The sequence below is a fragment of the Scleropages formosus genome, chromosome 11 (assembly GCF_900964775.1).
Source record: "Scleropages formosus chromosome 11, fSclFor1.1, whole genome shotgun sequence".
NCBI lineage: Eukaryota > Metazoa > Chordata > Actinopteri > Osteoglossiformes > Osteoglossidae > Scleropages > Scleropages formosus.
Window position 1 is genome coordinate 30,329,289 of NC_041816.1, and position 69,783 is coordinate 30,399,071.

Here is a 69,783-nt window from a genome sequence, read left to right on the forward strand (position 1 = left end):
TGGGTGACCAAGCAGTTAATGAAAGTGCATTAAAGAGGAACTTTATGACAGTACGAGTGTAATTCATGTGTAACTAATACCGGTCTTATCATTACGTGTATACGTGTATTAGCCGTAACTTTTTACATTCTTTTTATTTAATGGCATACACGGTCGTTTATTCACTCTGCATGCACTCACATACGTCCTAAGCTGCCATTGTACTGACCCATGAGAAATAAAAGATAATTAGTGCCCAAAGCAGTTGAAACCTGCACTGCAGGAACTACAGAACAAAGTGTCGAGAAAGCTAGTGTCTCCCGAAAAAGGGTTCTGCTGGGAAGAAGAGAGCTCCCCCTGCCCTGCCCAGTGCCCACCGTCTTCCGTGTCCCGTTTACGTTTCTTCTGCTTCCTGGTGTTCGGCTCCTCTTCCACGTTGTTCTCGCTCTTGTTTTCTGCTCCTTCCTCTTTGGACTCCTCCACCCCTCTCTTCCTCTTTTTCTTCCTCTTCTCAGCAGGATCATCCTGTTCTTCTACCTTTCCTGTTCCCAACTCCTTCAGCTGCTTCTTTTTCCTTCTCTCCTCCTTTCGCTCTCGCTTGCTCTTCTCCTCCGGTGCAGCACCCGTGCCGCTGTTCTGCTGCATTTTCATTTTCTCAGTGCCGTTCTCAGCGGGGCCCGACACTTTGGCGTCCTGCTGAGTGTTGCGTGTCTGATTTGGACGCCAGAGTCACAAGTGAGATAAAGCAACATTCCGAGATGAACTATAAATACACAAACGCATGAATGCAATGGAAGAAACTAAACAAGCAAACTCACATTATCGGTTGCTGCTGAAAAAATCTCCCACACTTGGTCATGCAGGGCTAGATTATGGATTTTCAAGCTGTTCTTCATCCAGTTCTGCCGAAGTTTGGGGGAAAACAAAGTGTGTTGACAAGGTGATTTCATTGCACAGGAAGAGCACACAACAGTAATAAAAGACTACACCTCGTGGAAAGTGAAATCCCAAACCACTCCGCTTGCATGAGAGCAACTTGAGCTATAAGGTAAATTCATCTTGTGTCCAATCGCACAACTGGCAGCACTTAAAGCACACAACTTCCCAAATCCCCATTTTAGTAAAGGTGACACAAACACTGAAGAGCACCTGTTCGCATTTTCCTGCTCGTTTGAGGTGGTACTGTAGCGTAGCGGTTAGAGCTACTGCCTCTGGCCCAAAGGTCGCAGTTTCGAATCCCACCTCCAGCTGTAGTGTCCTGGAGCATGGTACTTACCCTAAATCATTCCAGTAAAATTTCCCAGTTGTGTAAATGGGTAAAAAAGTTTAAGTAGCTAAACAGTCACTTTGGATAAAAGCATAAGATAAATTAATAAATGTCATCTACTCCTTAGAAGCGACAGGTCACAGAAAAAGGCACCCAAACAGAGCAGAGGGGTGGGACCACCGACTCACTCAGAGCGCTGGTGGGTGTCGCTGAGCAGTAACAAGGCGATGAACACTGCATATGTTTCTGGGATAAATCAGCGAACAGGGATGACTTTATAGGGGACTGCTGAGACAACGTACTGAATATAACTGACAATTGGTCTTAAAATTTCTTTGTATGTAAATGTTCATGGATCTTTTCATTAAAAAAAATGTAGGAAGGTAATCAGGATTCGTCTATCCGGAGTCTAATGACCCAATTCGTGCAATGAAGAAAGAATAAATAAACTAGGTTTACTTAAGAATCACATGTCTGCAGCTATGTCTCTCTTTCTCCTAATGTAATAAACACGGTGTCACAGCGAGTAGCGCTGCTGCCTCACAGTGCCTGGGTGGTGCGAAAGAATGTGGGTTCGATCCCCGCTCAGTCTGTGTGGAGTTTGCATGTTCTCCCCGTGTCTGTGTGGGTTTCCTCCGGGTGCTCTGGTTTCCTCCCACAGTCCAAACATATGCTGTTCAGGTTCACTCATAGTGTGTGAGTGACACAGACAGTGTGAGTGTTCCACTGATGTGTGGATGAGTGACCCATTGTATGTAGTGTATCTAGCAGTGTAAGTCACCGTGGTGAATAAGGTGTGTGGGTTGATAACACTACATAGAGTTCAGTGGAAGTTGCTTTGGAGAAAAGCGTCTGCTAACTGAATAAATGTAAATGAACGAACTGTATTTCTCTGAGATGTACGCCGCTTTGGAGAAAAGACCGAAAAATTAATAAATGTAAATGACTCAAAAGGCACCTGTTCTGAGCTTTTACTAAAACTGACTTTGGGACCAGGAGGTTATTTCAAACCCATCTGTTTGTAGATACGATCGTGTTCACGGAGTCCCTGAACCGCCACCGAGGTGACGGGGAGAAGACGCCTTCGAGACGAACCTTGAGCCACACTTACATGCGAGGAAAGCGCTTCCCTACTCCAGGCGAACGGAGAAACGGGTCGGCGGTCCGAACGGATGCGGCACCAGACACAAAGGCGCTGCATTCGCTTACCTGAAACTTTGCCTTTTTCCTTGGGACGTTGTCGTAGGAGCTAACCTGCTTAAGCACATCCTTCAGCTTGGCACCGATGCCCGGTTTGTTCATGGCTTCATGAATCCTCTGCGTGAAACACGAACCGTTACGAACACGTCACACCAAGAGCAGCCAGCAAACGCGTACGTAAAAACACAGGGGTATCCACGTTCTCAAGCATCTAGTGCCGCTTTCACGTCACGCTCAGCTCAGCTCAGCTCAGCGCTCGTGCCTCAGTGAACGCAGACAGCGCGTTTGTCCCGAAAGCACGCGCGTCTCACCTGAATCCACTGCTGCTGCTTGAGGTCTCCTTTGTTGGACCTGGGTTCAAACTCCTTACCCCCGTACTTCTGATCCTCACTGATGCACTTTGTGTGCGTTTTGTAGGCATCTCCCCTGTTCGGTGCGGGAAAGAGGATCGTAGTAAAGCATCAGTACCTTACCGCCCGGGGCGTACCCACACCGGACGAGCACCTACTGAGGACTGCTGGAGGGAGGGAGGGATGGATGTGCTCCGGTGCTGCGCAGTGATTCAGTGGTTCAGTGGTTGTTACTGCAGGAAGTGGAGACCTAAGTTAAGAAAGTGCTGCAAAGAGACACGAGGAGGAGCTGCGAACAACGACATCATCATCCTGAGGGACACGATGGTGGCACATGATCATGGACACAGAGACGAAGAGAAGCAGCGGGGCGGTAGAGTCAGTGAGCCCCAAACCTGAATGAATGAATGAATGAGTGAGTGAGTGAGTGAGTGAGTCAGTCAGTCCGAACGACCCACCAAAAGTCCTGGCCGCAGTCGATGCAGGACAGCCCCTGCGCAGCTCTGCACGCCGGCCTGTGTTTGTCCACCTGCGCTTTCTTCAGGGACTCGCCGCACGCATTGCACGCGAAGAACACCATGCTGGAGCACACCACGGCAAAGGCGACACAGCGCACACACAACTTTCCGGAAGTCGGTTCCCCACGTTGGCCGGAGCGAGCACGAGGCGTGCGACCGTGTTTTCCTTCCGGCGAGAACAAGCGGGTCCATGCGAGGCGGTTCCGTGCGGAAAGCGCGGTAGAGCTCCCACGAAGCACCATGTGCGGCTACGAAATATACTGTACTTCGTGGAAGGCATTTTTCCACAAGTGTGAACTCTCTCATTCGTTGTTTGCTTTTGAACGTGTATTTTATTTAACCGTAGGGCGCTAGCCATCAACACGGAACGCAGCCCGCAAAAATACGAAATTAAAATTATTAACGCATGCAGCTGAGCAAGCGTTCGTTGCACTTGAAATCAGTCAGAGTCACTGACGTAGAACTAAAACTCTAAAACTGGGACTGCTATCGTGGTCTCCTTACCTACACTTACACCTGGCCTAACGGACCTTACGTATGAGGAGCACTGATTAATTTACGAATGCGTCGGTCGAAGAAAAGTACTGACGTGATGTACAGACGGTACACACAAACTTGGTGTAACGATCATGAGAGATAGTAATTAGGGTGTGGACGAATGAACATGCCCGACAACACACAGGAATTGTACTACAGTAAAGTGCGAACACAGCTGTTTATTGTTGCGGGAACAAACACTCCTAGTATTTATCATTTTTATTACAAGAGAATTCCACACTCGTAGCTGAAGAGACGCGCTGACCGCTGCCTGGCGCTCGTGACAACGCCTTCCGAATAGTACCGGAAGTGACGTTGGAGTCCCTGAGGGTCTGGTGACTGATCATCCATATGAAACTGGTGAGGCCACTGCTACTGAACAGCGGAAAACGTCGCATACTCGTAATATTTGCATGCGTTCCTGGGATTTATCCGTCGTATGTCAATATTTTTATTCGACGCGGCATTATGATAAAGCTCACCGAACGCGTGCCGCGATGCTCGTGCGGGGTACCAGGCACTGACGCGCTCACGTTTGCCGACCGAAGCGAAGCGCTGCTGCACCAGCGTTCAGGATTCTTCTGGGCCCAATTTTGTCTTGGCTGGTCTCTCTCTGCGCCGCGATGCCGCACGCGCGCGCCGCGGCGCGGGACAGGCAGTTGGTTCAGGTCAGCTCGCGCGCGCAGAGCAGGCAGGGGGCCCGTCAGACTAGACTAGTAGTCCAGTCCCTGCGGCGCGAGCAGCTGCCGACGACGTACCTCCGTAAACACATGATCATCATGCCATGGCATTAAGTGTTCCTTTCAATATGTCAAATAAGTTCCTGAGTAGTTTCGGCGCCAGCCAGTGTAAACACAGCATCTCCTCCTGCAGGCCCTCAGCCTGGCATGTTGAATATATTGACTGTAAAAAAGGGCTCTTAGTCTTTCCTCGTCATCTGGTACCGAGCTTCGACAGTATGAGCTCCCGGTCTGCGCATGAAAAGTTTTCCATATTTACAGGTTCCATATTATTATTACGCGTTTACTTCCGGACGCTCTTCTTGAAATCAAAATCCTACCTACAAGTATTCACCTATTCACACAGCGGAGTCATTTTTACTGTATCTTTTCAGGGTAAGTCGCTGAGGAAGGCAGGAATACAGGCAAGTGGCATGTGGCCCCAGGACTTTGGCGTTGCCTGGCAACAGCTGTAAACCGCACACCTCCCGGTGCCCTCGGCCTCAGTAACGCGCGGCCTCGCCTCGGTGCAGCGAAAAGTAACCTTGGCCGCCTTGTGTTGTCTTTCGCCGTTCGCGTCTTCCTCAGATGTGATGTCACTTCCTGTCGCCGGGCGCCCCTGAGAAGCGCACAGAGGTCATGGATGCCCTGTCCAGCCACAGCTCGTACCTCCTGCAGCAGCTGCAGGAGCAGCGCATCCAGGGCCTCCTCTGCGACTGCATGCTGGTGGTGAAGGGGGTCTGCTTTAAGGCCCACAAGAACGTTCTGGCAGCTTTCAGTTCATATTTCAGGTAGCGCCTGCGGTCGAGTGTTTCGTGCGCGCCGTTACTTTGGTTCGGTTACTGTGTTTACCACACTCGGTGTAGGAAGCACTGTCAAGGGCAGGGACTGAACTTTCTAGGTTCTCTTCACCCATCAATCCATCCATCCATCGTCCAAGTGCAGGGTCCCGGTGGTCCGGAGCCCATCCCAGTAACTGAAGGCACGAGGAAGGGTACACCTCGGGCAGTATGCCGGTTCCACACACACACACGCAGAGTAGTAAGTCACCCGCTGTTATGTGGGGAGGAGATGCAAAGTCCAGAGACTGGAGCTTCGAGCTACGAGACCTGCTCTAGATTCCACTTCAACGCTACAAATTCTGCTAAAATAAGTTTTACATTTATTTATTTATCAGATGCTTTTCTCCAAGGCGACTTCCAGCGAACTCTATGTAGCATTATCATCCCACACACCTTATTCACCAGGGTGACTTACACTGCTAGATACGCTACTTACGATGGATCACTCATCCATACACTAGTGGAACACACACACTCTCTCTGTCTCTCACACACTTTTATATTGTACATTGTGTTAAAATAAACCCTTGTGCTGCCCGACTCCGCCCCTCTCCACCCTGCTCCACCCCCAGGTCCTTGTTCCAGAACTCCCCCAGTCAGAAGAATGAGGTGTTTCACCTGGTCATCCAAGACGTGGGTGGCATCGGCCAGATCCTCGACTACATGTACACCTCACACCTGGAGGTGAACCAGGACAACGTACAGGCGCTGCTGGACATCGCTCAGTGCCTCCAGGTGCCCAACGTCCTGGGGACGTGTAACGCCTTCCTCAAGTCCTGCACCTCCGCCGAGCCTTCGTTCCCTCTCGCTGGGATGCTGACCTCCGACCCCGCGTGCATCCTGGGAGCGGGCGTGGCGCCGGAGCCCAGTCCGAACGGGCCCTCCTCGGAGGCGTTGCGGAAGCCGCCCTACGGCAGTCCCAACCCGGAGGCCCCGAGGAGCACCCCTTCCGCCCCAACCGACAAGCAGCTGGTCCACGGCTACAAGCTGCGCAACTTCTACAGCAAGCAGTACTTCAAGCAGAGCGCCGCGCAGGGCGGGAACTGCTCTCTGGCGCCGAGTCCCCTGGTGGTGGTGGAGGAGCCCTTCCCGCCTGCCGACGAGGACCGCCAGCCACCTCCCGCCCCGCCCGTGCCGCCGCAGCCCGATCGCACGGGCCCGCCGGGGAAGGCGTCGCCGCTCGGCAGACAACTGCGCCCCAAGAAGACGGTCTACCTCAAGAAGTATAATTACCTGAGGTCACAGAAGGCGCTGGAGGAGCTGAGCTCCGGCACCGAGGACTTTCCAGGGAGCCGTCCCGCAGGGGCTGGCGGCGAGCGGTCCGCGGGGGGAACCGCAGACGCCATCGTTGTCGGCTGCCTCCCGGAGGCGGAGACAGAGGCGGAGACGGAGCTCGTAGCGGACGCCCGCCTCCCCAGCCCGCTGCCGCCGACCGCCGAGGAGCCGCACCCCAAGACGGACGGCGACGCGCTGCCAGCGGCCCAGGTGAAGCAGTACTGCTGCGAGGTGTGTGGGAAGACCTTCAAACACCCCAGCAACCTGGAGCTGCACAAACGCTCACACACAGGTGCGTGTCGTCGCTCTGCGGACACATGCACGCACATACACATACGCACACGAGACAGCGATGACTCAGAACCTGTCCTGTTCTGCTCCTGCTGTAGGTGAGAAACCCTTTCAGTGCAACATCTGTGGGAAGAACTTTTCTCAAGTAAGTTTGTCCAGAACTTCACTCTTAATGTGTCTCCTCAGTTTGAGTGTTTTTCCCAAAAGTAAACGACCCACTTTTTTACCTCGTAGGCAGGAAACTTACAGACACATTTACGTCGACATTCGGGAGAAAAGCCATACATTTGTGAGATTTGTGGGAAAAGGTACATTGTTTGACACACTTCTTGTTTGCATTTTCTTGGTTCGTTTGTGTGTGTGTGTGTGTGTGTGTGTGTGTCCTGGAGCACTTCCACTCACTCTGAAATAACTGATCCAACCCACCAGCTTTGCTGCCTCTGGGGATGTCCAGCGTCACATTGTGATTCACACTGGAGAGAGACCACACCTCTGTGACATCTGTGGACGAGGTTGGTGGAAACACGTACACAGAGTTGATTATAATCTGGAAGAATCCAATAGTTATTGACGGACTTCATCTGGCACAGAGTACAAGTACCGTGTTTAGTCCTAATCCCCACTCATTTGTCATCTGTTGGACAGCCTTGATCTCTGTGCTCTTTGTGGTCCTGACAAAGGTGCCACAGGCAGTGTGACCACACACACACACACACACACACACACACACCCACACCCCCCCCCCCCCCCCCCCCTCTCCCCAGGTCATTCAGTGTAACAAAAACAGAGTAAACATGGAGTAAACACCCCCTGGGCTCTCTGACTGGCCCTTTGACTTAATTATGCTTAGTGCAAGGCATCATGGGAGAAGAAGGTCCTGTTGTAGTGCCAGCATCTGCTAAAGGAGTCCAAACGTAACACAGTAACGCCACTGATTGGTGACAGTCTAGTGTCACAAGTGTGACCAGAGATTTACCCATTTGTGCCACAGTGTGACGTTTACTGTATCACTTCTGGATAAGTACCGTGACTGAGGTAAAACAGTGGTGCAGCAAGGAGCACTTTCTTCCACATTCTTACCCTGAACTGCTCCGGTAAAAATGACCCATCTGTGCGACAGTATACAAACCTAACACTGTACGTTGGGAAAAGTGTCAGCTAAATTATTATTATTATTATTATTATTAATAACAGCATGCAGAGTTACGGTGTGTAACCACAGCATCTCCTCAGGGTTCAGCAACTTCAGTAACTTGAAGGAGCACAAGAAGACGCACACCACGGACAAAGTGTTCACGTGCGACCAGTGCGGCAAGTCCTTCAACATGCAGAGGAAGATGCTGAAGCACAGGGTGCGACACTCAGGGGAGCGACCCTACAGCTGTCAGACGTGTGGTGAGTGGGCGAGAGAGAGCGCGAGAGCCGGAGAGTATCCCACCTCCGGCTGTAGTACCGTTGAGCGAGTTACTTGCCCTGCATTGCTCCAGAAGAGTAAACGAGGGGCAAACAGTACAGTTACAGCGTCACCTCTCTGCACCTCGTGTTTGTGTTCCAGCTCCAGGTGTTACTGCTAAGGGGGTCAGAAAGGCTCTTTACACATCGGGCTGCGTAGTGTGCGTGCGTGTGTGCGTACACGTGCGTGCACGCACTCCGTGCACTGAGTGTGTCTGCTCCTCCTCCAGGGAAGAGCTTCGCAGGCTCCGGTGACCTCAGGAGACACGTGCGCACACACACCGGCGAGAGGCCATATACCTGCGACACGTGCGGCAAGTGCTTCACCCGCTCGGCCGTCCTGAGGAGGCACCGCACCACGCACTGCCGCACCGCCGCCAGCAGCCCCGGGGAAGAGGGGGCAGAGACAGCCGCCATCGAGGGAGCCCCCTTCTCGCAGACCGCTGCTCATGCCGAAGCTCCGCAGGACTTGGAGGCCCGGACCCAAACCCAGGTGGCGACGTCCCTGAGCCCGCCGCCCTCGGCTTCTTTCTCGGAGCTGCGCTCGCCGGGGCCCCACCCCCAGCCCCACCCCCAGCCCCAGCCCCTGCTCCTGCCCCTCTCCCAGCAGGACAAGTGCTCTCAGCCCGACACCCTGAGGCTGCACAAAGCCCAGCTCCAGCAGGATGCATTCGGCTACGCCGAGGAGAGCAGCCCGGCGGGCGAGGAGCCACTACAGGGGTCTCGACCCTCCCTGTCGGCGCTAGACGCTCACTGCGGGCTCCCGCTGGGCAGCCGGGCCAACAGCACCTCCTACAGGAGCAGTGAGGGGCCGTTCTTCTCCAGCGTCACGCTGTGGGGTCTGGCCATGAAGACACTGCAGAACGACACCGACATGGAGCAGTGACCCCCCCCCCCCACCCCCCTTTACTCTTACTTGTTCATTGGATTTAAAGATGTATTTTTCTCCCTTGTATTTCATATATTTCAATAAACTGAGAGAGCGGAACAGTCATTTGTAAAGTGAAATTTTTAAAATTATAGTTCTATTAATATTGTTTGTTCCACTTTGTTTGCAGAAAGATAAACAAATGACTGTATGGGTTCCAGAACACTGTTGGGCAGGCCTGCGCAGATGGGCGTGGGTTCGAATCCAGTTCGGTCTCTGTGTAGCTGTCGTGTTCATACCACCGGTTTCCTCTTTACACTCTGGTTTCCACCCACAGTTCAAAGATGTGTGTCAGCTGGATTTGCAGCTTGTGTGTGTTAACGTTGGTGTGTCATGTAGATGGGAGAAGAATTGTGAGCAGGTGCACTGTATCCAACAGTGTAAGTTACCTTGGACAAAAGGTTGACAGATGGTTAACAGTAACTGTGGAGAACACGGGAGTACGTGAGGAGTTGGAGGTCAGTCTAAAATAAGACACAGTAAAATAAGGTATCATACTGTGAACAGAGTGGAAGTAAAACAGTTGTACCCCCCCAAGTTCAAGTCCACCCTTCAGAGCTGCTGCTGGACTCGTGTCCAGGGGGGTTGTCATGGAGGAGCACAAAGACGCTCAAGACAGCAGGAAGAGCTTCTGTGATGTCCAGCACGTCTCCCATCGCAGGAGCCCACAACTGTGTGTCCTTCAGCTGTGTCTCTTGTGCCCTCGTTGAGTCGTGTTCCAGAACCTTCCGTCTACCTGGCGGAACTGCACTCAGCGCTGCGTCTAGCGACAGAAAAGGCCCCAGGGGAGATGAGTGCTGATTGGCCTAAAGGTCATTGTTTGTCTTGTTTACAGTAGGGGTGTGAATCCCATCTCACAGTGAGCAGCCTCACATTTGGCATCTTGAGGCTTCCCAAGAAGTACAGTATCACACTATTACAGCTTTTCAGTGTCACCCCCACCGCACTCCCCCAAGCCCACTGACTCCTACTAATGGGCCTGATGGCATCTCCGACAGAAGAGCATCTGTCAAAGGCTGCTCTCACAGCGAACCTATTTTGTGGGGGGGGGGGGGTTCCAGGTCAATCCTCTGGATCCAGATGTGACAGACTTAACTACAGAGCTTTAAAGTCTGACTGCACGTGGTTTCATTGAAGGGACTAACGGTACTGTGACTGGTGTACTCTTTCGGACACTGCTGGGGGTCTTGGCACCGGCGAAGCCCCTTGATGTTGACACTCGGACCACGTTTTGTCCCCGGTCACCATCAGCCTGACGTGTTTACGGTCGTCCCAGCCTGGACATCGTTCCTCTTCTCTCCACAAGGCAGCGAGGCATTGCTGTGCCCTCCACCGGACCGCTGCCGTTTCGTCCGTAACCGCTGTGGCCCCCTTCGCTGACACGGTAACCTAGCAACACTGCGAAGAGGGGATAATTACTAAGGAGGCACTTTAATTAATGAAGATGGCGTTCTGCCTCGGCTTCGGAGAGGAGCTGGAGGCACAGCAATCGGGTTCGGGAATTTACTGTGTGTGTGCCACACATTTAATGTACATATCAGCGTACACCGTTCTTCACTACTGCGTCCCGTGTGTCCTTGGGTCCCTTGCGCTGTAGCGACTCCTTCTCACCCCTCACTCTCTTTGTTTCACATTGAAAGGCGTTTGGTTCCTCCCTCTGTTTCTGTCCTTGTGTCCCGCAAAAGAACGTCTGCAGCGGCATCTGCAGTTACATCGGGAGGACTCTTGGCAGGATGAGCGGCGAGAAGAGCAGCAGCGGGGCCCCGATGAGCGAGAGATGAGAAGAGCAGCTCCAAGTCGCAGAAACAATGTTGCCGAAAGGTGTCTTATGGTCACCGTCCATCATTATCGCCTTTACTGTCCAACAAAGGAGTCGCGGCGCCACCCCGACCCCCCCACCTCCCAACGCTCGCTGCTCCTGCGGCGGAGGCTCCCATGTGCAAATCCGTAATTAGCTTCGGGTCCCGGGTTCCCACCAAACAGGCCACACGCCATCCGTCCCACCTCCTCTCTGACTGGGGTTACCATGGTAAATGAGAGCTTTGAAATTGCAGCGTGGGACGTCTATCAAAGTGCTGTTAATAGTATGTGTGTTAGCTAGAGACACGGTTGGGGGTTCAGGTTTTTGCAAAGTAACACCTGGCATATCTCATCACTACCCGTTACACTGCTTTACCTACTTTTACAGCAGAGTGTTCAGGGCTACTACCCCTGTTAGGGTTTGACAGTGTACTGCAGGGCTACAGACTTAACCACTGCGGTACCTAAGGCCCAGGGTGTGTGTGTGTGTGTGTGTGTGTGTGTGTGTGTGTGTGTGTGTGTGTGTGTGTGTGTGTGTGTGTGTGTGTGTGTGTGTGTGCGTGCGCTTGCTCACACAAAAGCACAAATTTTACTTTACTTTTTACTTTACTCTGTTTCTGCATTTCTCCCTTTTCAGATTTTTGCAGATTAAATAAAAAGTAAAAACAGCGATAATAAGTGATGAGGCTCATCTGGGACACGTGGACACACTGTACTGGCAGTGAATTTCTCACCCGTACGGAGCAGGGAGCAGTGTGTGTGTGTGTCAGTGTGTATCGGTGTGCGGAACACTACGGAACAGTGTGTGTATGAGCGTGTGGACCAGCGCTGTCCGCGCCTCCCCATGACGTCACCCGTTAATTAAGCGCGCTCCCGCTCAGCCAGCTCCGAGAAGGCGCGTTCGCGGCGCCAGCACCACGGACAGTTCCTCTGCTGCTCGAATCAGCTGCGTCATACCTGGAGCGGCGGCTCGAGACCCGGGATCGGAACCGGCGGTACGAGTGCGTGCGTGTGTGTGCGCGTGTGTGCGCGTGTGTGCGCGTGTGTGCGCGCGTCTGTCCGCGGTGCCGTGTTTGCACCCCGAAGGTGGGTGTTTCTGCGCGCTCGCGCTTCTATCATGTGTGTCCTTTGTTGTGCCGCTTCCCTCGCGCGCCACACGTGCCATCCGTGTCGCCCGACTCGTGTGCTGTGCTGTGCTGTGCTGTGCGCGAGCCGCGGCGCGTCGGCGCAGGTATGTCGGAGGTGTGTGTGCCGTGCATACCGATGGAGTGTGTTCCATGCAGCACGTGTCTCTCTGCACCCCCCCCACCCCGAACAGGTGCCAAGTGGACAGAATGGTGAAGGTGGGCAGTAATTTCGGGGAGAAGAGCAGCGCGAAGCCCGGGTCCGAGGACGGCTTCGACACCATCCCGCTGATGACCCCGCTGGACGTGAACCAGCTGCAGTTCCCCCCGCCCGACAAGGTAGAGACCCCCCCCCTCCTCCCCCATGGCATGTGTCGCTCTTTCGCTTTCATTCCTCGTTGCCTCAGATCAGATCAGATCAGCATCAGAGCATCATTGTGTCCTTCGCTTCTTTCATTCGCTTCTTTCATTCACTCCTTGAGGATGATATCGATGTGCGTGTGTCACTTGTGTCCTGTCCGCAGGCCACCGACTCGCTCTGTGCTCGCACACCTCACACGTCTTCTCCGCTCGCATCATGTTTATTAGTGGCAAATTAAAAAATTAACCCCTTAGTGTCAGGGCTCCCGGGGACCTTCTCCATCCTCCCTCATTCAACTGAAGTGTTCAGTTGTTCAAATAAACGTATCTCTACATGATCCTCACCCTGAATTTCAAAATCAGAAAGACTGGATCCGACCCTAACCTCCCCAAGAGACAAAAACAATTACTTGTGTCTCTAGGGTGGAAACACAACAGAGCGTACGAAATACACATAGATTGGCACTCGGTCACTTGACAAGGACGTTGCGCTGTGTGTGCGTGTGTGTGCGCGTGTGTGCGTGCGCGCACAGCAGCGTTCTGCTTTGGATGCACATCTCTGAGATGCACAGTCACCACAGAGACCTTCCCACAGTGTCAGTTTACCGTGCTTTGTCACCTGCTCCTCTCAGCACTGGGGACCCCCCCCCTCCCCCCATGGTGAGGACCAAAGTCACATGACCACACTAACGATGCCCTCCCTCCCTCCCTCCCTCCCACCTCGACCTCTTCTCTCGCAGGTGGTGGTGAAAACCAAGACGGAGTACGATGGCGACCAGAAGAAGGGCAAATTCCGCTCCCCCAAAATCGCCGAATTTACAATCAGCGTCATCGAAGGCGTCTCGGAGCGACTCAAAGTAAGACGTCGTTGGGAACTCCCAGCATCCGATCCAGGTCACCTGAATGCGTCACGAGACACAAAGAGCTCGCTGTCTAATGTTTCCGATGAGCTGGGGGGCACTAATCGAGTTAAAAGCGGCTCCTTTTGCTCAGGTGCCAGCGGAGTCGTCGTGTTCCACTTCAGCTCGCGCCGGAACCCTTGCTGCCGGGTTGCCGGGTTGCTAGGTAGCGTTGCCAGGTAACCGGAGGAGCTACAGCTTGTGGGGGAGGGTCATCTCCGGGGATGGAGGATGCTGGGAGGGGCAGAAATGCCAGGTCAGCCTGTGGCTCTGCCTCGGGGCACCTGTGATTTTCAGAAGCAGGGGGGTCCAGGCGCACAGGGATTGCAGTGCAGTGGCAGCTGTGACACCCCCCCCCCAATATGCAGCTCTCATTTTTCACTCTACAAGGGGCATTAATGTATGTTAGATGAAATTCCCCCCAAGCCTTGTTCAGCAGGTGGTTTCCAGCCCAATAAGGTGTGTTTGCATATTCGTTACATGAGCAGCATTCTGGGTCTCGCCACGGTCACACACAGCAAGCGCAGCATTATTTTTGCAGCTCAGTTCGAGCCCAAGGCATTTCCAGGGAGGTTCCTGCTAGGTAAGACTCAGGGGCAGCTGGCACCATAGTGGGCAGAGCTGCTGCCTTTGGACCGGAAGGTCACAGGGTCGAATCCCAGCTGCAGTACCCTTGAGGAAGGTGTCGAATCAAACCGGACCCGTAGCGACCACTCGCGTGGTTTTCGAGGAAAGTCAAGGGAGGAACAGAGGGGAGTTGTCGGGTCCCTCCTCTGCATGTTGGGGGAGGCAAACGCAGGGAGAAACACAGAGCCGCTCAGCACCCCAGGCAGGGTTTGAACCCCAGACCCACCACCCAGCAAGGCATCGGTCAAACCCACTGTGCCACCACACCCGCTTGAGCAAGGTACTTACCCTGAATTACCCCAGTAAATGAACCCAGCTGTATCAACGGGTAAATGACTGTAAGTGTCCAGTAGAGCCGCTGTTCCTTTAAGCCCAAACAATCGGACGCACACGTGCGCCATTGTTCACCCCCTCCCCCGTGTCATAATGGCATTCGACCCGGCAGGTTGACCCGCGGCGTCGGCAGGAAGTGACCGAAATGACGCCACCAGTTAGATCGCGACGTGCGGGCTGTGCTCACGAGTCCTCCCAGCAGGCCTCGGCACTCGCAGTTCACACGGGGGGAACCTCGGCGTTTCTAACGCTCCGAGGCAGGGCGTCCTGTCACTCGCGCAGCAGTGGCCGACCGCGCCTCAACCCTGCCGTCATCGGACGTGGGCGAGCGAGCGGAGCAGAACGACTTTGGCTCAGCTCGTCGTCTTGTCTTGTGACGCGGCTCGTAGGCGTCGAGCGCAATGCCCTCGTTCCCCTTCAGCAGCGCCTTCCGCTGCTCTGTGATGGAAACCACCTGTGGACGACGCCGTGGATCCCGGTGGCCTTGCTGGTGGCGCCGCTCCCGAGACTCCGAAAAGTTCCTCGAGAAGCACGTCCCACTGCGGCGTCTTTGAAACCAGCGACGTTGCTACGGACGCAGGAAGACCCAGACGCGAGCGGCTGAGGGTTCCACATGCGCCTTCCGCTTCGGTGGAGATCCAAGAGGAAGCGGCGTGTGCTTGTCACTTGGAACAAAGCGCTCATCCGAGCAGCCTTGTGCTCTACCTGCCGCGTCCTCAGAAGGAAAGAAGAAAAGATGTTTCCGGATCCTACCGAAGCTCCGAATCAGAGGAGCTGCTGTAGAGAGAGAGCTCAGCCGCTGTCCGTGGAAACATCACAGACATTCAGATGGGCAGGCGGATCGTTTCCGTCTTTTCGTCCACCTACAAGTTGAGTTCGGTGTCGTTTTTTGACAGGTTTCAAATGGCCTGATCCCACAAGCATCGCAGTGAAGTGTGTGTGCGTGTGTGTGCGTGTGTTGAGGACCCTCCTCCCCGCTCACGGTTCCTCTGCTCTTCCCGACAGGTCACCCTGCTAGTGCTCTGCGCTCTCGCGTTTCTGGTCTGTGTCGTCTTCCTGGTCGTCTACAAAGTGTACCAGTACGAGCAGCCTTGTCCCGAAGGGTTCCTCTACACGGTACGTTCATCGCCTCCTTCATCGCCTCCTTCATCATCACTCTACAGCAGCAGGTTTTGAGGCCTCTGCCAAAGAGGGCAACACGAGCGCCAGCGATGGTTCGGGAGAGCGGGTTGTGGAGGCCTGCGGGGGGCGGGCAAGGGTGCGAGCCATGGCGACCTCACGTCGTTTCCGAGGCCAAGGAGGAACAGAAGCGGCGAACCAGGGATTTTTTCTGTTCGCGTGGTGGTGGTGGTAGGGGTCGGGAGGGAGGGTATGAACATCGAGAGAAACGCGCAAGCTCCACACGCTCAAAGACCCCGCCCATAACAGCTCAAAGCCACACCCACACGTCCTCCCCCACACATCCTGCTGAAAACTTCACGTTTCGTATAATGAAAGTTGAGCTGCTGACCAGAGGCCTTGCGGTGGCCTCTCTACGGAGCGGCTCGAGACCCGAGGGCAAACGGGACGTCCGGAGGCCCTTCCTCATCGTTTAACAGACAAGTATCTCCTGCTGACGCACAGAGCCCCGGTGTCCTGTGCAGCTCGTGACAGCCAGAGGACACGCTGGCCTTGTCCCCTAGCGGTCTCCTAGTTGTCTCCACTAGTCCGCCAGGCACTGAGACCCGCTGCACCGAGGCCCTTTGCTCCAACCCTTAGTTCCTACGTCGCCATTTTCGCCCTCAACCCTTAGCTCTCGGGGGGGCTCAGGGCACAGCGCAGTTCCCACCGATGGATTCATTCCTCTCTCCTGGCCACCATGCAGCTTCAAGGCAGGACACACCGTTTCTCGCCCCCACCCCCACACATCCCGCCCATGAGGCTCGCTGTCAGTGGACACCAGTCTTCCAGCACAGGAGACGTTTGTCCCCAGAGAAGGCGGCGCTCTGCGCCGCTCGCTGTCAGTTTGGATCGGATCCCGGTCCGATGGGGCGGGACGCCCTCACACGCTCACCGCTCATTGTTACGACTCGCTCTGGGCACGGCTGGTTGGGGCAGCGGGGTTGAACAACGGCTCACAGACTCCGCCCAGCTCTCCGGTGAGTTGCTCCCTGGCCGTCCTGTGGCTGGCAGGACATCTGTCCCAGTGCCTGCTGGAAGCTGGCGTCAAACACGCTGACCGTCCCAGGTGCCCCTCACACTCAGTGAGGGTGTGAAAGGCATCTGAAACATGTATTTGCATCTCATTTTTTTATCTCACTTTGTGTGTTTCACTTGAGACAGGCTCATTTTTCAGAAAAAACCATTGAGGAAGTAGGAAAACACCTTGGCTCAGTAGGTAGCACCGGTGCCTCAGAGCTCCTGGGCTATGGATTCGAGCTCGGCTCAGTCTGTGTGCAGTTTGAATGTCCTCCCTGCGTTGGCCGGGCGTCCTGTCCGGGTTCCACCTGACCTTGAGCCCTATGTGTCCGTGACCCTAAAGCAGTCAAGCCGGTGTGAACTATTGAAAATTTTAAAATCCACATTCAGCAAACTAATCAGTTCAGCACAGGATGTTCTCTCTGTAAATATGTGGATGACTGAAGTTTTTCAATTTCTCTTACTGGAAAAGTGTACATTTGATTTGCATGGCAGTTCTACAGCATCCTGGAATGCCTGAACACCCTTCTGGAAGTTACTAGAAAGTGTTACATGATGAAACCTGTCATATGCTGTAACCCCTGGAGCCCGAGCTCTCGCTCCATCCATGCGGACACGTGCAATTCCTCAGTGTTTCTGTGTGTTGCTGTGACCTTGTGTTGTACGTAAAACATAGAAAAATGGATGGATGGATGGATGGATGGATGGATGGAAGAAACTGAAGCTTTGGCTCAGCACCAAGGCCTCCTTCTACTTTAGTGACCCTTTGCCAGGAGGTTGTGGAAATGCCACTGGTGTGTGAAATTATCAGAATCTTCTCCCCCCCCCCCCCAACGGATTGACAGGAGGCCCCTCGGACCCTTCAAGGTGGGCTGTAGCAACGCGTGTGATCGTGCACGGAGTGTGACTGTGTCCTCCGCACCCTTCGTCATCACTCTCCTGGAGCTGAACCCTCAGCGTATTTACCGTTCTTTCTCTCCCCGTGCAGCAGGGGCGGTGCATGCCGGCCGGGGTCTACAGCTACTACCCCCCGCAGGGGCCAGGAGGGCGCGGCCGCCTCTTCACCATCATCAACCACTACAACGTGGCCAAGCAGACCATCACACGCTCCGTCTCCCCCTGGATGACCGTCATGTCTGAAGAGAAGGTCTCTCAGCAGGAGATGGAGACGTCCCAGAAGCTGGCCTAAAGGAGCACAAAAATGACAGCCACATAGATGCACCAGAATGTATACACACACACATGCACGCACGCACACGCACACACACGCACACGCACACGCACACACACACGCACACACACACGCACACACACACGCACACAGATGCATGCTTGCCCGGTTACACCCAGCTGCAGCCCCACAAGAAACCCTTCGCCAATCCAGCTTCACAGACACAATCTAAAGCAAAATATCACTTTATATTCAGAGAGCAAATAAACCTCTTCGGTACTGTATTCATCATCCTCGCGCTGAGCTCTGCCCAAGTCGTCCGGCTTCGTCCTGCTTCCCAGCTCATTCATCAACGCATTTACGTATTACCCACGATGCCCCTCAAACGGTCTTCTCACCGAATTAGTAAGGGCAGCTCAGGGCACGGCGTTCGCCGCAGCACACCCGAGAGCTTCGCAAGAGGCCTGGGCCACGAGGTACCAGTGCGACGGGATGTCCAGCACCGTCACGCTCGAGTCCTCGGTCCCGCTTAGCCCACCCGCTAGGAATTCAAGCGGGGGGTGTGTCGGCTAATCTGAGCGCGTGGGCATTCGCCGCAGCCCTTTCTCTCTTCGGCATCATTGATGTTTCTCTGCTTTCTTTTGACCGCTCACCTGCGGCTTAACAAGGCCGTCTCTTCGGCTGCCCCCTACCGTGCCATGCGTCTCCTGCTGTGGGCGTGGCCTCCGTCCAACGCGGTGCAACGCAGCGCCTCTTGGTCAGGACCACCCCCGCCGTTCACTCCTCCGGTCAAACTTGGGCTCCGATCCCCATCCCATCATTTCTCTGAGTCACCTCCTCTTAGCCATGATGACTGAACGGTCAGCTTTGCCTACAGAATGGGGGTGGGGGTGTCAGATTTACTTCACAGTCCATGTTAGCATCAAATCGAGTCACTTTGGGTGAACATCCTATTTTTTAGAGTTAGACAAAAGCAGAACAACCTACATGAGCTGTACATGAGCGAAAGCTGTAGAAAAGCACTGTAACTGTATTTCGCATTACTGTCTACAAGTATATCCTTTGTGGCATGTTTCGTACCGAGGGAAACAAACGGCATTACAGAGCATCTTCTGCTGAATTGGGTTCGGTGATTCGGGCAGTAAAGGTGGCGATGGCAGCGTCGAAGCGAAAGTGACGAACAATAAAGGTCGAGTGGAAAGCGTCTCCGGGTCTCTGTCATTCCGCTCCGATGAGGGACGTTAACGAGTCAACATCTGCGGCTCAGTGACAGTAACGCAGTTGTTCTGAAACCCGCTGAAAGGAAAATCATCTCCCTGCTTGTGCTCGTATTGAGGACTCAACCCTTGTTAATCGTACCTTGTACACCACAAGGGCACGTGTGTGAGCTCAGCGCTCCATCAAAGACACAGAGAACAGCAAGGCTTTTCTCTTTACTGTGCAAATGTTCTTTTACTCAAAGCAAAACTTGGCAATTTAGGGTAAGTACCTTGCTCAAGGGTACTACAGCTGGGGGTGAGATTGGAACCAACAACCTTTGGGTTTAATGGCAGCAGCTCTAATCACTATAGTACCAGCTGCCTCTGATCGAGGCATTATTGGTGTGGCGTCACACTGACTTTTGGCTTAGTGTAAACTGGGCCAGAACAAGTGTAGAGGGTATTTTTCTAGGGGGAATAAACGTTCGTCTCAATGAAACCTTCAAGTTCACGTCTAGAGCTCGATGTCATGATGAAGCTGCTTGGATGTAGAAGTACAAAACAAGTTAATTCGGGCAGGAAAAAAAAAAAAAAACAAAACAAACTGACTAGTTGCTGCTTAAATCAAAAGCTGAATGTTTTATTAAGTTTGCACAGATTTGTATCGTTATCCATTATTAAATATTGTACATATTAAATTATCATATAAAACCATCAGACGCGGCGGACATGTATTAAATGCGTAACTCACCTCAAATGACACCGAAATTTGCCGCAACATCTCACAGTAAGGAGTTGTGACTGAATTATAACCGGAACAGCCGGTAGCGTAGTGCTGCTGTCTTCTGCCCCACAAGTTGCAGGTTTGAATTCTACCTTGAGCAGGGTACTTACCCTAAATTGTGCTAGTAAAATTACCTGGCTGTATAGATGGTCGATTTACTTTTTTTGGATAAAAGCATCAGCTAAATCAATAAATGTAAATGGAGGCACAGTTCCTTGTGATGGAAGCGGAAACACCAGCGGAGTCCAGTTCGTGCAGAATCATCATGTTCATCCTCGGTCTCGCAGACAGAAACTGCTGTAGGAAGTGTCGGGGTGGGGGGATTGTCACAAATCCAAAACGTTAAAACAATGCACAACGAGACAAGAAATGAAGGGGCATCATCTCGTTATCTTTTCACTCGTGGATTTGTGCCCGGTTCGTTCAGGTCGGACGCTGTCGAGCTCTGCGGAGGAAAGACGGACAGTAACTCCGGTAGCGGAAACGGAGGTGGAATGCAAATCTACAAGACTTCATCATCCGCTACACCCCAGCCTGACCGCTATGCTCCTCCACACCTGCCAGTTTGGTGGTCTCACGCACGAAAGGTAAAGCACAGAGTTTGTCGATTCAGGCTCCGATGTGGTGGAACGACCTCCCCCTCTCACTCAGAACTGCTGAATCTCTGTCCACATTTAAAGAGGGTTTTAAAACTAACTTCCGGACTCACTTTGCCCATGATCTCTTATGTTCATGTAATGTGTAAATGTTCATGCACTATAACTTTGAGATTGTGCCTCTTAAACAACAGATACACCTTCAAGCAACTACTCCTGTAATGTAACGTAAATGTTTATACATATAAAATCTTAAAAAATTACTAGCAACAAATTGTCGATATTTGGATAGAGTTTATGCAGCTACTCGTGTGATCTACACTTGTTCATATGGTGGAAAGTAACTGCACTTAAGAATCACGTCTGTATCTAAGTGTCTTTCTACTAATGTAATGAACACATTGTATTTTCTATGAGATGTTCATCACTTTGGAGAAAAAACATCTGATAAATGAATTAAGGTAAATGTAAATGAATGTAGGTTGCACTGGGGGCAGGAACTCCAAATCAGTACCACCCAGGAATCTAGCTGTGTTCATGTGCTCATGTGTCAGAGATGGCTCTCAATGTACTTGGGGAAATGAACAACAGGAAGTTCACTGCTTTTGGATCAGTACTAGGATACAGCATGGTAAATACACGCTTCAAGTGTACATTTTATTGAGATATAAAGTGTTGGGGCAAAAGCAGAGTCACAACAGTGTATCATACAGAACAATACATTAGATGCCATAAATATTAGTGTCTCTGTTGGCGATTTTCAGGGGGGAAAAAAAAAAATCATGAATCAGTTCTTTTTGATGTGATGTGCTATTTTGATGTCTGTGCAGACAAAAAAAAAAAAAAAAAAAGCTGTAAGCCTCATCTACAGGTAATTAACACCAAGGGCAGACTGGGAAAGGAACTGAAAAAGGCAGGTGGTACAATAAATAGGACCAAAAAGGCTTGAATCAAGTGCAGAGGCTCCATGTTGGCCTGGCGGCTCCCTCGGCTCTGTGGCGGAGGGCAGACGCTCAGCGCCGAGGTACATTGGAAATCTTCCTGACTCGTCACACCTCTTCCGTTCACGTGAGCTGCCGTGACACAGCACAAGGCTAGCTGTCGTACCAGTCCAGGAAGAGCAGCGAGAAGGAGCACATGACGAGGAAGAAAAGGATCCACACGCGGAAGCCGGCGTTGTTCTTGATGGCCTGAACCAAGGAGAAGACGTTAGAGTGAGAACAGCACTCTTCGCTCACTTGCGTCCACTCAGCGTTCACACCAACAGGTGGAGCAGCACATCAGCATCATGTTCATACACTTAATACCAACATTAATGTTTTAGTGACACATTTTTCAAAGAAACTGAAATAAATGCGAACTGGTACGATCAAACCGGATGCAATTACCTCCCTGATGTCCTCGTTCCCTTCTTTGACGTTCTCAGTGGCGCCCACGACGAGCTGGTGAATGTTGTCTATCTCTGTCTCCTGTGGTGGGGGGAGGAGGAGGAGGAGTGTGACATGAGCAGCTCAATGGTTTGCTCAGCCCACTGGCCACACAAATGCTCAGTTACTTGTCGCCATCTCTCCCTGTAGAGCAGGGCGGAGCTCACCTGCTGCAGAACCTTTTCAGCAAAAATCTCCTGGAGCCGAGAGATCTCCACCACCTTGCCTTCGATCTGCCTGCAGGGGGGTCAGAGCCAATTAAGGAACACAGAGGAACCCAACCATGGGCACACGAACAACAGAAGTGGACACCTGCAAAAGGGATCCCTGTGTGTCTGAAGGTGGCCAGCTGTGCTCTGTTAGGGACCAAGATGACCTTCAGCACTGCTGCTGTTGCAGTGTAGAGCTGGCGGAGCCCCCCTGCCTACAGAGGTCATTTTTCAGTGCGAAGCCCAACATAAATGAGCCTCCCACATCCTGCTCTACAGCCCCTGATTTATCTCAGAAAGCTTTTCCCTTTATTAGCCAAATGTAAACAGGTATCCTAGCAACAATGAGCTATAAATAATGGCGAAAAGTGAGCGATGACTCACAGTGAGCTAAGGAGTTCACAGGCAGCTGGTGTTAAGGCTACTATTTAGCCGCACCGGTGTGAGTTAGCTGTGAAGGCACAAGGGAACAGACACAGAGGTGTTTGCAATACCACACGATAACTTCATATCAACAGGTAAAGAAAAGCTCAGGACTGCCGCCCCTGCGTGCTCTGCGGAGAGGACGGCGTCACTGTTGGGAAATCATTCCCGCAGCTATGTCTCCTTCTCTTAATGTAATGCATAAATTGTACTTTTTCTGAGATGTACACCGCTTTGGACAAAAGCATCTGCTAAATGAACAAATGTAAATGTAAATCATTCACTCACTCTCATCATTGCTTCTATGCTTGTATGATTACAGCACCATTACAACTGAGATGGTAAACCTAAAACACAGGTATTTCCATGTATTGTACTGCCTGAAACACTTTACGAATTTGGTGACTGGACAACGTGTGCAGTAATGTTACTGAGGTGAAATGTATTTCCACGCTCTGTCCTGTGGCCTTTGGGTGGAGAGCAGGCGCTGTTCCCTCCACGTGAGTCACTTACCGAACTTCGTCCACCAGGCTGCTCATCTCGCTCACCAGACGCTGGTTCTCTTGTTCAAACTGCGAAACAGAGAAGAGGAGATGGGGTGGAGGGGCAGCTCAGTGGTCACCCTACCTGGGAGTCTGCGAGAACCATAAAGAAGAGGTAGGTGTGCAGGTGTGCGTGTGTGGAGGGGCGGACTGCAATATTATGTGCTCAATGGCACCAGTTTTCCCAAAGTGGAGTTTCAAAATCATAATTCTATTGCAAGACAAGGAGTGTTCAGGTGGACAGAGGTACTGCTCCCGTTGTTACATCTGCTGTTCCTGCTTTGCAGCGTATTGACTGTGACAAGAGTCCTCCTTGTGGACAAGACATACTGTCACTGGTATATTGTGTCTCTCACACACACACACACACACACACAACCTTCAGAAGGTATTCAGATCCCTCCACACTTAGTTTTGTTGTAGACTTATTTCAAAATGACCATACGGATGGCACTAATCAGGTGATGGAGGTACCTGGTTTTCACCACACATGGCATTTGGCATTGAGGCCAGTACTTCTCCCATCAGACCAGAAAATCTATTTCTCTTGTGTTCTTAGAGTCCTGTAAGTGGCATTTGGGAAAAATCCAAATGTCTCTCTAGTGACTCTAGCAAAATCAATGGAATCCTGGTCGCTAGAGCCCTACAGAGATGATTGTCCTACTGGTAGATTCTCCTATCCAAAGCTCTACTAGAGTTGCCATTCAGTACTTTGTCACCTCACCGACCAAAGCCCTTGCTGTCCAAATGCCCGATTTGGCCGAAGGTTGAGTTCTAGGAAGTCTTAGTGGCAACAAACTTCTTCCATGTACATTTTTTGCCACATCAACATCTGAATAAACGTAGCAAATGATGGTGAAAGACACACACAGCACAGGGACACACTTTTGAGATGGCTGCAGATGGCTGCTCTGAAAAGAGCAAACCTACTGTAAGCCAAGATGAAGCTTACAAGGGAGAAGAGTATTTTAAAAGGTGAAAATAAACATTAGTTCCTGCCTACAGAGTATAAAAGTACTTCTGCTCGCTTGGTCTCCTCGCGCACGAAAGGTAAAGCACAGAGGTTCTCGGTTCTGGCTCCGTTGTGGTGAAATGACCTTCCCCTCTCACTCAGAACTGCGGAAACTCTGTCTACATTCTAGAAGGGTCTGAAAACTCACCTCTTCCGGACCCATTTCGTCAAGGATCTCTCCAGCTCATGTAAGGTGTAAATGTTCATGCACCGTAACTTCATGAGCATCACCAGATAAAGCCTTGAATCAGCTGCTACTCCGGCACTGTACGTGATTGTTTGTATATCTTATAATATTTAAAAAAAAACCGGTAGGAGGGTATCAGGATTTGTCTAGCCAGTGTTTTATGCACCTACTTGAACAATGAACATCGGTGCAGCAAGTGGTAGGGAACAAACTAGGTTTACTTGAGAGTCACATGTCTGCAGCCATGTCTCTTTCTCTTAAAGTGATGCGTAAATTGTACTTTTGCAGAGATGTACTTCGCTTTGGACAAAAGCGTCTGCTAAATGAATAAATGTAAAAGCATGATATGAATTAGGAGACAATGTTGTGCTTTGAGCTGGTCAGACGCAGCGCCAAAAATTAAGGGTAGTTACACATTCTCACAGCCTCTGATGACCTGTTGATTCATCCCACTGATTGTCTCCCTAACCTACATCTCTCAAGGCATTGCTCAGGTTTATGTCTCATCTTCTCCGCAGGCTTGCTCACGCAAGGGTCGGACAGCCCCCAGCAGACTGCAGCAGGGCTGCAGGAGCTTTACAGGATGCGCTGAAACACTGGCGAGTCACTTCTGGAATTGCTGCTGAATCACAGCCCAAGCTGGCTGGAAACACCAGCATGTTTTCCATTAGAAGTCAGTCTTAGAGGATGGTTCAAAGAGACAGCACCCGTGCCAAAGGCAAAGGCAAAGCCAAAGATGGATAGTGCACAAGGCGTTGTTAACACAGCCATACAATCCTGAGTGCTGAAGGTGCTCAGAAGGAACTGACTGAATCACTCCATCTCCTTAAGTCACTTGGATTTTTTCCAGTACTAATGTTTTCTGCTGTTTCTGACAACAGCTGCTGAAGATATGACATGAGGGTTACCCGAACTATAAGAGATGCAGGTACGCTATGGGGGAAATTCGATGCATATGGATGGCCAAGTGTAGCACGTTATAATCTTTACAGCACAAAGAGCTGAAAAGGGGCAGCAAATGGATTTAATGCATTGAATCAGGAGATTCACTGCCCACCTGGATGCAGGACCTGGAAAACTTGGCCTACTTGTGGTGTCCAGTGTGAACTCTGTGGTGGTGCAGGACACAAACGGTGTTGCGGTACAGGCTAATGTGAAGACACACCATCTGGATCTCCTCAGGCGAGAGCTCATCTTCCACCCGTCCTTCCTCCCACAGACTGACACTGCTCTCTGGGGCCTCTGGCACCTCTGCAACGGCAAGGGCCACATTATGAGAAATGTTAGCAGTCTTTTCTTCACAGTCAGTTCACAACTGTCCCACTCAAGATACTTCATACATATTCAGTGCCTTGTGTACAATTTTCTCAAATATACACGTCCTCATTACATTGACTATAGTTTTTGTTTTTTTTTTTTTTTTTTTTTAAATTAATATTTCACTACATTTACATTACACACACATGTGGACATACGCACGACACAGAGGAGACCGTCAGCACAGTCCTCCTCTTTTAGCACCTTATTCAAATCATTCCCGTCCTGACGAACACTGATCTCGGCTTTCCTCTTCAACCCCAGTCAACATTCTCACCTTTCACCTTCTACTCAACTGGTGAACAAACGACAATCATCCCTTTGCACTGTGACAACACTGCTCTCCACTTCCCCCTTCCCTTCTGTTCCATACTGCTCCCCACCATCTCCCTCACATTCCACTCAAACACTGGAGTCCATACTCACCACTACTCTCCTCCTTCTGCTCCTTCTCTTCTGAGGGCTCCTTTGAGGGGCTCCTCTCTGCCCTGCTGTGGTGCTCAGGCTCCAGGCGGGAGCTGCAATGACAACAAGTCATGGCAGATCTGACTACATGGTTGTCGCATGATGGAATACCAACCTCATTACTTTTTTTAGGGGTGGATAAAAGATGGTTTGAATGCCAAGAGTTAACACACAACCCTCAAGGTGTCGAGCACACAGACTGTTCTCCAATGAGCGTGGTGATACTGAGCACAGCCTAAAAGTTGAAAATACACAGGATACAATTGGTTGTGTCACACTGACTAACCAGAGGGTTCAGTTACTCAGTCGCCACAGATAGTACCTAATCAGAGTCTCAGAGGACAAAAGTGAGAGAACAGACTCTGTGTACAGCGTTTAGCTAAGTGCCTGCCGCGGTGTGTCGGCGCTGCTGTATATGCAACAAGGCGTACAGCGCTAGTCAAGGCAAGAAGCAGTGTGACACTTGGCAGGCAGCAGATGAGGGAATCCCTGATACAAGAGATGTGTTGTGTTTGTCAAGACCAAAGCTACTCACAGCCTCTTCCTGTCTACGACCCTCTTTACTCTGACAGCTCTCTGCTCGGAGTACAGCTTGCACACACCTGTAAGAAGAGACACACTGTGGCTTCGTGGTCTCCCACAACAAAGATACTGCTCTGTTATTCTGGCACCTCATTTCCACTCCCAGTGCTCAGCCGCTCACTCTGTCATAACCCTGCAGTGTGAACATACTTGGCAATAAAGCTCGTTCTGATTCTGATTTCTGTGGTACTTTCATGGTAACACACTCCATGTTCCATGTACATGTAAATGTACATATTACACTGGAGAAATACAGGCTGCACAGACAGTGACCAGTAAGTGCTAATCTGGGGCTGTCAGTTACAGTTACAGGAAGTTCTTAAGTGAAGTGATGTCAAACCCAAAACCACACTTTTTTGAAGGCGCTCTCTGTAGTCTGATAAAGGTAAAACAGCAGAGCCTTCACTAAGTTATCTGGTCAGCAGAGCTGGTGGCACAGCAGGTAAGGCAGCGGTAATGGTGGCTCTTTACAGTGCCTGAGCTGCACGTTCAGGTGTCGGTTTGAGCCCAACTCAGGGTGTGTGGAGTCGCAGTGTTCTCCCCGTGCTCACAATGCAAAGACACACGCAGAAGACAACCATTGCAAAACACTCGCACAGCCCTCCTTACTATGCAAAACACAATCGAATTCAAACCGATACCGCTGTCTGTACCCTTAAATCATCAGTTGCTTTCGTGTTATTAAATAATTATTTCACCATTCAGCAGATTGTTTCCCAACATGTGCAAAAAACATTTCATTTGTACACATTTATTATATGTGACTGTACGCACCTTTGCGACATATTTGTTAAAGCAAACCCAGAAGAACTCCATCCAACAGCTCTCGTTAGAAGCCCCAATGCTCACCTCTCAAATAGTCTTCTATGAGATCCAAAACAGCTCCACGATGCTCTTTTACCTGGCTGGAGCTGACCTGCTTCTCCGCTGTGAGCAAAAGACACCTGGATCAGTTCTACGTGCGTGTGTATGTATGCGTGCATGGGGGGGGGCTGTAAAGGAGGAGGTGGAACGGGCACTCGCCTTCAGAGCGAAGCTGCCTGATGGCATCCGAGCACGTCCTCATAAAGATCTGGGCATCCTGGTCAATCTGGTCCCGCTCGCTGTCTGTCATGCGGGTTAAATCGGACGAGATTAGGCTGCAGCAGACCAGAGAGAAGGGGTGAGTGAAGGTTCTCCTATCCGAATATTTTACCCTGTGTGCACTTCTTGGGAGGGCATCCAGTGTGAGGGTGCATTTCCTCACGCCACTCTCACGTTGAGCAGAGTGTGGGCACATCTCGTTCCATGACAACAGAGATCTTGAGTCCCACGTGCAGAGAACTCCGCACACGTCGGTCTTAGGCCCAACTAACGCCTCACTTGAACAAGAGGCTTTCAATGGCAAACTGCGCATTTTCTGCCGCTAACTATAACAAGGAACAGACCCTTTAACACATGGATGACAGAGAAATTTATCCCATCGAAATGCAGAATGTGCTACTTTGAGTGGCTTCATTTGTACAATAGAAAAAATGTGTTCAGCTTAAATAGAACAAGTGGTCCTGTACTATCGTTTAGGCAGGACAGGATTCTTCTGCTGTAAATGGATGTTGGAGACTATTGTGAAATTGTAGGAGGAGGGCTGAACACCAGTCCCTCTAGTGGTCGTATGAAGAAGAGCATTAAGAGCTGCACGCGCAAGCGGAACTCGCTCCAGACTTCATACCAACGGCATTAATGACACAACCTCATGTTGGCAAAAATAAAACATGATCAATAGCCTCTTTGCTTTACCAATAAACATTTGTGTGCACATTTCAACACACAGCTCTGTAAAAAGATGAAGCGCAAAGAAGAATGTAAGATTCAAAGAAGCACATTTGCCGGTGCTGAATTGCCGGCGCAGAAAAGGTTCATTACTAAACTGCTGAGAAAACCCAGGCAGGATAAAAGGCAATCATTTAATGAGCGCTAATCCTCTTCCTTACTACAAGTGCTCTCTGCCTGGGGGACTATTGCTCCAACACAAGGAGGTTACAGTGAGCTTCGTTTCGCTTCCATAATCCCCCAATTGAGGAGCCTTTTTTTTGTGGGGCATGTCGACAGAGCCTAGTGCAGGATGAGTCCAACTCCCCCCCAGCCAGAAACCTGGACCACCTCATGGCTAATACCATTCTGTCCACCCTCCTACCCAGCAGGCATCCAGCTCCTGTCTCCGCAGACCTTCTCATGGAGAGGCAGAAAGTGCCAGAGTGCCTTCGCATGGGCTCTGCATTTCAAAAGGGCTCAGCAGAAGTTCCACATGAAGGCCTGGGGCTGTAAGAAGAAGCTGTCAATGCTGTAGAGGTGCAAAGGGACAGCTGGTGGCATAGTGGTTAGAGGTGCTGCCTTTGCATCCAAGGGTCATAGGTTTGAGCCCCACCTCCGGCTGTAGTACCCTTGAGCAAGGTACTTGCCCTAAAAAAAATTTGCCCCAGCTGTAGAAGTGGGTAAATAGATGTCAACTTGTAAGTGTAATAATTGTAACCTTAACACTGACAGTTACTTTGAAGAAAAGCATCAGCTAAACAAATACATGTAAATGTAATATTGGGAGCCCTCTGGTGTGAGAATAAACACAGGTAAACGCAGCAGGTTGTCCTACCTGTCAGCGCTCACATAGTCTTTCCTGTGCTGCAGCAGGAAGTCCTTCAGCTTGGTGATGTTGGAAATCTGGGCAAAAAAGGAGAAGGTTGTGGTGACGTGAAAATACTGAAATCACCAATCGCCAGAATCGACTGGTGCCCCTTACTGCTGAAAAAGTCACGGGGTCTAGGGACATTTCTCAACATAGAACTTGATGTTTATTCTGGACAAAAACGCTCAACGCATATAGGAACCGGCTTCCGTGATGCCACGTTTACCGCAGTAATTTTGCGCATGTTGGAGAACGCTTCCGCCAGGCTGGCAGATGCTTGTGTGGTGTGAGGACAAACACACGGAGAGAGGTGGGAGGGAAACCTAACAATGAGTTCAACTGTGGTAGAGGTCCCGGGGCAGCCGGCCAGCAGTATTTACGGAGAGGGAACGAGCCCCACCTAAATTACGGTAATTACTAAATTGCACAGCTGTAAAGTGACCCGGTTCCCCCGTTCAGGCTCCTAATGATGACTCTAAATGCAGGCCTCAGAGTGTGGGAAACCCAGAGGTGTGTGTGACGAGCGCGAGAGATGACGGGCGTCCAGCAGCCAGAGGTTTGTGACAAACACTGCTCTGTCGCCCCCCCAACCCCACTCCCTGCCCACAGAAGAGAGGAAAAATAAGAGAAGCAAACAAGGCCTCTCGTACAACACTGGCACTTTGTTCTAGCTGGAGGGATGGAAGTGCTGGCTGCCATCTTCAGACCTCCCAGCCTCCGGACGAAAGCACTGCTGGCCCCCGGTGCCATCCTGTCATCCTGCGACACAGGCTACACAGCGGGCTGCGTACCCAGTCCGACGCCACTATCCGCTTGGCTGCCAATGAGAGTCGGCAACGCCGTGCTGCACAGGTCATCCGAGGACAGACCAAAAAGTGCCAAAGACAGGAATCGTTGTACATTTATTCCTTTAGCGCACGGTTTTCTCCAACGCGATGCACAACTAAGAGTTACAAAAGTGCATTTCAGCAGAAATAGAGTGACAGATGCACAGAAGCGATTCTCAAAAGGCAGTGTGTCCAAAACCATGGTATTTGCTAGTAACACTACATGGCGTCCGTTTAGTTATCAGATAAGTCGCTTTGGACAAAAGCGTCTGCTAAGTGAATAAATGTAAATGAAAATGTAAATTTGCAGAAACACAGAGCATGAGTAGCTGCATACAGAACTGGTAGGACATAGCAAGGTACTGTCACACATATTATAACGTAAAGTTATGGAGCACACAGGGGATGAGGAGAGAAGTGAGTCCAAATGAGGTGTGTTTAGAGATGCTTCATGAACTTTAAAAAGGATTCAGTGCTTGTGACGGAAAGAGGAAACTCATTCAAGGACGTTGGAGGCACAATAGAGACTCTCTGGGCTTCTGATTGCACCAAGCAGGCAGAGGTTGAGGAGCTTGGCAGTGTTGGTGGGGTGTGGCGAGCGATCGGGTCCCGCAGGTATGAGCAGATCAGCGTTTGGAACCTGGCAGCTACAGGAAGCAGGTGGAGATAGATGGGAAGGCTTCAGCACGTCAACCACAACCACATCTCATGAAGGATTCCGGACCAGCTGGAGAGAACTGAAGACGGAGGTCAGAAGACCACACGGAAGGGAGTTGCAGTCGTCTGCTAACACAACATTTATAATTCCATTAAACTATATAAATTTGCTCCAAAAACTGCTGTATTCAGTAGTAGTAACAACACATTTTCATTAATGCTCACTGCAATGGCAACACAACGTGTCTTAGGATGGTGGCAGGAAACCAGAGCACCAGGAGGAAAGGCACGCAAACGTGGGGAGAGCGCAGACTGGCTAACGGGATCAAACCCACGTTCAAGAAAAGGGAACAGAACACAACACCGTCGCCAAACACCTCCTGTACTCAAGCTGCCCGAGCCACTCCGCTTCCCGTCCGTCACGCCGTCACGCCAGCAGGTGGCACTCGAGCCACAGCGCTGGCTCCCCGGTCCCTGCGCCGAGGCGGGGGTGACAAGCTGGCCCGCCGAGCCGGCCTGCCTCCTGTGGGTATACATTGAGGCTCTGGTTCCCACTGCTGCCAAGAGGTCTTTACATGAGGTCATGGGGATCAATTGCTCTTGTAATTTAAGACCCTAAAGAGCAAGTAATACCTAAACAATGAGGTAGGGGTGGCCTTGTGCTCTCTGGGATGTGGGTGGGGAGGGGGGGGGGCAGGGGGCTCAGACTGCAGGAGACAGTCAGCCTGGCTACATCTAATCTCATCATCAGGACAAGCCCCCCTGCCCCCACCCAACTGTGGCCCCTTTTACCTTTCCTTACCACTTCCTGTTTCAAATGAGCATGTCGAGCACGTCGAGCACAGGACAGAGCAAGAGGCAGCGAGAGGCTGCGAGGGGTGCGAGTGCACTCACTGCTACGAGAACTACGAAGCACGTCTGGATGAAGGGTTCAAAAGGCAGAGGTGTCTCTTAAGAGTTTAGAGGAAAGCAGGTAACTGGAAAGGGGCCATAACAATCTGCAGGGGCAGGTTCTGCCCACCAGGCACCGCTCTGTGACACCCTGCCCCGGGCCGTGCGGCCCGTCGCCCCCTCCGGCCACCGGAAGGTGTCTGCAATCGAGGAGTCTGCGGCAGGGCTCCGGCGGCGCCACCGGTCGAGTACGTTTAAAAGCGTGTGCGAGCACTTTAGAGCGAGATGCATGACCACCATCAGTTTCAGGACAGAGCAAAAAGGTAACAAACGCAAATATTTGAGACAACAAGGGCACAAAACAAGGATTTAGGGATTGTACAACACAAGTGACTAAAACTACGTTCAAGACATTTACAGCAGACCCAAAACTCGTTGCACACGCTGTCAGACTAAGCACTTGAAGCCATATTTGGTGGATTTTAAAGTAGTCTGCAGCGCATCTTGGAATTATTTTAGGAACAGTGCAAATATCACACCAGTGAAAAAGTAATACATTCCCAGTGGATTGCGGGAATTCGTCCTTTCCAAACTGACAACAGCGCAAAGTTTTCCAAAGCTTTCCTTTTTCGGGGGACAGCTGATGGAGTTACATGGGGGATGAGACTCGAGGGCCAGTGAAACACAGCTCTGAAACCCCGTGACGCACGAAGGTCCATATTTGACAGCAAGAACTATTTTTTATGTTGACACAAGTCATCAGACCTTTGGTTATATAAAACTTTTTTAAAAAGTTTTTTTTTCTTGTGGAAACATTTAATTGCTGCTTTTCAACTTATCAACAGTTAACACAGACTGCAGTTGTACTTGTCAGGTTAGTGTAGTAATGTTGTCCAGTCATGGTCCGTGTTTAATCCATCCTTTTCATTAGTTTAAAAAAACACAATAAAGCAAAAACAATAACACAACTGCACGGGAAACCCTGTAACTAAAAACAGATATGCAAAACACACTCTGGTGATGAGGAGGAGGAGGAGGAAGATTACTAAGAGAACTGCAGGGCCGCACTGTGGCTGCTAACAGAACAGGGTGACGACCGCAGTGAGACAACAGGATAGAGGTAAAAACACAGTGCAGCTTGGTACATTATGCCCACGCTCCAGTGAGCAAGGAAGATGCCCCAGTTCAAATACAAACACACGGTCAACCGGGACACATTTTCCAAATGTTCAGCTCTTATTAACTGGCTGAGTGCCTCACTCACACGGTTAAGGCGATCACGGCGCATGGCGGGACACGTCAGGTGTCATTCAGAGACTTCAGCTTCTCCCTGAGGGTGCACTGAGAAGGGACTCTTACGGGGGAGAGTGGGACAGCGCACGGGACACACACAGCAGTGTCAACACTGAGCGCCGTCACGATCCGGGACATTACGATCATCTCTCACACAGACACACAGTCCCTGCGCTGTCAAAGACGGACGCACTTTACTCTCCCTCCTCTCCCCTTCTTGGTTATGCAAAACTGCAAACTCCAAGGCCTCTCCTGCACATGAGGTTATAATTTGGGGGGGTTTACATGGCATGAGTTTGCCACTAAGCGCTCTCTTTAGTAGCGAGGCTAATGCCAGGTCGGTTCTGTTTGCGCAGGACACGGCAAATTGAACTTAAATGTCCCAAACGTGAGAAGTGAATCCAGCCGAACAGCTTTGTGCAGAAGGAAGAGGGAATGGGCTGCAAGTGTGAATTTGGAGGGGGGGGGGCAACCACACCTCAGCAGGTGTGAGGAAAGCCAGAGTCTTCGCAGACATAAACAGGTTCCTGCAAAGAAAACACTGCGCAGCATCACCAATGTGCAGAAATGAAGAAGGTGACAAACAGGAAGAACACTTCGCTCAAGTTCTGCACTCTGTCACAGCACCTCCATCCTCTCTGCGTTGTTTTGCTGCGGTCAGCGCTACAGGCCGTTCGTTCCTTTCCATCGGGCTCATGCGAACGCTCCGCACCACTTTGTGTTGCGAATGAAACAGAAATTAACCGCCTGGAAACTGAAGTCTTTTACGGCCAGTGTTGTATTGCCACGTCAACTCATTAATATACATCAAAAATCCTAATTGACAGCAAATCTACGAGTACATCTTCAAAAAAAGGTGTAAACAGCAAGTATACTAATTACACGTTTTATGCATTTATGTCCATGATACAATATGGAGCTTGACAGCAGCTGCTCGCATGTGAGAAAACCCCTCCGCACACCAGCAAACAGCTGCGTGTGTGCTTCTCTGCACAGCTGGAGCAGCAGCAACACACAAGCCAGGTGCTGTAAAGGTGAGGGTATGTACAGGTACATCCACAGCACCATGTACACACACGAGCGCACTGTCTGTGCAGTAAGAGATGCTCATCTCAATATTGGTGTGTGTGTGTATGTGTCTCTACGCAACATGTTACACAGCCAGCGCTGAGGGGATTCCCTCATCTGCTTCGGAGCCCCTCCGCTCCCCTCCACTCCGGCCCTGAATGCAGCACCTACAGCTGAGCTGCGTTTAATTAAGACATGTCAACTAACAGCTCAATGCATTGCCGGGAAGCTAAGAGTAACACTCGCGCTCGGCATCTAAATAAAATAAGGGGAAAACCCGAGAGGAGCACTGCGCACACAGGGGCTGAGCGCTGGCTTCCGGCACCTGCGCGCTCTACTCGTTCCTGTGCACGCTGCCAGGACGGGGCTCCTCCAACGCTTGTCCGTGGTTGACGGAGGACGGAGGGTCCCTCGGACCGAAGGGCGACTGACTCGTGGGGACCTGGGAACACAGTGCTGCGTGTTCCCTGCTAGATGGGTGCCTTGGGTGCTCTGCTCTGGGATGTGGAAGAGAGCACCGAACACTTTCTGTGCTCCATACTTTGTCCGGTCTGCCGTAGCGCCAGCCCTGGCACACTTTCAGCCGCATGGCTTCAAGTTCTGGCCAAGGCGCCTCAAAAGTGACTGGGTCCACAAGCGGGCACTTCACTCTTGAGCTGCTTCTAAAGGAGAAGGACAGCAGCGAACAAGAACGTTTTTAGCAGCTAAGCACGAACATGCTGACATCAACACTCCTTTCGAGCACAACGAAATTAAAAAAACTATATGTAACTTAATTACTTTCTCCCCCAGCAGTCAAGGCTCTGTGACAGGAGAATGATTACAAATGAGCAGCAGAAAGAGAGCGAGAGAGAAAACATAACAAAAATTAGAAATAAATATGAACGTACATTCAAACGTTTTTAGACTGCGGTCAATTTGTGGTCTAGACACACGTTACACACTCTGTACGGAGCAGTGCGAGTTGCGTTTGGAGAGGTAACTGAGTCAGGTCAGTAATCGGTGGTGGATTAAACACACATGGGCAGCGCTCATTTCGGGGGCAGGGAGCAGACAGTTTGGACCGCTCCTTACGGTTGCTCAGCAGCAAGGTCAACGTGTTCCACTCTCTTTCATCTCCTTAATGGTTTCTCTGTGTCCCTCGAGAGAAAGCGGGCCAGGTAAGTGCACCATTTTGAGTAATTTGCAACAATTGCAGCATACATTTTAGCATTAGATGTAGTGGGAAGCAAGTGATGAGACTTCAAAAATGAAAATAATGTGCATAATGGGCCAGAACCTGGAGCACAGCTCAAAAACAACATCAACTGTGAACCGCTTCAGCTTGCTGAGCCAACGTAAATGGCACGCTTCCCATAATGGAGTGCGCAGCGGTCCCTGCTGGACGACATTTAAATTACATCCCATCTTCCCCGTGAGGACTCCCAGCAGGCTGTGGGCTCTTCCTCCTGAAGACAACACTGCTGTGGCTTCAATCACATGAGACCAGCAACAATTTTAGGCCATTTTAGGCATCCAGCTGACCAACGCCTGCTTAGATTAATCTTTTTAAAAATTAAAAATCAACAACAAAAACATGTCCTTTCACGGGACAATGGTGCCATAATGTAGAGATGTGTGCCATGATTTGAATGCCAAAAAATGCTTAGTTGACAACAGTGAGCCATCAAAAACTGCCCATTGTGAGCTTACCGCACAAACCTAACATTCCCCAACAGGAAGGCACTGCAAAGCGCTTTGAGAGCAAGGGAAGGACTTTCCGGTCGCAGCGGAAGTCCCAGAATGACAGGAGGATGACTTGCGAGAGCAAACACAGCACATGAGCAGAACGGTCCGGGGTACAGCTAGCCACAAGGCTCCAAGAACAGGGACAGGCTCCCGTCATCTTCTACTGCTACCTCAGGACAGAGCAACCCCACAGGTGATCCATAAGCCATCGAAGGACAGTGAGACTTGAACTGCAGTTCCCTTTCCTAGGAATTTTTGTAAGCCAATAGGTGGGAAAAAAGGGTAATAAGAACACCACTGCAATTGTACAGCACTTCCTTAATAGTCATTTTGCAGGTAATCGCGAGCAAGGTGCAAGTGTGGCATTAACACGTGGATTGGGAAAAGAATAAATTGAGGTATTCATGGTTTTGGGAGAAAAATAAAGTGCTGGAAGGCCATACGGACTGCGAGTGTGTGAAACGCAGCCAGGCCTGAGAAGCGCACTCCGAGAGCACGGTGCCCTCGCCTCGTCTCAGGCAGCGCGCGTTGGCAAATCCAAAAAAAACACCTCTCGGGTGCTCGCTTTGAATCCTGGGCCGTGGGGCGACCGGGTGCTGAGAGCCAGTTCCTACTCAGAAAGAATGCATTGAACCCGAGACGAGGTGTACGAGGTGCATGAGGCGGGCAGGCGAGCCCAAACCGCTTCACCTCTTACAGGAAACCGAGCTCTGGGGCCCGTGACATGACATGCGCCACTTTCATATAGAGTTGCTTTTAAAATGAAACAAAAAAAACCCTATTACATTATATTTATTTTCCTTCTCTTCTCTTATACGGTATCACTGACTGTCAGTAATAGGAAGGAACGCAACGGAGGGCTTAAGAGGCTCACATCTGTTGGGCATTATGGGTAAACGGGCAGCATTGTTGCAGGGGGACCTAATTGAATATTTTCTCTGTTTTGATCTTCCACCTTTAATCACAGACTCTGGTGAGGATCGGTTTTCCCAAAGAAACGCTTACGAGCCGAAAGAAAATGTTATTGCAGCAACTTTATGAAATCATACTTTGAGGGGCTTCAAAAAAAGCATTTAATGTTTTACGCACACAGATGCAAAAAGAAAAAGAAGAAGAAAAAAAAAAACCTGCTGAAACCACAGTATGAGTGTCTGCGAGCCAGGACATTCCAAAGTCAAAATATGAGTTTCCAAAGTTAGGTCTCCTGCTGCTCCCAGACGTGGGAGACGATCACGATGAGTCGCCGCTGGCATTTCCACTCGTCGGGATCACAGCCCACTTTCATCAGACTTAAACCCAACTTGTGACTCCGCACATAACAGCAGGCAGGGGTTGGAGGGAAGAAAAGAGAGAGAAAGAAAAAAAAGAGAAAGAAAGACCCTGTGACAAGAACGGCTGTCGATTTCTTTTCTGATGGGTAGGTGATGGACTGCTGTCTTGTCCAGGGTGTACTCTGCCTCACACACTGTGCTTATGGGTGGGATAGGCTGTGGACCACCACGATCCTGCACTGGACAATGAACAAATGTTAAGGACCCAACCACGTGCGTAGGAGAGACTGGGGAAGGATGTGTCAAAGTCTCCGCACTGCGGGGAAGGAAAAGAGGTGAGCACTGACACACAAACATAATTCCAAGGAGGTCTTTTTACCAGAGTGAAAGCTAACATGGTCTAAAATCCAGTACGTTTCACTGTTTTTTGGTGGAATCCTTGTATACTTTCAAAACCTAACTATTTTGATCCATGAAATGAACACTCACTTATTTATTCGCTATCAGTGGAACCCGGCACAGTGAAGGAGCTGCGAGGCACCTGTGCTACCTGCTGTGCCACTATGCTGCTAAAATGAAGAGAGCGCTTTAGAGAAATGATACAAGGAACATCAGGACGTGTTGAAATGATGAACACTGCAGAAGAATTCTGAAACATTTTTGAGAGCAGTTAAGGGTTTCTTAAGGCTCAGTGGTCCAAATGTGGCTTCACTGAAAGTAGAACTGCAGGGTCACTCTTTTCAAGCTGCAAACATCTTGCGATGCAGGGTTGTTTAAACTACTCGTCCAGGCCATGGTAACTTCCCGTCTGGACTATTGCAATTCTCTCCTGTGTGGCCTTCCTGCTAATGCCATCAAACCTCTGCAGCTTCTACAGAATGCTGCTGCATGAGTTGTGTTTGATTTGCCAAAGCGCTCCCATGTATCTCCTCTACTCATCTCTCTGCACTGGCTTCCTATAGCTGCCCAAATCAAATTCAAAACCCTGGTTACTGTGTACAAATACATCAATAGAACTGCTCCCAGCTATTTACAGGACTTGATCAACCAGTACACACCAGCCAGGCCCCTTCGCTCATCAGAACAGTGGCTGGGCAGCTAATGTGATTTTGCAGCCCAACCATTCCAGCACCCAATCAGAAAAGGCTACCGTGGTGTCAAGATCACTGCATGAAGAACATCCTGGACAGTCCTTTGACCACTGGCAACAATCTCATCACATCAGCCGTTTCATATCTTATTGTTACAGCAGGACCTGAGTGCTCCCTACTCCCCAACAAGAGCGCTAATCTTCTCCATCTCCGGAGCAAGAAGTACTATTGCAGCCACACATCACAAGTAGGGTAAAACTAACCTGTCTCATGTCAGTCTAAACCTAGCTCACGTTCCTATGATAGGAAGAGCCGACATTGAAAGGTATCAAGGGGTCCACAGTGAGAAGCCCGTTGGTTCTCGGTCTTAGCCCCAGTGTGGAGGAACAATCTCTCTCTCTCTCTCTCTCTCTCTCTCTCTCTCTCTCTCTCTCTCTCTCAGAACTCCCTTCCAGCATTCAAGAAGGGTCTTAAACCCGTCTCCTGTGACCCATTTCTCTTCTGACAGCTTTCAAAAGTCAGTCCTTCTCCATCTGCTATCATTATCTATGCATTTGTCTTTCCAATATCACTTCTGTTGGCAGTTACCTGAATAAAGCATACCAGTAAAAAGGCAGCATAAAACAACCAATCGATATCTGTATGTAAAGCTTCTCGTCTGTTGTTGAATGCACTTTTGTTGAGCCCATGACTGCCAAAAGAATAAATGTAAAGGAAATGTAATGGTGTAATATGTGGTCTCACAATGGCTAAAGCTGTTAACAAGTGTGTGTAGGAGTGTCCTATGTTTGTACGGAAGACACTTTACACAGAACATTTGAATACTGGCCCTCCAAGCCACATAGAAAGAATGAAAAAGGACTGAATGCCTTTCTGGGGGGCGTGGGGGTGCAGCGGGTTTGGCCGGGTGCTGTTCTCTGGTGGGTCTGGGGTTCGAGTCCTGCTTGGGGTGTCTTGCGGCGGACTGGCATCCTGTCCTGGGTGTGTCCCTTCCCCCTCTGGCCCGTGTGTGTGTGCGCGCGCGCAAGTGCCTTTCTCTCTTGAATTGCACATGTAAAGTCCTGCTGCGGGTCGTCAGCGCGTTCAGCGTTGAATCCCACTGCTGCTGTAGTTCTCTCGATCAGGGTAACTGACATGAACAGATAAAGTTTACCAGCACCATACAGAGAGGAGGTGAGACTCCTAGCAGAGTGGTGCCAGGACAACAACCTCTCTCTCAATGTCAGTAAAACTAAGGAGTTGGTGATTGACTTCAGGAAACAGGATACGGTTCAGGCACCCATCTACATAGGAGGGGACATTGTAGAATGGGTCAACAGCTTCAAATTCCTCGGGGTCACCCTCACTGCCAAATTCACATGGACTGAGCACACAGCATCAACCATCAAAAAAGGCCCATCAACATCTCCACTTCCTCAGGGTTCTAAAGAAAGCCCAGATGACCACTACAGTTCTCACCACTTTCTACAGGTGTGCTGTGGAGTCCGTCCTCACAGGGTGTAAATTTGTGATTTACATCCTGGGGTGGCAGCTGCTCCATACAGGTCAAGAAAGCCCTACAGAGGGTGGTAAAAACGGCTCAGGAAATCATCGGCACACAGCTACCAGCAGTACAGGACACCTAAAGCACATGCTGCCTCAGAAAGACGATGCGCATCATGAGAGATCATAGTCACCCCGCACGGGCACTTTTCTCTTCCCTGCCATCCGCAAAACGGTTTAGGTCTATTCGAACCCGCACAGCTACGTACAGGAACAGCTTTTACCCCACTGCTGTGAGTATAGAACACTAACCAATGTGCCACCTTTAGTAACTAGAGTTGGACTGCTCCACCCAAGCACATTGGTAAATTACACTGTGACTTTAAGCATTCTTATTCTCTCATTCTGAGTTCTCTGACTGTCAGCTTGCATTATTGTTATTACTGTTACAATTATTTATTGTTATTGCTGTTGCACTACTCACTGTCATTGTTTGTTTGTGCAGTATTTCTATTGTCTCTGTCCTTGTCCATGGTCTGTGGAGAAGCATTTGGGAAGAATTTCATGATACATGTACATGGTACTTGTATCTATGGCAATAAACTTGAAACCAGTAAATCACTGCAACACTGCTTATCCGTCACAAAGGCATCTTGTTGAAAAGAGACTTCCGACACAGGCCACGGTGGCACAGCGAGTAGCGCTGCTGTCTCACAGCACCTGGGTTGTACGAGAGGACATTGGTTCAATCCCCACTCAGCCTGTGTAGAGTTTGCATGTTCTCTCCGTGTCTGTGTGGGTTCCCTCCGGGTGCCCTGGTTTCCTCCCACAGTCCAACGACATGCTGTTCAGGTACTTTGGTGACTAGTCTAAGTCACCACGACCACCTGCGAGTGACAGAGACAGAGAGTGTGTGCTTCACTCACTGCCTCATTGCAAGCAGTGTATGCAGCAGTGTAGCAGTGTAAGTGACCTTGGTGAAGAGGGTGCGGACTCATAACACTATGTAGTGTTCACCGGAAGTCGCTTTTGAGAAAAGCATCGGCTAAATGAAGTAACGTAAATATACATAAAGTTAACAACGTAGCGCCATCTTGGCTCCGTCGCATGGAGCCAAGATGGCGGCCAGTTTCCCACAGCTACAGCCTGGGAAGAGCAGAGAAGTTAGGTGAGGTGGCTGACAGTCCAGGTGACACCGCCAGGACAAACGGGCCAATATCGTATTGCACACTAAAGAGATACACTGTACATACCATTGCACCAAGTTTATTTGCACTAAACTAAGCCTGTCAAGAAGACAGAAGTCAAGACTCAGTCAGTCAGTCAGTCAGTAGCAGTGCGTGCGCCGTTCGTCGTCCCGCGCCTGCCCTGCCTCAATCATCAGCACCACACACTCACCACCTCTCTGGCTCTGCACGAGAAGCCGTTCTTGGGTCTGCTCTTCCTCAGTATCTCGTCTTTGGAAGAGTCGAACCCGACGCCAATCGCTTTGTTCCGCGTTTTCACCGTCTTCACACTGGCTTTGAACAGCAAAGTAATATCAACCGCCATGGCTGACGCTACGGCGGGTCTCGATGCGCTGCACAGCGTCAGCGCAGACACGTCATCATCGATGTCATCATCAATCCGCGACGCGTTGTGCGACTTTGTCTGCAGACCGTGTGCTACAGAGGACAGAGAGAGAATCGTTCCGAGGGAATTTCTTAAATCGGAGTGAAATATTTTACTTTTAATCTCTCTAATCGATAGTTTTCTGTAAAGATATACCTTTTTGATGTGCTTTTCTTGATAAGAGTCCAGAAAGAATTTGATTGAGGGACCATAGTAGTTAGAGCTGCTGCCTTTCGACCGAAAGGTTGCAGGTTCGAATCCCACCTCCAGTTCAGTTGTAGTACCTTTCAGCCAGGCACTAACGCTAAATGTTTGCAGTTAAAAAGTCCCGCTGTATAAATGGGCAAATAATTTTAAGTACCTTAACACAAAGTAGCTACTGACTTTGGAGAAAAGTGTCCGCGAAGTGAGTGAATGTAAAAAAGGAATATGTTTTAAAAAAGCTTACAAAGAAAATGTATGATCTATATACAGTACTATACTGGGCTATTTTCTAACAATATTTTGACAAATAATGTTTTTAACTAGCTTCATTTATTTTCATTAATAATAAATATCATTATTATTATGTATTATTTCTGCATGCTGGTGACCCAGTGGAAGAAATAGGGAACATAAAAGGATTCGCATTAGGAGTGAATTCTGAGGTCGGTAGAGGAACATTGTGACTGGTGTGACGTGGACCCTGCAGAAAAGAAACAGGTTGTTTTTGACTGGAAATAATAATTGATAAAAGTAAACAGCGTGAAGAGTTTCCAGGCAGTGATGTCACTGCAGTACAGCGAGTGACAAATTGCGAGTGGCAGGTAGAAAGAAAAGGAGCCAAAGTGTCAGACTTCCCAGGACCTACCTTCCTCCCTCCTTCAGCGCTTCGCCGCAACGAGGCGATGTGCCGTTCCTTTGTGTCGTCGCTCACGACGTTGGGCCTTACCGAACACGATAAGGCCCCGAAGGGCTCTGGTTAAGATTCGAGATGATAATTATAATTAGAATTATAGAAGAAGAAGGTTTCCAGAGAATATTTCTCTTACAAATGACAGAGTAAAACTTAGTCCGCACCCAGTGCACACAGCTACTTGTTTTACCAGAGTACCAGAGTATCGGTGTACGCTGCGAATTCAAGCTGCTCTTAGAAGGTACGTCTCGCTCTCCAACTTTCTACCTGCCCCGGCGGCTCCTGTAAGCAGTGTGCTGGAGGGGAACCATCTAGGGGCCATAGATCTGTCTTCGAAAAACAAATAAAACGTAGTAAAGTCTTAAATGTCACACTTGAGATTTAATCAGCAAAGTGGTTTTAAAAGAAATGCTGTTTTAATGGAAATCATTAGAGCCCATTAAGACGGGAACGGAGGCCTGCAGTTCCGCTCGATCGGAGCGGCGCGCAGGAGCCGTTCGGAGCCTTTCGGACGCCGCGCTCGGCGGGCGTGTGAGCGCCGTCGCCTCGTAGCACGTGTTCCCGCCGAACCCGATAAGAGACAGGCGACGTGTGTTGGCGCGCGTGCGTTGGGCGCTGCTCAGAAAAGCCTCCTCTGTCTCCTCGTTTGAGCCCTATAAAAGCGGCACCGCAGCGGTTTGTTCGCCTTCTGTCGCAGCGGGACTGACGCAGCAACACGGGGCTCCAAAGCGCGTTCGTGTCGTCCGCTACAACGGGGCATCCAAAGAGACTCCGCCGCGTGAATCGCAAAGGCTTCCGGGGCTCAACTCTTCATCGTCGCTCGCGTGGGTCGCAAAGGGAAATGCGGCCTTCTGCGTTCGACCCTCCTTCGGCGCTTTTCGGAGCTTTACCCCTTTTTCCACGCAGATGTGAGAGAAACGAGTTGAGCGCTGGGCTACCGTGTGAACGACGCTCGATCCACAAAGAAAAGAACTTCCCTCCTTTCGTTCCTTCCTTCGCGCTGCTTGGCAAGATCAGTGTGTGGAGCCCAGTTTCCTGCTCCTTGAGCGATCAGACAAGTTACAAGTATCGCTGCTTCAGGAGCTGCTCTTCTTCTTCTTCTTCACTCTGCGGTGTTCATCCAAAGGGAGCGATCGGTGCAGACAGCAGACAAACGTCTTCTTTTCGCTGCTCTACTGAAACACGCATCTGAGCTCTTGTTGCAGGCCCAACAAAAGCACACGAAACACATGGTTTCTCACATCGAAAAAAGCAAAACGAATAATAACCGAAATAATAAATAAACGGAAGTCACAGTTCAGTCACTTTGGCAGCATTTGCACGTCACCAACTGTACTGTGAGGTCGAGCTGAAGGTGATACTCGTCACCACTGTGGCCACATGGGAAAGGCGCACAATATTTAATGGAAACCACAATGTGGGGCAGCTAGTAGCGTCATGGTCTTGGGACACAAAGGTTGCAGGTTTGAATCCCACCTCCAGCTGTAGTACCCTTGAGCAAGGTACTTACCTTGAATTGGCCAGTGAAATTACTCAGCTGTGCAAATGGGTAAAAAATACTATAGTAAGTGGCAGTTGCTGTGGAGAAAAATGTTAGCGAAATGAATGAGTAAATGTGACCCAAGCTGTGGTGTTGCCAGTGTGAGAAACAACTGAAATAATGTCCTGTCTAGACACATGTAGTAATTTGCACGTACAGTAGAGTCATTTCACCGAGAAGCCTGTTTGGTGCCCGTCTCCAGCACCGCTAGGTCCCTGCGACACGGCCTAGGTTGCATGGGAGAGCAGAGGGCTCGTTGCTCTGTGCTTTTCTCATTTCCTCAGTTAGCGTGTCTGCCCAGCGCTGCGTTTCCATATCATCTTCTGCCTCCTCAGCAGCCGACGGTGAGCCGCTACACACACACACACACACACACACACACACCACGAGCTCCAGAAGAGTGACCGCTTTGCTGTAATGGGCCAAACAAGCACAAGGCGCTGCGAAGGCACCACTAGACCAACTGCCGTCGACGGAACCCCAGAACTCCAGAAATTCATCCTTGCTGCTCAGCTGGAAGGTTTCACTGAGGCCATGGACTGAAATGGGTTCGTAAACTCAGAGCGGACTGGCTGAGCGGGGACGGCTGGTGGCGTAGTGCTTGGAGCTGCTGCCTTTTGGGTTTGAGTCCCGGCGCCCGCAGTACTACCCTTGAGTTAGGTACTTACCCTGCTCAGCTGTGTAAAAGGGCAAATAATTGTAATCGCTTTGGAGACAAGTGTCGGATACAGGTGATGTATGGATGAGTGACCCAGTGTAAGTAGTGTATCTAGCAGTGTTAGTCACCGCAGTGAATAAGGTGTGTTGGCTGATGACACTACATAGAGTTCACTGGAAGTCGCTTTGGGGAAAAGAATGAGACTGTTGGCTCTTCCACACGGAGTAGACATACAGGCACAAGGGACACCTGGCTGTGTTACGCTCACACCATTAAGTAGAGAATGAGTTACAGTATTTAAAGCTGAACAGATAAGCCTGTGTTTTCGCACAAGGACACAAAATCACGGCTCAGTGGCGCTTGTCACCTGTCCCTCACCTGTCCCTTAGCTGTCCCTCCCCAATCCGCGCTCCTGCTGCACCATTATTACGTTCCGTCTCCGTTTTCTCTGCGACAACAAGTCCTTCATCTGCACTGTCACGAGCAGCAGAGCTCTGGAACTCCTCCGTTCGGTGGTGTTTCATCTACTGTTACCGCTTGGGGACTCGCCTTCCTATCTCTGGGCCCAATCTTTACCCCTCTGGCCGCTGCACTCTCTGCTCTCCTGTCTCCTCTCACAGTCATCATGTGGCAGGTGACCTCTGACCCATAATAATGTCCTTCCCGCAACAGTCGCCTTTTTCCCCCCTTTCTCCTTCACGCATCAATCAGAGATTCATTATTTCATGTCATTTTGGAAGAGTTACAATAATGTGGAGACCCAGCCTCGGGGTGCAATACCCAAGATTTACTCCTTTTGGCCCGTGGATCACCGCACCCCTCAGGGGACACGCAGTTGAGGAAAAGGGACAAAGTGGCGCAGTAGGATCTTCTCGAATTTAACAGCTGAGTTTAGAGAAGAGCCAAGTGCTTCTCTGGTTCTCTTCCCATCTTGTTTCTGCAGAACTTCCTTTAGTTTGTGCTTCCTTCAGGACTCCATTATTATTATTATTATTATTTACTCAATACATGTATTTAACAGTGCTTAATATTTCACATGGGCACGATGTGGAAAATGATTCCGGATACTTAGTTTACAGGAATATTGAAATCAGCGCAAACTTCCATTTGTTCTTCGATCTTGTTTCCCACGTCACACTGGTCAGTATCCACGCTGCAGAAGCTGTAAGGCTTGTGCTGAACACAGTCAGTCTGCGTGACCTACGATTCCGCTAATAACCACCCGCTTCCGGGCGGGATCCGACCCAGCGGCCGGCGCAGGTGAGGCGGCGGAACTCCAGGGACCCCCGATGTGCGCGGGTTCCACGCTCTTCTTCTCCTCTCCGGCGGCTTGATGAGCCTTTGAGCCGTCGTGCTGCTGAAGCACGCTGTTGTGTGGGAAAGAACATCACTGTTGTGCCGTCGTACCTTAGGGAAGCTGCTCCAGACCTGAGCTAATGGAGTAACGGACACATGGGCGCTCGTACATTGCGAGCTGCTCTGGGCAGGAGCCGCTGCCGTCTTCCAGCAGTACGCCACTTTTTACCAGTGTATAAACGTTAAACATGCCCTCTCGGTGACGCCGATGTTTTCAAACTGACATTTATTATAAGAAGTGACTTTCACAGAAGCTCCATTCTACAGAGTACAGCTGTCGCAGAGAAGACCACAAGATACCGGGGTAAGTTACCAGAAGCGACGCAGCCGGATGCCATCCATCCATCCATCCATCCTTCCATCCATCCATCCATCGTCTCGGTACTTTGGGCCAATGACCTGACCGCTCACAGCTGAACTCGCACTCAAACTGACGGATGCTAATAACTTGGGGAAATGAAGCAGTAATATATTGACACAAATTCTTATACCCCCTCTTTCTCAGACCAAGTTAGTGAAAAGTGAATCTCTTGGTCCGTCTGTGGCAGGCAGCGATTCCTCCACTAGTGATACCGCTACAGTTGCATTTACCGGTACATTTATAGTACCTTTTTTCCAATTGTGTGTGTAATCACAATTACATTTACAGAACACTTTTGTGTTTGCAGGTGCAACTGTGTCTATAAATTGCTCGTCACAGTTGTTGAATTGCAGCGGAAAGGTGCCGGTGCTCCTGTAAAGTGAGCGACCTTCCAGAATGATCCACCTCCTTTCACATTAAAGTGTCGTAACTCATCCACTCTGTCATCAAAACTCATCATCGTCACCAGAAGGACTTACCAGCAGCGCAATGAAGTTACACCTCGTAACGGTGACTTGTGTTTGACACAATGAGTTTCAGTCCCGTTACTTTAATAATACACACACACACACACACACACACACAACCATGTACCTTCCACATCAAGGTACCAGCACCTTGTGCTCTTAATAACAGCATACTCTACTCATGTCACGATGTCAAACCTTCGATGCTGTGCTGTAGGCGCCCACAGCCTGGTAAAATTAGTCACAGCGGGTGCTTTCATCGTTTTTCTGCAAGAACATGACTTGAGAGAGTCTGCTCGATGCAACGTTAGGAGAAGGAAGAACCTTTCCGCGGAGTTTCTCTTCTCTAAATGCTTCAGTTTAGCTGGCGGCAAATTGTAACGGCTGATATTTCTGCCCAACAAGATTGCTTACTCTGTTTCACTGCGGTAAAACCAAGGGCTCATGCAGAAATGTGCTTTTTTTTCCTCTCTCTCAAAGGGGAAGCAGTTCAAGTATTAAAATGTTTCCTCAACTGCACATTTAAGCTTCTGCTTTTGTTTTTCATTTGGTGGCAAAGAGAAGCAAAAGCCTCACATGGGAAAGTGTGCAAAAATGATAGCGGTGAAAATACTTTCATTGCGAGTTGGGGCTTCGATTCCTCTGGATGGAGCGCGGCTGCTGTGGGACGCTGCCGTGGTGCTGCTGGGACACCCGTCCTCCGCTCCATTATTAGTCTTCACGGAGCCTCACGGCTCATCTGGTCCGGTGAAAGTGCAGTTGATGTTACCTGGAGTCCGACCAGCAAAATGGAAAGAAAGCGCCTCGCAATGACATGCAATCCTCATGGCAATTAAACCATAAAGAACATTGCATTTATTTTTTGCACAATTTCCTTCTGCGTACCAGGGTAATAACGCTGGTATTCAAACATCTCAGGTCTTCCTGACAGCTCCGATTCATAGCTCTCATTCGGCAATCGACAGACACAGAGAAGGAAAGAGATATTTGGCTCAAAGGTCGTTTTTTTTCCCCACATTCCAGAACATTTAATGCTCAAAAAGCTCAAGCTCTTTTGTCTTTTTTCTGTATGTAATTGTACCCAAATAAAAACCAAGTTTCATATTTTTCCTTGTTCCGAACATTTTCTCCAGTGCAGATCCCACAAGAAAAGCGCAGAGACTCAGTGCTGCGCGTAACCCTAACCCTAACCCTAACTCTATCCCTAACCCTTAACACTAAGCCCTAACCTGCTGCTGCTCCTCCTCCTCACCGCTTCTCACGCAATGATGCGTCACAGAAGCGCTCTGCAACACGGCGCAGCTCAAACATGTTCCATAGCCTCATCATAAGGGCACTGAGCAAAAGCCGTTTTTCCGCGGCGAACGGAGGTGCACGAGGTCCAAAATAATGAGTGCCATTTGCAGGCGCCCAGGCAAATCACGAGGGAACGCCGAGTGCGGTGCGGTGACGCTCTCCGAGGGCCCGGCGGACTGGCGGCTCACAGCTGAAGCGTCTACATGTCGAGCACGAGGCGCATTGCAAAGTGACGCAAATGAATCAGTAAGTGGGACTACGTGTCGCATTGAATCCACACGCTTCCTCAGACCTGCTGCGTATCTCCAACTGCACCGAGCGTCTGATTCCGCACCAAGGGCCACGACGGACCGCAGAGACCGAACGTATTTCCACGATCAGCCGCTACTTTTTGTTTCGTACGAAAGGCCCAAGGCGTTCATTTTGGTATTACCCGTCATTATTATTATACATCATTATTATTTTCCATCGTGCGATTCCAAATCGGTTAAGGTGTCGAAAGCGTTCACAACCGAACGTTTGTGCGGTTCTTGGAACGGCCCAAGAAGGACGGAAGAAGACGGCAGAGGAAACGCCGCCGACGCACGTCTGCGGCGCGTTGTTTACTAACGTTTCGAGGATTATTTGTAATTCAGTTTAAACTCTTCAATAATTAATCCAGCAGCCGAGGCTCCAGCAGAAGGTTTTTGTTCTTCACGGATGTTGGCGTCCTTCTGCAAATCTTCTGCAGCGTTTATCCGCTTGGCTTAGCCGTCTCCTCGGTGTACGAGAGCAAGCGAGACCTTCTCTTTCTTTCTTTCTTTCTTTCTTTCTTTCTTTCTTTCTTTCTTTCTTTCTGCCCTGTTTCTAAGGAAAAAAGATGACTGAAACCATATGTCTTGGTTAACAGTAACTTGTCTTGTGACAGTGCAACATGGCCATTGCGTTCCACGATAGGGTTTACCAGCCTTGTCAAAGCCGCTCGCCAGAGACAGGGTAACTGGAGAAGGTCAGGCTGTGGCTACGCAGAGAACAAAGTGCTCATGATTTCCAGCATAGACTGGATCTAAAGAGGAAATGACTTTGCCGCCAAACAGCCAATTACATGTAATTACAATAATTCAACCTTGGAAGATGGTTTATTCAATTTTTTTATGAGGTTTTCCCTTTCATATATCTGAGTGCTCCTATTGGGCTGCTTTGCAAACAATGAATGGCACCATGTGAAACAGATACTGTCCCCTTTTCTGGGTCCCCATCTTCTTATTACTGCCACGTCCCCCCGCTCTGCGCTCGAGCTCACATCCTCATCCGTCCTCTTCCTGTCCAAGGAACCTTGTGCCCCTGCTCCGAGTGTCGCTCGCAAAGCCGTGTTTCGCAGTCCGCTCTTACGCACCCTGTCCTTTGCCGGTGTCTCCCGGGGGCCGAACCGCACGAGCGTCCTCCGTCCTGAGTTGACACCATAGCGTCCGACAAACAGTTCTGTGGAGTCGAGAAGAGGAAACCGGGGGAAGAAGGGCGGAGGGAAGAAGGCCTCCGCTGTGAAGTGCTCCCTCGGACCGCAGACCACGGCAGGGGCAGGTAACGCACCGAACGTCTCACGTGCCTCGTTGGGAAAGTGGCGTTTGGTTCACTGAGCCGGAGATAAACACATGATCAAAATGCCGCGACAGTTTTCTGCAATATTTCGCACAAAAGCAAAAACAATTGTTTGCAATGACCTTTCAGAGCAATAAATCATTCATAAATGAGGTATTGCTCAATATCACATTTAACTTTAATTATGTTAAAGCTGCAAAAAATTATAACAAATGAAGGGTTCACTTGGCGACGATAGTCATCCTTCCTGAATGTTTTTTTTCCAGAAATAATCAGACGAGGCAGGACATGCAAATATAAAATGGTTCCACACTTGGTCAGAATTAAGACAGAGTGCAAATGAAAAAATGCAGCATGAATAAAAAGCAACATATAGTGGACTTGTGACGTTCAGCATTAACAGCCTAGTAAAAACATGGTGAACTTCACTTCGCAAGCGGAGAGCAGGACTGAATGGTGCTTTCAGTTGTATTCATATCAACTTGTTCCATTTGTTTCTTTAGCCCTGCAGAAACTCGCTCACCCACTCACTCACTCACTCACTCACTCACCCACCCACCCACCCACCCGCCCGCCTGCTCGCTCGCTCACTCACCCACTCACCCACCCACTCACTCACTCGCTCCCTCGCTCGCTCGCTCGCTCGCTCACTCACCCACTCACCCACCCACTCACTCACTCACTCACTCGAGCATCATTCAGTCCAGGAACACCCTCGACAGCCACAAGCGAGCACAAGGCCGCATTCACAGCGTCTTGTCCTTGGATAAATTCTGAGATACGTCACACTTTAATTGAAACAAACAGCACAAAATAGGAGGAGAACGCAATGAAAACACTCCGCTGGTCGTGAGCAAATGCTGCGCTCTTAAACAATCATGACGCCGGACACGGCAGCGCGGCCCAAAATTGCCCATGAATAGGCCTTTCATGGCTGCACTTTTTTCCTGCCGTCAGCGGATGTCAGGCACTCGTCCGGGGTCCCTTTCGCCGCTCCGCGCGAACACGGCCGACGGCGCTCCCTCGCCGCTTCCGCTACGCCCCTCCCGCGGCCGTCGGCCCCCGCACTCGTGTTTTTTGCCCCCCGGCGGGGCGCAGGACCGCGCTGGGACTCAGCCCCGACCCTGGCAGGCCGCGCTCGCCGCTCGCGCGGGTACGGGCCTCTCTCTGACTTTCGGAGACGAGCGCAACTTGGGGCTGCTGTCGGGTCGAGCGAGAGACCGTGGTGCCGCTGGCGGCGTGAGGGCCGTGAGGGGCTTCGTATCTCCAGCGGTGTTTTCTTTCTTTCGAAACAGATGAGCGCTCTGTAAGACGAGTCCCTGCACTTATGATGTGAGATTTCCAACCCAGAGCAAGAGACCCCTGAAAAGAGGTCCCTGTTCATTGTCGTTCAAGAGCGGAACGCGGCCTCGGTGCTTTCCACAGTACGTGAGCACTTTTTGATTTGATCCTTCCACCTCGCAGGGCAGGAAAGTCCCGAAGCGGCAGATGGCAACGGAGCGCGTCTCCGGGATGCACTCTGCTACGCCGCGCAGCTACGGAAAGTAACTCTACGCACGGTGATTCTCCAACGTGTTTATTTTGCCTCCGAGCGAAGGGAAACAAAGCGTGTTGTGTCCTCGCCGCTGACAAAGTGTGTCTCATTCACCGTCAGAGGTTGCAAACAAATTACTAATTGCGCATTGACCGTTTCTCCAGAGGAAAAAACACGTCACCAACCTGCTGTTCAGGGAAGGAGACCGATGAGAGTGCGGAGCGCGGGACCGCACCTCGCCGCCCCCCTTCCCGCGAGCCCCGGCCTCTAAGGACGCGTTCGACCGCGGAGTCCGAGGCGGCAGCCGGTTCGTCCGGAGCCTCTGGCGTTCCGCTCTTGGCGGTGAAGCCGCTGGAGGCACATTTCCGAGAGCTGATTCTCAACACGGTCATCGTTCGGTCCAGCGGACGTTGCCCGCGATAGGCAGCGCAGAGCGTTCCCTTTACGGTCCATGTGGCCTTTGCCGCTGCGCCCGCCGCTCTGTCCTGGGAGGAATAAAACGGGGAAATTCAGTATATGGCGCACAGACATAAAAAGTACCGGAAAGGAGAAAAAAGCCTAACCAGGATTTCCCTGAACGTACAGTTCACATGAACAGATGCTTCTTTTAAGGTGAATGTATATATACACACACACACACACACACACACACACGCTCACACATACATACCATGTTGCACGGAAACGGAAGCATCGGAGCAAAAGCAGAGAGGCACACACGTGCGTGTTCCAACGTGACATCGCGGGCAAGGCGCTACACACTCCCCGGACACACGCAGCAGTAAGACATGAGAAAGAATTCGGGTGGTGACGCACGTGGACCACAGTAAAATGCAGGAAACCTCCTCACAAGGATCCGTTGCTCCCGCTTGGGGAAGAGTTCCGTGAGGGCCGCTCCGAAGCGCCGGGCCAGCGCCTCCGGGGTCCTCCTGAGACGCTGGCTGCCTCCTGTCTCCTGGGACACCAAGGCGCGATAGTCCATCATTTTCCCTTGAAAGGGTTAAACTGCAGTGCCTCTTCTCCCAGCTCCCCTCCATGAGAGGAGGGGTTTTTCCATGAACCCACCTGAACTCAGTGTCACAGGAGGGGTTCCACATTTACCCCTTTTCGAGAGTTCACACCATGCGGGTCTTCACCCGATGCTGTAGGAGGACAAGCTCCTGGAGCTCATCGTCATTGATCATTTACATTACATTCCTTTAGCTGATGCTTCTCCCCCAGAGTGATTAACAATGTGAAGGTCCTTACTGTTATTTACCCATTTATACAGCTGGGTAATTCTACTGGAGCAATTCAGGGTAAGTGCCTTGCTCAAGGCTACTACAGCTGGGAATGGGAATTGAACCTGTGACCCCAAGGACTGTAACCCTAACCGCCTAACCAGGGGCTGTCCTGACCAAATAAATCACCAGGTAAATCTCATGCTCACTTTTTCATGAGCATCACAGGTTTCTCGAGTTCAGGCGCCCAGCGTACCACTGCCTCTAACGAAAAACTTCTCAACGAAGTCCGTTTTCCAGTTTATCTGTGTATTTTTATCACCAGGAATGTTGGGAAGTTTCTAACGTGAAACAGGGTTCATGCAGAGCATCAGAGAGCTCTCCCAAAGTACCACGTTGAGGGCAATCGAAAACGATCAGTTCATTCGAACCCACAGCAGCCCTCGCTGTAAGCTGGCACACAGGAGTTGTCAGCAGGGGGTGACGGGTACCGAAGGCGCCGAGCAGGGGGCGATCCGGGCAAACGTTACCACGGTACTTTGGGCTGCTCCATGCCGCTTCTTGCTTTGAATCCTGCTGCAATAGACTGATCCTGAATTCCTATAGGAAAAATTAGAGGATTAGGAAATCAAGTAACTAATAATTACATTAGAAATTAGATTGTAATTAGAAATCATCCGTTAATAGATAGACCTTTATTCAGCTACTAGTGTGATGAACGTTGGTTCATATGGGGGAAAGAAACAGTAAGTGTACTTAAGAATCCCACGTCTGCATCTAAGTGTCTCTTCCTCCTAATGTAATGAACACTTTGTATTTTCTATGAGATGTTCATTACTTTGGGGAAAGTGTCTGAGAAATGAATACAGTACATATACATGTAAAAATGTGCTGCTTTAGTTGGCAAATCATGGTAAAACAGTCTGTCTAACATGGTGAGTCACTACTGACAAAGGAGCCAAATAAGTAAAATAAATCAAATTTGCGTTAACTACTATAAAGAGTTGGGCGCAGTGTTTGAAATGTCAATTTCATGCACTATTTTGTGTTTTCATGTTAGCTGCCAGTAACTTGAATACACACACACACTTTCAGAACCGCTTGTCCCATACGGGGTCGTGGGGAACCGGAGCCTACCCGGCAACCCAGGGCATAGGGCCAGAGGACACACCCAGGACGGGACGCCAGTCCATCGCAAGGCACCCCAAGTGGGACTCGAACCCCAGACCCACCGGAGAGCAGGACTGTGGTCCAACCCACTGCGCCACCGCACCCCTCGTAACTTAAATATTCAGTGCAAAAATTTTAAACACAGATTTTTCAGTGTTTTTTTTTTTTTTTTACAGAAATCCTCATTTGCTGCGTTGGTACCGATCGGAAGAGTGTAGAAAAAGAAAACACTGTAGATAATGTCAATTTACCGAATGTTCATTACCATTACCCTCGCTAGTTACCTTACTTACCTACGTGGCCACCTTTCGATGCATGCGGTCATTTGACATATGACATACAGGTAGGCAGCGTCCCGAAAAAAGCGCAAATACGTGCAAAGGTCAAAAGGTCACAGTGATCATGTGGGACTTTCTAATACGTTCCAGAAGGGTGCCCAACACTGGCGAACTCATGAGAACTGTGACACGCATCAGTCTGACAGCACTTCCTCAGGGGCAATAAGTCTGAACGCTTCCGTCATCCTCTTATTTACGGAGAGAAGGGGAGGCGTGAGCCACCGTGCTGAAATTCGCTCCTTCGAAAAGAAGCACGAGGGACCGGCGACGAAGGAAAGGGATTTCGGTCGCGGTTCAACAGGGAAATAAATGGAGGCAAACGCAGCCTTTTGCTCAAGGTTTTCTGAGCGGTCGAGGGAACGCCGCCGCGGTGCCTTGCGTCCCATCGCACGCGCCCGGAGACACTGCGTAGCGGGAGCACGGTCCCGCGGAGACACGCTGCGGTGAGACACGCTGCGAAGCGGATGAGCTGGACGCCGCTGCGGGGGGTGCAGGAAGGGGAGCGAAAACGCTGAAGCCAGAGACACGATGATGTGGGTCCGTTCCGTGCGATGAGCTCGGCCTCAGCGGTCCCTCCAGTCCACTGACCCTAAAGCTGAGAATTAGTAGACCAGTTGAGACTAGTTAACTAGTGGCGCACGAATTCTCAGCTTCGGTTCACGAGTTGTAACGCCGGCACCCTCTCCTCTCCCCGAGCGGAAGACGTCCGATAGGAAGTCGTGTCGATCGGCTTCTGCCGAAGGGCTCGGGAGCAAGAGCTCGACCGGGGTTACTTTGTTTTTGCCGATATTTACGTCTCGAAAACAGGGAACGGGAACCCGGCCGGACTCCGGATCCAAGCAGCCCCGGTGCTGCAAGGCAGCAGCGCCGCCCGCTGCACCGCTGTGCCACACTACAGGAATCACGATGTACTAAGCGTACGTAGAGTAGATGTAAATGTGCATGTAGTACGTACGTATGCAGAACAACATCAATGTCTAGTTCAGATGGTGCTTTGGCATTTGGTGCTAGTTAACTTAGATTAAGTTAACTTAATGAACTTAGTTCTGATTCCGAGGGGTTTGGCCGGGTCCCGCTCTCCGATGGGTCTGGGGTTCGAGTCCCGCTTGGGGTGCCCCGCGACGGACCGGCGTCCCCTCCCGGGTGCGTCCCCTCCCCCTCCGGCCTCGCGCCCTGCGTCGCCGGGTCAGGCTCCGCTTCGCCGCGACAAGTGGTTTCTGACCGCGTGTGTGTGTTTTGGTTCCTCTGGGCTGGAGATGTTCTCGCTCTGCGAGCTTCACTTCTAATTCGAACTTTTCATGATCCTCCTTTCATAGTTTTTCCGTAGGTCTGGCAGCTATAATCTGATTACGTAATTAAGAATTCGCTCTCCTGAAAATGTACGAAAACTGACTATAGCTACGGAACGCCTTTACTTGGGTAAAACGTTCTCATTTCTCGCCTTCCTGCTCGCTCTTCATTAAACGCGTGGACTGCTTTTACGAAATTATTTGCGCTCGCTCGGTGCACCAGCGGTGTGATCTCACACGGCATCTTCTGAAGATGTTGGGGCCGCTGTGTCCCGACGTAAATTACACGTGTTTAGATGATGAAAGGACACCTCCCCCGAGCACCGAGAGGACATGCAAATTACTTACAGGCAGCGTCCACAACCCTGGAGTAACAGCGGTGCTGCCAAAGTTCTCCCTTCTGCTGTCCCCTTTTCACTTCTCGCAGCGAAGTGATGATTCCACAGCAGCCGCAAAAACGAGCCAAGTGTCCTCTGCTGGGACCCGGAATTCCCTCGTCGCGGTGGACACCGCCCGGGGCAGCGCTGACCACATGTCCATAAGAGGACAAAAGTGTGCACAGTCATTCTTCAGCCAGAGGGACAAGTGACCAGAAACACAAGCGCAAATATATACAATTACAATTAAAATTTCAATTACAATTACAAGTACCAATACGGGGATCAGGAAGGCAACGCGGAACCACTTTATTTCTGCGGATAAACCAGAGGCAGAGTCACAGCACACAGAGTGTGGATCGTGAGCTGATTTACAAAAGACACGCCGAGGCACACGCGCACCCACACACGCACACCAAGAGTTAGCCTCAAGACACACACACGCAGAGACAGCCATCTCTGTGCTGATCTACAGGTCCAACACTTGGCTTTTCTTCTCTCCATTGTTTTCTGCTTTTTGTCTCTTTTCATTCCACGCTAATTAGTCTCCAGGCAATTAGGGCAGCGAAAACAATGGCGATCCCCGTTAATGGGCTCCGCTCGGTGCCGCAAAAGCCGGCTGACGGGAGCTCCTTATCACTGAGAACGGGGCGAGCCTCTCTTTGCGTGTGCGGCGGAAACCCAGCGCGGTGCGGAAACGCGGTGTGTCTGTCGCCCGGCGATGGAACCCGCTCCACGGCCCCTTTCTTTTATGGCCTCTCGGTGGTGTGCGGTTGTGGGGTCGCGACTCCGCTCTCGAGGGTGCAAAGACATCGGGAGCTCGGAATTAAATGTACGGTGACAGCGCTTGTATGGCGCCGACTCTCCGCGGGGAGGGACCGAGTGAGAGCTTTTCGCTCTATATTTACAGCATTTTTCACCTCTGTCAGGATTTCAGCCACAGCAACACAGACACGTAGCCGATGCTTTTCTCCAAAGCGATTTAGAATTACTTAGCCATTTATACAGCTGGGCAATTTTACCGGAGTAATTTAGGTTTCGAGTACCTTGTTCAAGGCTACTACAGCTGGGATTCAAACCCGTGACCTTTGGGTCCAAAGACAGTGGCTCTAACCACCGCTGTCCCAAATTCTCTGTTCCGATTCCAGCGTAGTCTTCAGATGTAGTTGAATTTAGGACAGCAGGCGGCGTACTGGTTTGGGCCGCCACCTCGCAGTCCGAAGGCCCAGGTTCGAATCCCTGCTCCTGTTGTAGTCCCCGTGATCGAGGTACGCAGCCGAACAGCCTAGATTAACGTGGTAAAACGTCACCGGGCCGAAGAGCCGGGTAAGTCGGCGTAAGTGGCTCGGTGCACAAACCTCACGGTGTAAGTTGCTTTCAGTGAAAGTGTGACACAAGTGGAAACCTGACTGATAATTGATCAGTGTGGCAAAAGGTGTGTGAGCCACACGCTGCACATGAAGCAGTGCAAAGCAAGGGAGGTGCGTGCGAGCATCGGGGAGAGGTGCTACAGCGTAAGGCCAGGAGCGAGGAGCAGCAGGAGCGCCCGACGAGGCGGAGACACACGCGCAGCTGGACGGGGCCTGAGAAAGAGCAGCGGCGCAGCGCAAGAATGCACTTTGTATGCAAATGAGCCGGGGCTCTTTCACGGCTCGCGAAGGCGCCCACAATGGCGGCAGAAGCACGCGGCGCACGGGGAGAATGCGAGGCATCTGTTCCGCGTGGGTCGCCCGCCCTCGGTGCCCGGTGCAGGGCCGCGGTTCCCCCCGCTGGCGGCGGCCGGGGACGGAGGGGGGCGGGGGGGGGCGCGAGCGAGGCTAACGAGAGCGCGGGGGTCGGCGCCCGGGGGCCCGGCTGGGGCCGGAAGATGGATGGACGCGGAACCCCCCGCCGAGAGCGCGTCTCGCGCTCCGTCTGGGGGTTTTCCTCGGTCCCGCGAGCACAGAAGGGAGGGCCGCCCCGCCCCGCCCCCGCGCCCCTCGGAGACACCGCGGCCCTCCCTCTCGCAACCCCCCCCCGCGCGAGCTCGGGCCTCTCATCTCATTAGGGTTAGTTTCACTTCAAAGCGCTTCATGAGGCGTCTCTCAAGGCAATTAGGAATGGGTGGCTGTGAGCAACACACACTGTGTGACACCGAGGGGCTCATCTTCATTGTGTCCTTTGTGGGCTCCGGACAGTGATTGAGGGGCTCTGATTGCCGCCTCTCCGGCCCCCTTCCCTGGTAAACAGTGCAGTAAAATGGTGTGTAATTAACTGACAGTCAAAGCAGGTTCTGTTCAGTGTTTGACGGGCACAGCGGGGTGAGGAAGGGATGGATTGAGGAGGGAGCCGGGGGCGGGGGGGGGGGGGGGCACTCGGCTATAGGAACAAAGTAATAAAGGCCTTTAGAGCAGTTGTGCAGGACAATAGCTTTGCAATTAAAGGAGACTCCTGGCAGTCAATACGGCAAATATTTACTTCTGAGGAACCTTTTGAAGCATAAATGTTAGTGGCGCAACAGGGTAAAAACACTGTATTCGGCTTTTCCGCACCGTTGTCTCTGAGTGCCGCACTCTATACTATACCTCCTAAAATAATGCGTTTTATTATAATAATTTTTTAATGGAATCACCAACAATTGTTCTAAGTGATCACAGCGACGCACCCCCCCCCCCCCCCCCCCCCCCCCCCCCCACCCCGGTTATATAGAAATTAAAATATAAATCTTTCCACACTTATCTGACACTTTTGTCCAAAGAGGCTCACAATTATTTATGCCCTTATACACAACTGGGTAACTTTTATAACAATAATAATAATAATAATAATAATGAGAAGAAGAAGAAGTGTAGGTACAACAGTAATTTGACTGGGATATGAGCTGATAACAATGATATCACATAATAAAAGTGATGTCAGGAATAACAGACCCAAGAAACTGAAGCCCACAGACACACAAATACAGCGAAATACACTCTTTTATGTCGCTCTTGTATGAACAGTTACACTCCCCTCCAGCGTGCGCACACACACACACACACACACACACACACACACACACACACACACACACACACACACACATAAAGTTAGTGCATAAGGTACAGCTGTCGACACGACAATGACCAGAGGAACTGGGTCGATAAGGTGTCCCCTTTGCAACGCTTGTCTGTTGGCCCTTTCGTTTTCACGGAGCCCGTGGTGGAAGGAGGTGGGGGGCAGCGCTCCTCCCGCAGTCCCTTTCTCTCCCCCCTTAAATATGTTTTCATACAAATACGATATTTTATATACACACATTTCTGTTCTTACAAGTGGCACAGTGGCACAGCGAGTAGGGCTGCTGTCTCACAGCACCTGGGTGGTGCAAGAGGACGTGGGTTTGATCCCCACTCAGTCTGTGTGGAGTTTGCATGTTCTCCCCATATCTGTGTGGGTTTCTTCTGGGTGCTCTGATTTCCTCCCAAAGACATGCTGTCCAGGTTCCCCCATAGTGTGTGAGTGACAAACAGAGAGAGAGTGTGTGTGTGTGTTCCACTGGTGTATGGAGGAGTGACCCAGTGTAAGTAGTGTATCTAGCAGTGTAAATCACCACGGTGAATAAGGTGTGTGGGCTGATAGTAACACTACATAGAGTTCATTGGAAGTCGCTTTGGAGGAAAGTGTCTGATAAATAAATAAGTGTAAAAGCAAAACTCAAAACAAACCCCTGCGTTGCTATGTGGGTAACTGGCCTTACTTACAGGCTTCGCTGATCTTTACCGTACACCAACGGGGTCTCGGACCCCCACTCTTACCGCATCGTCCACTGCTCACTGATGGAACTTCTCACCCTAACAACCGAGAACCGTCCGAGGCGCCACGGTGGGAACGGCCGCCGCTTCGGCACCCGCCATACGACACGCGTGTCACGAACGATGCAAGAGCCACGTGAGCGCCGGGCTGCTGCGGGAGCGGGAGAAATGCGCTCCCGGTGGCCCGAGCGTCACCGACCGAAGGGCAACGCGAATCGGCAAAGTGAGCGAGAAACAGCTGCGCTCCTCACCCCTTTCTCAGACTCTTTGCGCGATGGGACCTCTTTGGGTCTTGGACGTGCAAACGATCCGCACCGGCCGCCTTTGGGCGACAGTCCTTCTGAGGCCTGGATGGGACACATAGCGGTCCAGGTGAACTCGCTCGTTCTCGTCTAGGGCAGCCGGTGGCGCCGGCGAGCAGAGCTCGGCTCTCCAGGTGATGCGCTGCCCCAAGCTGTAGTGGAACAACGTGACGCGTGGCGGGAGGAGCGAAAATATGAGCACTGGCAGGGACACATTAGCTCTGCTAGAAGATTGAGGGATGGATGGGCGCCCCCCCTCGTCCGCAGACACCGGTGACAGCAGTTCCTGTCTGGCTGCTCTGCACAGTGACCTTTACCCCCCTGCGAGAGCAGAGCTGAACACCGCTGTGCTGTACACAGTGTGGGCTCCGCTGGGACACGTGACCCTCACACGGTTAGTAGAGGTTCCAGCGACGGATGGTCTCTGATGCGAACACACACTCTCACTTGCGCACAAGGGTGTGAAAGCGCCCGGACCATCGTTCTCACGCACGCGCACGCGCCCCTGCTATACCAGTGTGTCGCTTCAGCGCCTGTTGCACAAGGCCTGGAGCCAGAGCCCTTCCCCCTCCCTCCCCCCACTCAACACACACGGTGCTGTGAAGCCATAATGAAGCATAATCGCCCCCCCAAGAGGGAAGGAGCGCAGTTGACCCCTGGTCCCGCCAGCGCACCTTAAAAGCACCCAAACAAGTGTAATTGGCTCCCAGAGGTTGGACTTTGTTTTCACTCCCTCTGACCCGCTGTCGCGATCGCAGACCTTCCTGCTTTGCTCCCCATCGCTTCGGTTCGGCTCCCGATCTGATGCGGAGAGCTCCGCTTTTCGATAAATGCCGTGTGAATTGTAGGATAAACACAGTCCTGTGCCGAAACCGGGCCGACACGGGATTAGATGTTCAAGCACAAACAAAGCACCAAGTGCTCGGTCTCGCCGCCTGCTGCACTCATTCTGAAAGGGGCCCTGAACGAACTCGTGTTTTGGGTGTTTCGCCCCGCGGCGCTTCGGCGAGCTCACAAATGTGCTCTTGTTTCCTCTCTCAGCTGCTCACGGGGTGTGTTCCGCAGGGTGCCGATCGCCCGTACACGCACCGCTCGGAGCTCAGGGTCGCCAGCTGTCAGGCGCTCTCTGGACGGGAGCAGCATCTCCGTGAAATGTGAGAGGAAACAGGAGCAGCCGGAGCGGTACAGGCCACATGTAAATGAGGTGAAGCCGAATTGAGACACGCAGCCCTGCGCTGCAGGAGTGACCCACTGCTCTCAGCCGCCCTCAGCACCGCTGCACAAACCAGAGTCGCAGCACTTAGACTCGAGCGCCTTCGAACCTGCGACCGCCCGCGAGCCCTACCTGTCCACTCAGAGACCGAGGGTGCGGCAGAACATTAGTCGATTCATTGCTGGCTTCACCTCTGACTTATCTCAGGAGATCCTGTGCAGGTGTACGGGCTAATTCACATTTCTTCCGTACAGTGCAGTGTTTCGTCAACACCTTTTACCTACAACGTACAGTGCACCCATCCTACGGTGCGGTGCGGTGCCGTGTGCTACCTACATTCATCATTCACCCACCTGTAACATACACTCACACACACTACGGGCAAGCTGGAGTCACCGGTTCACCGGTGACACATGCCTTTGGAGTGTGGGAGGAAACCAGAGCACCCAGGTCAATCCTACATGGGCAAAGGGAGCTCATGCAAACTGCACACAGGCTGAGCGGGGACCCAACACACATCCTCTCGCTCTGCCCGAGGGCTCTAAGACAAGAGCACTACCTGCTGCACCGCCGTGCCCCCTACTTGAGCGGGACCCCCTGTTACAGACACCGTGCTGACGGCCCCCGAAATGCATCTAATAGACGAACGCAGGAGACGAGAGAAGACGATGGTCTGTACGCTCTGGGAAAGGGGTGCGAAGTCATAACGTCTCAGTGAGTTCGTCACAGTGCTTCCGAGCGCCTTTTCTCACCCAGCGTGAAGAGCTTCTCCGTTTTTCCAGCTAAATGTACAGTATTTTTTATTTTACACTAATGATGAGGGGACTAAAAAATGTGTGTGAGTTGCACAGCAGAGCCGGGAAACACGAGTGTTTCAGAGCGACGCGAGAGCTGCGTGGTGACTTACTCCGTTTTACATCATTCACGCGTTGTCAGACCAAAAGTGCCCTTGCGTGGAAGACCTGTCCATCTGCGGGACGGTGGCGGTCGTCCGCAGTCAGTGGACCAGAGGATGAGAAGCTGAGCTCACGCAGATGGAAGCGACGCGGAGCCTCAGAAGGGTGAAGAGGAGCCCCGACGTATCTCAGCGTCCAGCAGAAAGCAAAGCTTCTCTTCCTCCTCACCTGGACCTGCGTCCCATCACCACGGCGTGGGCTTTGGTCGTCACTCCATCGGCAGGCCAGGGCAGACCCTGCCAGCAGAAAGTAATCACCATCTCACACACACACACACACACACACACACACACACACACACACACACACACACACAGAGCACCTATGAGCAATGTACCTATGAGCTCCAGAACAATTATGGGAAAATGGACCTTCTTATCATGAGAGAGTCTCTGAAATGTAAGGTTGCTGTGGTGTGTGTGCTGCTCTGTGTTCTTCACAGCAGCCCTCTTACCACACAACCATGGGTTCGAGAGGGTCAAGTCAGAGACGCACGAGCTGTTACCTATTTGGGGTTTTCCTATTGTCCAAAATGAGAAATTATCTTGAGTGATGGTGATGATGATGATGATGATGCTGATGATGGTGGTGGTGATGATGATGGTGATGAAGATAATAGTGATGATGCTGATGGTGGTAATGATGGTGATGATGATGATGATGGTGGTAATGATGTGGTGATGATGATGATGATGATGATGATGATGATGATGATGGTGGTGGTGATGAGGATGGTGATGAAGATAATAGTGATGATGCTGATGGTGGTAATGATGGTGATGATGATGATGATGACGACAACTCCAGCTTTAGCAGATGGACTGAGGACTTTGGCGATGTCCAGTGCACAGAAGTCAACTTGAAAGCTACTGACAGTCGGAGACCCGCCCCCTATGCAGGAGGGTCACCTTCCATGCAGCAGAACATAAGAAGTGCCCCAGTTGCCCCGCAGGGTCATAGTCGTCCAGTTTAACCTCAGCTGAACCGCAGTTCAGCCGGTCCAACGTGTCTCGAGTGTAACTGTGTAATGAGACCATCTGCGGTTTTAAGTGCTTCCATTCTTCTCCACCTGCTTTGAAATCTTTTTAGTCCAACTGAAGGTACCTTAGCGATGGATCTCTTGGTCAACTGAACCACCTCGACCGCCGCTTCTCAGGTCTCACACCGTGTTTAGCTCGCTGTACGTCTGGTCATTGCACTCGTTTGCACACTGCTCTCATTTGCGCTGTCGTCTCCTGTAAACCGCTGTCGTCGCCGCCGTCGTTCTGCACGTCGCTGCCGTTTGCTCTGTCGTCTCGCCTTTTATTTCTTGCACGTCGTTTTCTTTTTCGGCACCAAACATTTTCCATTAGAGCAACAAAGCGTCTGGAGTCCCGAGTTTCTGATGAAAGGCTTTTCCCAAGACAGACTTCCCAATGCATTCTGGGAAACGGTCGCCCTCAGCAGCTTCCCGTGGCCCTGGTCCAGCGGTGGGCCGTGTGGAGACGCGAGGAGAAGGGACATGAAGCTCTCAGTCCTCAGTCCTGCTCTCGGTGCCGCACATGAAGACAACATCAAGGTGTAGCACTGCACAGTGAGGCGTGGAATTGCTGCAGTTTTCTGGAAATTTCCGTCTTCAGTTCCTCACAGAAACCCTAAGTGAATGAGAAGAATCAGAATGTGTAAGTTGTGCTTCACACGTTGATTTCGACTTTACACTGATTTACTTTCGTACAGCAGGGTGTTCCTACTGTATCGATTCAAGGTGAGAACCACGACCGAGGGTCCGACGGCAGGAGGTGGGTTTCGAACCGGGAACCTTCCGACTGTAGGGCGAGAGCCCCGCATGCCCTGTTTCCTGCTCAGCTGTTTGTTGCGATCACGGGCACTCATGAATAACGTTTGAACTATAAAGCTGTTGCTGTTCCCTTTCCTGAGAGCGAGAGTTAAAATGATTAAGAGGGTAAAGAATAGGTTTCGCGCGCGGTAAACAGGTGGCAATGCGGTACTCGTGTTCAGGTGACTGGCAGAAGCACAGTGATTGGGCAGCCAGTGAGCGCAGGGTCCTGTGACGCCGGCGACTGATTGCTCACGTCGTCAGGCAGAAGGACCATGACTGGACAAGACATGGCGGAGGAGCACGGACTTCAGCAGCAGAGTTCAGGAATGCGGTAATAAACCAGCGCAGCTTGAGCTGCTACAGGGATGTTGTTGTAATTAATGGGCTCCTGCGCAGCCTGTTGTCTGGAGCCAGTGGACATGTGGAACCTTTAAAGGCTCTGTTTGTGGATCTCTGACTGGGGGACCTGGCTGTCTCCCTGCGTGTGTGTGTGTGTGTGCGTGTGTGTGTGTGTCAGACTGGGCAGCCAGGCTGGCGTCGCCACTATATCGAGTCAAGGTCTTACCCCTAAAGGACACACACACACACACACACACACACACACACACACACACACACACACACACACACACACACGTACACCCTTTCTAAGGAACAGGAGGACAGGGCAGGACACACCGACCTATGTGATATTTCGCGGTGAGCCCCCACGTCCTGCCCTCCCGAAAAAAAAGAGAGACAGAGACACATACAGAAGTGCATAAACTTGATTTGAGTCCATGGCTGCCCAACCTTTTTGTGCTGGTAGATACAGTATATATGTGTAACGCAGCAATGCAGTATATACATGTGCACATGCGAACGTATAACGTTGAGCGAAGGCTCTGCGGTCCGCTGGTGGACAAAGTGTGACGAAGGAGCAGAATTCTCTAGCAATCACCAGTCATCCATGTCATTGCTTTTGTGCTCCAAACTGTTTAAAACTGGAAAAGTGTTTGTTTGTCAGCTTGTCATGTGATGCGTAGAGAGCGGCTCAGCGTGATTGGACAGCTTAGCGTCTAACAATGCGGGCATTTTTGTCTCATTTCAAAGGGAAATTTTACAAGGTATGATATATTTATATGATGGGCCCGAAGTACACAAGAAACGCAAATAAAAAACAGGTGTCCCTTCCTTGGCGTTCTTCAGGCCAGCGGAACGAGGGCTTTGAGCTCAGCGCTCTGCGGTGTTCGAGTGTCACAATTAGGGACACGGGACGGGGTGTCCGAGGGGTCTCTTGAGCGCACGTCCGACTGAAGCCAGCTGGGACATCATAGATCGGTCTTACGGGTCGCTCACGCTGCGAGGCATCGTGATGAGCGCAACAGTTTTTACCGTAGTAAATAACGCTAAAGGTCCTGTTATGCACTCATGCAAAGCAGTGCAACGGAGTGTAAGAACACACACCAGCTGTCCTGCTGGTGTCCCAGTGCACTGGGTCCAGGCTCACACACACAGCCCTGTGATGAAAAGCAGCAGCAGCAGCAGCAGCAGCACTGCTGGCTCCCAAACAGCAGGACTATGTTGAAAATCACTTTGGAATCAGTAACACGTGAACATTGTGGCGTAAAACGGTTTTCATTTGTACCGTGTTTGCGGGAACGGCCCGGAACGCGACCTTTCTTTTCATAGAAACTACGCTTAACCTCATTTAAAACGTTGGGGAAGGGGGGGGTTACTCATTGAAAGTTCCACTCTTTCACTTGCATAGGCAAAAACAAGTGAGAGTGGACACACACACACACACACACACACACACACACACAAAGCTTAAGAAATGGTCTGCACTCACACTGCATACATACAAATGTTTTCACCGTCATGTGGCACGAGACACAGGTTTGGACCTCGTGCTCTTCACCCCCCACCCCCCCCCAGTCCTATCCTGATTCTCATACGTGTGTTTGTGTGTCGTGATGAGCCTCTGTGTTTGTGTGCGTCCTGCAGAGACGGAGCACTTTGATGTACAAGGCTGTGGTTGCTGAGTCAAGTTAAACTTTGCATGCCTGCCTGGAGCGTGTGTGTGTGTGTGTGTGTGTGTGTGTGTGTGCGTGCGTGTGCGTGCGTGTGTGTGTGTACATGCGCCTGCCTGCTTGTCTGTGCATGAGCTCCTCTGGACTCTGAATGAACCCTGCAGGACCAACAGCAGACAGGCGCCATCCTTCTGTCTAACCACACCTGTCGCTTTACTCCAGGGGGCTGGACGTCCCACTACAGTGGCTGATGACGGTATAAAAGTCGCCACGGCAACAAGGACTTTGTCTTCCATCTTCGCCTCCATCAAGGGTCTCTTTGTCATATTTTAAGCCCCATTGCTGTTAATTCTTCCTTCCTGTGTGTATGTGTGTTTCTCTGCGTGTGTGTGTGTGTGTGTGTGTGTGTGTGTGTGTATCAGGACGTTCCAGCACAGTCACTGCAGGCTCTTCTACCCACACAGGGACAGCTGTTAGAGTAGAGGTTAGAGCAGCTGCCTCTTAACCCAAAGGTTGCAGGTTTGAATCCCACCTCCAGTTGCAGTAACCTTGAGCAAAGTACTTACCCTGAATTGCCCCAGTAAAATGACCCGGCAGTGTAACGGAGTTAGTAATTGTAGGCAGGGTCATGCTGTAAGGCCCTTTGTGTTCTTCAAGCACCTTGCTGCATGTTCTCAAATGTCTGAGAAGGATGATGTCACCTGAGAACCTTACACTGCTTGTACACCGGTAGAGCCAGAGATGTACCAACAGATGGAGATGTTTGGAAAAACAAAGAGCACCTGTAAGCAGCATTGAGCCTAGAGGTGCCCAAACTGTGTTCCTTTGTGAACAATAGACACTTGGAGGCTGTTCACCCTGATTTACTGCACCTGGGGGAAAGGAAAGGAGTGAATTGGGCTAAAAAGACACGCTTTACACTGGTGTGTGCAGAGGGCCTCCAGCAGCGAGAAGCTCCACATACAATAAACTGAAATATTGCATGTTGCTCTAGGGAGCAAATGAAGCTCATGAGGAATGAAGTGGTAACTTTTTGTTTACATCACACAGAGTAGTATGAGGAAAAAACCTACCAGCAAGATGTAATCGCTGACATTTGAGAAACAATTTAACGATAAAATGTTCCCCTTTTCTCGAGATTATCTTATTGCTTCATCCTAAAAATGTCCTGCTCGTGTTGCTCTGCTTTCTAAGGAAAAACATGTTTTAAAAGGTTAAACTTTTTACTTTCATGGGCATTTGCTTATTAATGTGATTTTCTCATGTGAACATTTAAAGCAGTGTTATTAAAGTTTTATTAAATATTTTATAACTTTCCTTCAACTAAAGCCACCTGAGGGATTTTCAAACCTGGAACTAAATGTCTTTATAAAGCTTTTGCTAGGAAATAAAAACACATATATAAGAAAAAAAAAGATTTTTCTGTTTTCCTTGAGTTGCATGTAAAGTTCTCCACTGCTGGATTAGAAATGTGTTCAAACCAACCATCCACCGTCAACAACCCCCTGTCCCGAGTGGGCTCGCAGCAAACTGGAGCCTAACCCGGAAACACAGGGCCGGGGGGGCACACTCAGGGTGGAAGGATTCAAACCCCAGACCTGCCAAACAGCGGGCACCAGCCAAAGCTGCTGTGCCACCGTGCTGGAAGGAAGGAAGGAAGGAAGGAAGGAAGGAACAAACGAAGGAACGAAGGAACGAACGAAGGAACGAACGAAGGAACGAAGGAACGAACGAAGGAACGAACGAAGGAACGAAGGAACGAAGGAAGGAACGAACGAAGGAACGAAGGAACGAACGAAGGAACGAACGAAGGAACGAAGGAACGAACGAAGGAACGAACGAAGGAAGGAACGAAGGAACGAACGAAGGAACGAAGGAACGAAGGAACGAAGGAATGAACGAAGGAACGAAGGAACGGACGGACGGACGGACGGACGGCACTGCAGCCCTGAGTGGACTTTCCCGCCACCGAAAAGCACATGAATCTTGTTTTCTGTACATTAAATGATTCCGCTTTGCTGACGGTGGAAAAAAGTCTTTCTTTTTCGGAGCAAAACTCCCTGAAAAACAAGTAAGAAAAGTTTCGCTCCGTGTTAAAAGGCTAAAGGAAGAACACGCGGCTCCCCGAACGCGTGACCTTGGGCGCTGGCGGCTGCGATGAGGAAGCGCGCGCCACACGGTCGCCAACATCGCCACCAAAACGCTCTTTCTATCCTTGACCGAACGCTCGGAGCTCTTCCAGCGTGACTCACGCCGGGCTCTCGGCCGCGCGGTTCGCCAGCAGGCCGAAGGTGGCTCTCGTTCCGCCCCGAGCCGAGGGCGCGGGCACCGCTGGATTCTCCGCGGGGGGGTTCGGCCGCAGCGGCCCCAAGCGGAGGCGGAAGTCGAGGGAAGGCGGCGATGGACTTTCGAGGCTAAGTCGTCGGGAGGAGCGTCTCGTGCGAACGGCTCGCGGCCCGGCGGTTGGAGCCGCGTCTTCGAGACCCACGGGGTGCAGGTTGGAATCCTGCCGCTGGCTGCTGTACCCTAGAGCGAGGTTCTCACCGCGAAGGGCCGCAGCACACGTGAAAACGAGGAGAAAAACTGGATAGATGGGTAAAGAACTGGACGTCGCCGAGGAGGACCGTGTCCCATTAAAGCAAAAATCACACAGCTCTCTGCTCCACTGCAGAGGCTCAGCTGTTCTCTCCTGGACCATTTCAGCTCGGCGTAAGTAGAGAATTTATTCCGAAATAACGTGCTCGGCATCCGCGAGGCCACCATATCATGGTAACACATACGGTAAATGACCTCCCTGGTGCTCGGGTGTTACACTACTTGCAGATATTTCCCCATTATAGAGCTGGGTTTTTGACTGCCACTTCCCAGTAAGTACCGTGTTCAGAGGTACTGCAGCAGGAGGTTGGATTCGCACCCGAGTTCTTCACACCGGATACTTCACATTTCATTTATCACGCTTGAGTCACATGACACTCCGTGCTCCTTGGGCCAGTGAGGCTTCGGCTCCCGACACGCAGCAACCGCACCGTCATGGGTTCGGTTCCAACGTGACGTCAGCGTGCGCTGAGGGAAGGCCACGTTTCCGTGGTAACGCTAAACAGCGACGCTGCTCATGTGGTGCCGGTGGGAGACATTCTGTCCCATAGGAAGAAAGACAAACAAACAAACAACAACAAGTAAACGGCCGAATACAAGACACCGTGCAGTATGAAGGGCAGCTGGAGACGTACTGCTGACGCAGCGCGGGGATGCAGGATGGGACCAAGCTTGACATCCCCCAGGACACTTGTCTGCCTGCCCAGACTGCGGCCAAGAGAGGAGAGAAGAGAAGGTGCTGCTGGGTTCCGGCCGAGCGCAGAGCTCCTCCGCTCCTCATCACAGAGGAAGAGATGTTTTAAGTGCAACCAGAACGTCTCGGAATCATTTCCCTGCGAACGCGAACAAAGGCGCTGCTCCGACTCCCAGCGTTTCTTCTTAGGTCCTGCAACGGCACCGTGGGGCCCCGACGGGGACGGTGTCCTTCTCGCTCAGGAAGGGTGTCCCCCCCCCCCCGGATCCACGCAGCGGCGCCGCTTCTCCTTGACCCCATTCAGGGTATCTCACTGGGCCAATTAGTGACAGACACATTAAAGTGATTTTACCATATTTACCATGTTGCGAACATGACGCATGTCAGCACCATGGCGTTTGGGCAGAAAGACGTGCAACAACGTGCGCTTTGTCATAAACTGTAAAACATCCCATTGATTACATTACGGAACGATTGGATGGAGAGGAGCAGTTTTTCGAAGCAAACGCTTGAGCGAAAGCGGCCCTTTTTGCAGGGAGTGCGAGAGTCCCGACCCGACCCGACCCGACCCGACCGGACTCTTCCCGGGTGCAGGCTGACCTCCCCAACATCCCAGCATCAAGTGAAGAGGAGCCACTCTGTTTGTTTACGTTTTTCTCGTTGTTCTGCGTGCGAGACACAGCGAAGGCGCAGCGGGCGCAGCGTGAGCTCCTTCCTGGGTGGTCCTGCTCCGTCTCTCCGTCTCGCTCAAAACCCGAGAAATATCAGAAAAACAAACAAATAAAGATGCAAATGTTTGTGCAACATCATATTAGTTTGGCATGTTGCAAAACAGTTTTGGAAAGACAAATCTGAGCCTTGGCAGCATGTCGCCTGAGAGCAGTTCCTGCAACGGCTCTACCTGCGTGTCCGCGAGGAAAGTGCGTGTGTGTGTGTGCTTGTGTATGTGCATGTACGTATTTGTGTCTGCGTGTGCGTGTGTGTGCATGTATGCGTGTGTGCGCAATGAGAAACTCCCAGGTGACAGTCCAAGAGGGCTGAACATAAGCAGAACTTTGCCCCTTCTTAGTTAATCTCATGTTTTGTCTGCAAAAAACAACAAATGTAATGTGAAACACACACACACACACACACACACAGAGGCACAGATCGCATGTGTGTGGGTGTCCTGT

The 69,783-nt window shown here is 51.0% G+C and overlaps 4 protein-coding genes across 10 annotated transcripts in view; 2 read left to right on the plus strand and 2 right to left on the minus strand.

The window, feature by feature from the left end:
* Positions 1-3,436, minus strand: part of lyar (Ly1 antibody reactive homolog (mouse)) — a 6,612-nt gene extending 3,176 nt beyond the window's left edge. Inside the window, exons 1-5 of the mRNA XM_018735346.2 lie at positions 3,255-3,436; positions 2,758-2,872; positions 2,456-2,563; positions 798-881; positions 357-690 (exon numbers count right to left, since the gene is read on the minus strand). Of these exons, the coding sequence (XP_018590862.2) occupies positions 357-690; positions 798-881; positions 2,456-2,563; positions 2,758-2,872; positions 3,255-3,376 (763 nt within the window). The 5' untranslated portion in view covers positions 3,377-3,436. The remainder of the gene's footprint in view (positions 1-356; positions 691-797; positions 882-2,455; positions 2,564-2,757; positions 2,873-3,254) is intronic.
* A 56-nt stretch (positions 3,437-3,492) lies between these two features.
* On the plus strand, positions 3,493-9,410 carry zbtb49 (zinc finger and BTB domain containing 49). Of its 5 annotated transcripts, none has more exons than XM_029256522.1 (8): positions 3,493-4,211; positions 4,966-5,361; positions 5,985-6,979; positions 7,077-7,123; positions 7,213-7,286; positions 7,408-7,490; positions 8,212-8,373; positions 8,661-9,410. In XM_029256522.1, the coding sequence occupies exons 2-8, from the start codon at positions 5,210-5,212 to the stop codon at positions 9,314-9,316; spliced, it is 2,169 nt and encodes a 722-aa protein (XP_029112355.1). In that variant the 5' UTR covers positions 3,493-4,211; positions 4,966-5,209; the 3' UTR covers positions 9,317-9,410. The 5 variants fall into 5 exon arrangements, with proteins under 5 accessions (XP_029112355.1, XP_029112356.1, XP_029112359.1 ...); XM_029256523.1 differs by having other exon boundaries at positions 5,159-5,361; XM_029256524.1 differs by lacking the exon at positions 3,493-4,211 and having other exon boundaries at positions 4,218-4,995; positions 5,159-5,361.
* A 2,642-nt stretch (positions 9,411-12,052) lies between these two features.
* Positions 12,053-19,924, plus strand: LOC108924185 (neuronal vesicle trafficking-associated protein 1-like). Its single transcript, XM_029256313.1, has 5 exons — positions 12,053-12,153; positions 12,477-12,621; positions 13,383-13,499; positions 15,507-15,617; positions 17,668-19,924. Exons 2-5 carry the CDS (start codon positions 12,493-12,495, stop codon positions 17,866-17,868), a joined length of 558 nt encoding a protein of 185 aa, XP_029112146.1. The 5' UTR covers positions 12,053-12,153; positions 12,477-12,492; the 3' UTR covers positions 17,869-19,924.
* A 1,148-nt stretch (positions 19,925-21,072) lies between these two features.
* Positions 21,073-41,157, minus strand: stx18 (syntaxin 18). Of its 3 annotated transcripts, XM_018735415.2 has the most exons (11): positions 40,959-41,157; positions 29,220-29,287; positions 27,617-27,732; positions 27,443-27,520; positions 26,547-26,613; positions 25,973-26,064; positions 25,395-25,480; positions 23,002-23,060; positions 22,024-22,093; positions 21,818-21,898; positions 21,073-21,619 (listed from the first exon to the last, which is right to left on the minus strand). In XM_018735415.2, exons 1-11 carry the CDS (start codon positions 41,109-41,111, stop codon positions 21,524-21,526), a joined length of 966 nt encoding a protein of 321 aa, XP_018590931.1. In that variant the 5' UTR covers positions 41,112-41,157; the 3' UTR covers positions 21,073-21,523. The 3 variants fall into 3 exon arrangements, with proteins under 3 accessions (XP_018590931.1, XP_018590930.1, XP_018590932.1); XM_018735414.2 differs by having other exon boundaries at positions 27,617-29,287; positions 40,959-40,978; XM_018735416.2 differs by lacking the exons at positions 21,073-21,619; positions 21,818-21,898; positions 22,024-22,093 and having other exon boundaries at positions 23,007-23,060; positions 25,287-25,480; positions 27,617-29,287; positions 40,959-40,978.
* Positions 41,158-69,783: the final 28,626 nt, after the last annotated feature.

Coding starts and splice junctions, on each gene's coding strand:
- zbtb49 (XM_029256522.1), top strand. CDS start 5,210: ATGGATGCCCTGTCCAGCCACAGCTCGTACCTCCTGCAGCAGCTGCAG. Junction 7,287..7,407: donor TGTGAGATTTGTGGGAAAAG/GTACATTGTTTG, acceptor CCAACCCACCAG/CTTTGCTGCCTCTGGGGATG. Junction 8,374..8,660: donor CTACAGCTGTCAGACGTGTG/GTGAGTGGGCGA, acceptor CTCCTCCTCCAG/GGAAGAGCTTCGCAGGCTCC.
- LOC108924185 (XM_029256313.1), top strand. CDS start 12,493: ATGGTGAAGGTGGGCAGTAATTTCGGGGAGAAGAGCAGCGCGAAGCCC. Junction 12,622..13,382: donor AGTTCCCCCCGCCCGACAAG/GTAGAGACCCCC, acceptor CTTCTCTCGCAG/GTGGTGGTGAAAACCAAGAC. Junction 15,618..17,667: donor CCGAAGGGTTCCTCTACACG/GTACGTTCATCG, acceptor CTCCCCGTGCAG/CAGGGGCGGTGCATGCCGGC.
- stx18 (XM_018735414.2), bottom strand. CDS start 27,989: ATGCGCAGTTTGCCATTGAAAGCCTCTTGTTCAAGTGAGGCGTTAGTT. Junction 27,521..27,616: donor CAGGCAGCTTCGCTCTGAAG/GCGAGTGCCCGT, acceptor TTTTGCTCACAG/CGGAGAAGCAGGTCAGCTCC. Junction 22,094..23,001: donor AGCCTGGTGGACGAAGTTCG/GTAAGTGACTCA, acceptor ACCCCCCTGCAG/GCAGATCGAAGGCAAGGTGG.